The 72,089-nt window shown below is 38.6% G+C and overlaps 1 pseudogene; it reads right to left on the bottom strand.

Annotated features, from left to right (window-relative positions):
- Positions 1-1,180: 1,180 nt before the first annotated feature.
- Positions 1,181-43,120, bottom strand: LOC114294500 (PR5-like receptor kinase pseudogene; annotated as a pseudogene).
- Positions 43,121-72,089: the final 28,969 nt, after the last annotated feature.

Below are 72,089 nucleotides of genomic sequence, written 5' to 3' on the forward strand. Positions count from 1 at the left end.
TAAAGATATTTTGTTTCATCACCAGTCAATTCTTATTAAACTAATTCGTGATAAAGTCAACCCTGTTAAAATTGTTTATCATTCACTTTATATTCACAACATTGTATCTCTCGATGAATGGGGTACTCCTTACCTTCTTCGAGATTTACCTGGTCACTCCATCCAATATAGTTATTATGACTATATGGATGCATGGTTCAAAGTTCTTTTGTATCAAAATGAGTCATATAGTCACTCCAGGTTCTTCCAGTTTGATCACCAATTCAAATCAGTCATTTCTACATGGTTCCTTAGATGGTGGTCTCTTCATGGTGCAATACCTGAGATTCTTCCACCAGCTTTGATGGACCAAGTCAACTATTTTGCAACTGTTTACAAACGCAGTCAACATCAACAGCAAATTCCATGGTTATTCATTTTTATGTCCAAATACAAAGTTTCTTGGCTATTTAACTGACAATATGGAATTGAAAATACTAACATAGTCACTCGTCAACATTTTGTTAAATGGTGGGATAACTTCAAAGTTCCCTGCTTTATTGAACAAGTTCAACTTGAGTTCCCAGTCAATGTTCATGCTCCAACTCCTGCAATGGTTAAAGCTCAGCAGAACCCAACTGCTTCAGTCACTCAGGGAAGCCCACTTCCTCTAGTTAATCTTGGAAGCCCCAATGATCCCACATCTGGTTCTTCCAAGCCCAAGTCATCTAAGTCCAAAGCTGCTGCTCAGCCAGCCCAGTCAAAGCTCAAACCTGATAAATCCAAGTCAGCCCAGTCAAAGTCCAAAGTTAAACCTGGATCATCTAGTGATCAACTACTTCAAATGGTCCGTCTCCTGATGAATTAGGCCCAGGCCCAATTAAAAGATGAACCCTCTGATGATGAGTCTCCTGCACCAGCCCAAAAGTCCAGTTCATCCCGCTCATCCAATTCAACTGCTCAATCAACCAGCTATGATCCATATGCAGCCCATTTCCAATATGCCCAAGACCCATATGCATAGCTACTAGTCAACTCTGATCAACCAGTCAACATTGGATTCGATATATATGCATTATAGCTTCACTCTATACTCAGTTTTTGAGAAAAGCTGCTATTTTTTATATATATTGATTTCCATCAGTCACATGCCACCAAAAGTAATGAATAGTAAAAAGTCAACTTTACTGTTCACTATTCACTATTCATCAATCAACCTGCTCAACAATAGCAACAATAGTCAACAACAGCTATCAACTATAGTCAATTAGCCGAAAGTAGTAGACAGCACCCATGTGCCTCATCATGCTCCTTTCCAGTCACAAGCTTCACAGTCGTTTTCTTGCTTATAAATTAGTCAGTTTGATCAATTGTAAAGGAGAGTTAGAAAAATTGGATACTCTGAGTGAGAACCAACACCTTTCGCTGATATTTAAATTTGTAATTTTCATTAAATGTATTTTGAAACAACTCTTCCCAGTTACTTCCAGTAAACAATTGTAAGTTATTAAACTATTTTAATTTAAAGTATTTTGTGTGAATATTATTCCACTTATTGATTCTTATCTTCTAATATGCATAGTAAATTAAAAGCTATAGATAATTCCTCCACTGCTCAAATTAGTAAACCTATCTATGAAGAAGATACTGAATCTCACAATTCACCTACTCAAACTGATTTTGAAGTTGTACCTCATATTAATTTGACTGTTTTTTCGAAACAAAGGTGTATTAAATATTTCATCATCATCAACGTCAGTAGTGGGGATACTAGAGGTACTAGGGCAAGAAGATTAACTTTGGGTATGATTAAATTTAATATGAACAGATCCATCGGTGAATTGTTGAATTTATTTGAGGTCATCCTGATGTGTGTGTGGATTGAGATTACAATTTTCATTATTTGTAATCCATTCATCAGGTAAAGTAATATCTTTCCAACTAAGCATATTGGGAGCAGTAATGTTAGCTTCAGCAGTACTACTTTGAATTTATTCTGAAAGTACAATTTTACTTTAAATCAGAGTAAAGTTTACTATGATTCAAAATAAAATTTTATACTGTTAAGCAAATCAACATGTTTTTAACTAGAGTAAAATTTTACTATTACAACAAATAAAATACATACTAAATGAATGAACCAGAGTCAAATTTTACTCTTAGATCTATTAACAAATAAAATAAAATAAAATAAAAAGCTAATTGGAAACAACAAGGCGACATCTACAACCCAAATTGCTTTCTGGCCTTTGAGAGAGAGGTGAGGAAAGATAAAATAGAAAATAGAGAGATCTAAGAAAGAGGCGGATAAGGAGCTACAATTGGCTTTTCTTATCTCTATATCTCTTATCGACGTCGTGAGGGAGTTCAAAACCCTAACCCTTCAATGATCGTCAATGTCTACAGTCGATTAAAGCTCACAATGACGCCATTAACGTCATCGTAGCTACAAACGACGATAGGAAGAGAGATGGAGGAGAGAGAGAGAGTGAGAGAGAGAAAGAGAGAGAACAACCGCAATGTTTGAAGGTGGCGGCGGTGACGACAGTGGTGTGGCAGAGGAGCTGAGAGGAATAACACCGCGGCAACGGATGGAGATCCCGACGGGTGGCGACGATGGAAGGAGTGAGATCGACGGGTGGCCTCTGACATGGCTATGAAGAGAAGTTGTGTTTAAAGGGGAAGGAAAGAGTCGAAGAAGGTGGAGAGAGAGTGGGTGGAGAAGGTGTGAAGATTTAGTTGAGGGTATAATAGTCTGATAAAATATTTAAATAATAATTTTTGTCCTTTATGCAAGACATTATAATTATGAGGGGGTTTAGAAAGTGTAATTTTTTTCTTAGTCCTTTTAACAATGAAAGAAAGGTAAATGGGGTTTATAGATAAATTGTGATCATATCTATATGGTTAGAAATTTAAAATTTAAAATAACCAAATAAATAGCAATACCATATATAGAAAATCCAATGTTACCATAGATTGTAATCATATCTATATAATTAGAAATTTGAAATTTAAAATAACATGATTAATGGCAATACCATATATGGGAAATCAAATGTTACCATAGATTGTGATCATATCTATATGGTTGAAAATATGAAATTCAAAACGTAAATGTAACATGTAATATTCCAAACCCAGCGTGACATTTCCAAACTCAACGTGACATTCTCATATGTTTTTGAAATTCAAAATAACTTGATTAATGGCAATACCATATATGGGAAATTCAATGTTACCATAAATTATGATCATATCTATATAGTTGGAAATTTGAAATTCAAAACATAAATGTAACATGTAACATCCCAAACCCAATTTGACATTTTCAAATCCAACGTGACATTCTCATATACTTCTCATCCCAAACACAACATAAATGTAACATGTAACATCTCTAACCCACCGTGACATTCCCAAAAGCTTCTCATCCCAAATCCAACGTGATATTCCAATACTCCACCGTTGAATTATGAATAATATAACCTCCTAAATGTAACATGTAACATCATATCCCAACCCAACCCATGTATTGAATCATCATCACCCCCCAACCTAGCGTAACTTCAACATCGATTGATGTGATTCAATCCACATTTAATTACAAACCCAAATCCCCAATAATTTTGTGCAACGTACTATGACATGTATATAAACACTGATTACAACAAAGATACGATACACATTTAAACACATATACAACCGAACAAACACATAAATGTCATTTACTACATGGTGTATGTAGATTAACGTTACACACTAAATGTAACATGCATTGTAACACGATTATTCAAGTCCCAATGTACAATTGACATCTTACAACATGGTTCACATTCGACATTCAATAAACAACCAAAACCAAATACTCCCAACCCAACCCTTGAACCTATACACACCACCCCACACATCGAACATATCAAAACGGATCAACTATCATTATGTCAAATACACACATTCAATCAGAACATTGGTAAAAATGTGTCTATCAATGAGTGTAATAGATTGTCAATACCCTATTAAAGATGAACAATCCACACTTTAATAAAAAAGTAAAAAAATGCCTCTTCCCTCAATTGACTAGAGTCAGAATTTGTCGAAAGAATCAACAAAAAACCCTCAAACTTCATCATATCATCCACTATATTCACATCCATTTAAGTAACATTTTGAAAATGTAATAGAATCAAGCAATCAAGTCGAAAAAAACTCGCATGGTCATTACCTATAGACTTGTCTTTCTTAAAAGCTTTCCTAAACGTGATATGATGAATAAAAAGATAAGGCACAATATAAAAACAAATTAGTGGTATAATAGTACACTAATATCATTAATTTACAATTCATAGGATCTTATGGAACACATTCCTATTTAAATATGATTTCAAACTCTAAAAAAATATTCATAGAATTTCACATTAAATACGTCTTCCAAATAGGACTTATAAATAATTTTTTCTAATATTGAATCTCATTATTTTAATATATTTAATTAAAAATATATATAATATATTTCTAAAATTATATTTATTATAATTGTTTTAAAACAAATATGCTAAAATTATTTAATTATAATTATCTCATTAATTTTATTTTTTTAATGAATAATTTACACATTTAAAGATTGGAGGTAAAAAAAAAAATGAACTACCCGAATTATATTGACTATGTGGGCTTACTCAACTGGAGATTAGTTTATGCCAAAAATACAAATTTAAAATAGTGTAAGTTGTGTTTAATATAAATTTAATTTATATATTTTAATTTGTTATAGTATTTTTTTTCTCAAATATATAGTATTGATATAACTAATTGCTTTACTTGATTATTGGATTGAAACATATCACCTCACCTATAGAGAAAAAAAAAGAAAAAAAAGAAAAAGAAAATTCATAAATAGAACTAGAAAGGAGGTTTCCTACCCAATATTATAGATTGACTTTAAGATTGGTTTGGAAAATGACTTTTTTTTTTTTTTTTTATAAAGATTTTTTGGTTAAAATATGAGATGAAAAAAATAAAATAGTTGAGAGTGACTAACCTTCATACGAAAAAACATTTAAAAAAAAATTAGAGATTATGAGAAGTAATTTTTAACCTTTTGTATAATTTTTGAATTTTTAATTTTTGAATAAAAATGTTAGAAACTCTAAATAAATTATCAAATATTCTACATAATATTTACATGATGTCATATGAATATTGCTTCTTTTTTTTTAGTAATTTATTAATTTATTAATTTTTTAATCATAATAATCTATTACTAAAGACACCACATGACCATATTTTGAAATTACCGATTAATCACCCCCACTAAAGGGGTCTTACCAATGGATAATTATTCATTAATTCCGGAATATAGACACGTATTATTCTATAGTATTGTGATTAGTGGAGAATATGGATAAGTGAGATATTATGTTGAGTGATTAAAAAATATGAAAGAATATATTAATTAACGATTAATTAAAAAGTATGAACATATAGTACTCTGAAAACCTTCTATAATTTCCCCTTATAAACTCCCTTCAAATTGTTTTTTTTTTTACAGTAAGAAACAAAGAAAATAAAAACTGCCCCAAAGATTTTTTGTAATCTTTCTTCCACTACCAGAGTTTTTCTGTTCTTTTGCCCACTCATCCTACTTTACTATTATCTTACATTTCCCACTTTGAGCATCATATTATTTTTTCTTAAATTTTTCTATTTCAATGTGTTTTTAGGTGCAAGATAAAATTAAAAATTTCTCAGATCTCCAGAATCAAGATTCTCATTATATTATGTAATTAAAACTACCTTCACATATTAGAATAAAAAAACACGGGAATATAGAGTTAATTTCGACAACCACATATGAGAGGGTAATTTATATGTAAATTGGGCCGAGATGGGTAATGGGTCATTCTGTGGGCCACAGTAAAAGGGCCTTGTAATTAGTTCAGTCCAGAGGAGCCTTGCAGATAGCCCGGTCTGAAAGAGTTTGGTGGTTAGCTCGGTCACCACGGTCGGCGCGGTGACAGTTAGCTCAGTCAAACCATCTTGAGCCGAGGTATTTTTGGCTTCTACTCAGGACCTTGCTATTGAGTAGGTCGGTCCAAGTACGCTATGGCTAGCACGGTCTACAGGTGAAGCCGAGGTACATGTTACACATAAAGCGCCGGGATAAATGTAACATGAGTATTGTTAGCTTGGTTACATTGTCATTGGGCCATGGCAATACTAGCTCGGTCGTTTGGACATACCACCGAGCTAGGACCATCTCACTTGGTTTAAGCAGTGAGGGGGGTGTTGAAGGATAAGCATTCTCTTTTAGGAGAGTAATTCCTAAGATGACTCTTCATAGAGAAATAAGAGTCCTACTAGGATTGTGCCACACGGAACCTATAAAAGCTCACAACATCACCTATGGAGAGGTAACACAACTTTGATTCTCGAATGCACAGAGCTTTTGTCTATTTGTCTATTTTGCTGACTTAGGCATTGGAGAGGTATTCGGCACACACCCGCCAGCTAGCTCACATTTGTGTTTTCAGGGAGTAAAGCGACAACGTTTGGAGGAGCGCAGACTTGATCAACAGGATTATACGAGAAGATTATTTCTTGCTCGTACAATTGGCGCCGTCTGTAGGAATCACAGAAAGAACAAAATCTCTTGATCAAAGTTTTCCTCGCTAGATTAGACGTAATGGCGCACAATGAAGATTTGCTGCAGTCCACCATTGATGAAAAAACCACAGAGGGAGGTGGGAGGCCCGAAGGTTTGCCTTCCATCCCTTCCATGGCAGATCTAGAGCCCCAGCGACAGAATCCCCGGAGGGATACAAGGGGGAGGCGGGGTAACAGCCCCCGTCGCTCATCAAGTCCCGATAGGCAGAGACGGAGGATCGACCCTCAAGTTTTGGAGGATCGGGTAAAGGAGCAGGATGAGTTAATCAGGAAGATGGCGGCGGACATGGAATTGATGAAGCGCCAGATAAAAGGGAAAGTGGTGGCGACAGGAGAGGGGCGCAAAAGCAATACGCGTCCTTGCCACTTAGAAGATCGTGGTAGGCATACCATGCCATCGCAAACAGAGAGTAGCAGCCTCAGAACAGGCGACACTCAATCAAAGACTTCCAGAACTCGTTACTCCAGGTCTGAGAGAATGAGATCATTGAGGTCTTACACTGAGGGAAGCACCTGTTAGCCCTCACATACGCACCAGACATCATCCAGGCAAACGGAGTTACCTAGATCGTCCGACATACGGACTGTGCTTGAAGAAAGGGCACAACGGAAGGAAGATGCCAGGGCACGCGACCCACACAGAGTTTCAGCCCTTCAGCGGTTGGCTCCTCGGACGCATGGAAGCATCGAGGTAGGAATGCCAATACCGCACCTTGCCTACGAACCAACAGATAAAGCATTGGCAAGGTTACATAGCTCGCCGTTCGTTCCGGCGATTGAGAACGCACCTTTACCTTCAGGCTTCATCCAGCCTAAATTTACGACTTATGAGGGAAAGACAGACCCTTACATGCACCTAAGCCACTTTCGCCAAGTCATGGCAGTATACCGGCAGAACGTGGCTTTCATGTGCATCCTATTCTGATCTAGCCTAGGCGACCTAGGTTTAACCTGGTTCGAAAGGCTACCAGAAGGCAGCATAGCCTCCTGGGCGCAATTAGCAGAGTCGTTCGTGACAAGGTTCAGAACGAATACCAAGACGCCAGTAGAGATCGATCGGCTACTCTCCATTGACATGGGAGACAAGGAGACATTGAGATTCTACAACAGTTGTTATTGGGAGACCTTCAACCAGATAGGAGATTGCCCCACAAATCTCGCCATTGCGCAATACAAAAGAGGTCTTCCAGTCGGAAACAGGCTGAGGGACTTAATTACCATGACGCCCCCCCTCACAATGGCCCTAATGGAGAGGGTACACCAACACATTCGAGTGGAGGAGGATGGCACCCGTGCTAAAACAAAGTCTGGAACAACCGCAACACCAGATAAAAAGACTTCGGCAAAAGTAAACGCAGTGGAACGTCCAAGCAGAAACGGGCGAGGCAGGCGGGACAACGGGGAGGACCACGATAAAAGATGGTTGAGAGTCCACACTGCCATTACCACGGTGTTCAAAAAACTGATCTATCGGATTCTCAGTGAGATACGCGATGAACCTTTTGTCGGATGGCCAGCTAAATTGAGAGAGGCACAAAAGGACTGTGACGAAAGATCCCGGTGTACCATCCATAAGGAAAAAGGGCACCGCATTGAGAATTGCACGCCGTTGAGACAGTATCTGGAAGAGTTAGTGGCAGCTGGCCATCTGGACTAGTACATTGAGGGAGGGACGCAGTCAGCCCCCAGAACCACGATCACCCAAACGAAATGCCGATCGACGCCCTACCTCAAGGTGTGATAAACGTAATACATGGGGTATTCGAACCTGATCGAGTATGTGAGCTCAGGGGAATGATCAAGAAGGCTGAGCACTTAAGGGAGGTATTAAGTGCGCAACCTACCATTAAAAAGGGGAGAACAAAGGCCACGAACGTCATGTCTTTTTCAAACAGAGACTTGGCAAGGATATATTGCCCTCACAATGATGCACTGGTCGTCACTCTCTGTATCAAGGATTACGATGTCAAGCGAATCTTGATTGACCAAGGGAGCTCATGTGAGATAATGTATTACGAAACCTTTAAACAACTGAAACTGGAGGACAAAGACTTGGCACCCTGATCGGATTCAACTCAATGCCAGAGTGGCCAGTCGGCAAGATTATCCTCCCAGTCAGAGCAGGAAGCATGACGAAACAAGTGGAATTCTGGGTATCGAAAGTCCCTTCCACTTACAACATAATCTTAGGGAGGACATGGCTGTATGCCGTGCGATCGACAGCGTCAACCTATCATCAAGTAATGCGGTTCCCCAATGAAGCCAGAGTAATTGAAGAGGTCTTTGGAGACCAAATTATGTCCAAGTAGTACTTTCGTCACGGTAAATGGTAGCTGAGCTGCCAAAGGGTTTGTTCAGATGGTGGAAGAACCTGAGAGCAATGAATTGTTTGCGGATGTTGGCAAAGTCGCTGAACAGAAGGCAGTGGCAGACTTGGTACAAGTAAGAATAGATGAGAAAGACCCAGAAAAGTTCTTTTTGCTTAGCTCATCTATGTCCAGCATCGAGAGAATAGAGGTCATGGAATTTTTGACCTCTAACATCGAACTGTTTGCCTAGACACCATATGACATACCTGGCATTGACCCAAACTTCATCTGTCACCAATTGAATGTCCACCCAACTGCAAGACCAATCATACAGCACACTCGCAGATCAGCACACCACCACGCCGAGATAGTGGCAGAAGAAGTGGGAAACCTTCTAGAAGCAGGAGCTATCAGAGAAGTGCACTATCCCAAGTGGATATCCAATACAGTAGTGGTGCCAAAGAAGAATGGAAAATGGCATGTCTGCGTGGACTACAAAACAGTCAACAAGGCATGCCCAAAAGACACCTTTCCCCTGCCACGGATAGACCAACTGGTAGATCTAACGGCAGGACACAATCGACTTAGCTTTCTTGATGCGTACAGAGGTTACCATTAGATCGCTATGTATGAACCAGACCAGGAGATCACATCCTTTACAACGCCAAGAGGATTGTATTGCTACAAGGTCATGCCCTTTGGCCTAAAAAACACAGGGGCAACATTCCAGCGGATGATCACCAAGATGTTCAAACCATTGTTAAGCAGAACAATGGAGGCTTACATCGATGATATGGTAGTCAAAAGTAAGGATAAGAATGACCATCTCAGGGACCTAGGTGAGATGTTTCAGATCCTAAAGAAGCACAAATTGCGCCTTAATGTATCTAAGTGTGCGTTTGGCGTAGGATCAGGCAAATTCCTAGGCTTCTTGGTGACCAACCGAGGTATAGAGGTAGACCCTTCTCAGATCAAAACAATTCAGGATCTAGAGAGGCCCAACTCAGTAAAAGAAGTACAACATCTCACCGGTATGGCAGCCGCGCCAAACCGGTTCATAAGTCGGTCGTTAGATGGATGTCGACCATTTTTTTCAAGCATTAAAGGCCAAGTTTGAGTGGAATGAAGAATGCGACCGTGCCCTAGAAAGTTTGAAAGAATACATGTCTTCTCCATCGCTGCTAGTGACCCCAATACCTGGAGAAAAACTATTTTTGTACCTGGCAGTCTCACAGCACGCAATTAGCGCAGTATTGGTCCGAGCAGAAGGAATCCAATATCTGCCCATCTTTTATGTCAGCAAGACATTGCTGGGCGCAGAAACCAGGTACTTACCATTGGAAAAACTGGCCTTAGCCTTGATGATGGCCTCAAGGAAGTTGTCGCACTACTTTCACACTATAGACACCCCATTTTTGACTGACCTTAAGACTCAGATGTCATCGATTAAGCGCTCGGTGATTGTGCATGTTGTGCTCGTTCTGAGGTTACGGAGTCTCGACTGAGAGCCTTGCCTCCGAACTTCGGGACTCTTTTGTGCTTTGCCTCGATTTACGAACTAGGTTCTGTTTTCTCTTTCCAAAAGGGAGGGAGAGGTCTCGTAGACCATCTCTCAGTGGCCGTAAGCTACTTTTCGTGGTCGTAGGCCATTTTTCCCATTTGGAGACCAGTTTCTAATTTTCAGAGCCGTCGGCCGCGCGCCTTGGTTCGGGATCGCTTAACTTTCTCCGTTTGGCACGGTTTTTGGCACACACCTTGTTTTCTCTCTCGAGAGGGACACTGTGGCCCGGGAGACCACCTTCGTGGTCACATGCCACTTTTGATGCTTAGCAGCCTGTTTTCGGAGCACCCGGCTGTGCGTTTTGACCCCCAAACCCTCGTTTTGCATCCGTCTTGGTTCATTTTTGGCATGGACCTTGTTTTCATTGTTTGGGAGGTGGTACAAGGGTGGGAGACCACCTTTTCTCCTTGTAGACCACTTTTCTCTGGCCAGCCAGTTTTCTTGTCAGGAAGTTGGTCTCCTTGGTTTTTGAGCCACATTTGCTGGTCTCCCACCATACCACAAGCTTCCATTCAATTGGGAGACCACCAAATGGGTTGGCCGACCAACTTTTTGGACTTGAACCTTTTGAACTGGTCGGCTGACCAGGGGAAGTGGTCGATCGACCACCTGAACTGGTCGGCCTGCCTCCCTCAGCTTTGTCTGTGTGAGTTGTTGCCAGCTGTACCAGTTGGAAGGCACAGAATGGATCCTCCATACATGTGTATGGAGGATCTTCAACCTTGGTTTTTAGCTTCTTTGAGAAGATTTGGTCCCTTTTGGCTATAAGAGAGGGCCTCCCCCTCCTTGAACCAGGTTCAGAAGCTCTTGGAAGGTATACAATATATCTCTATCTATCTCTCTATATTTTGGGTTCAAAAGAGTCGTATTCTTGACCTATTACACCACACCTCTTAGCCACACACCTCCACCATTGTTTTAAGGTTCTTGGAGGGTCTTGAGAGGTCTCGAAGAATTGGTTTTGGGCTGGAGAGGTTGCTGGTCCTTTTGTGTTACGAGGGTAACACACTTTCTCCCTTTTAAGCCTTTATTTTGCTTCATCTTTTAGCTATACTTGAAAGCATATTTGATCTTTGGTGTAAACTAAAAAAAATCTTATTTTGAGACCCTTAACATGTTTGTTTAAGATCATTTTTCTGTTGGGGGTCATCTACCCCCTTGCATGCTTCATTTTACCTTTTTTGAGCCGTGCCTTGGAGCATTTGTGTTGGCCTTTGTTTGGCCTTTTAGCCACTGAAATCCAGTGGATTTTTAGTGGCTAGCATGCTATTTTGAGTGCCAAAATCAGAGAGGGGTGATCCTGTCTCTCCTTGTTTTATTTTCTAGCATTTTTGGCCTTACAAAGGAGCCCTTATTTGCATGCTTCCAAGCCATGTTTCAGGCTATTTTTGATGAGTTTTAGGACCTGCATAGGCTCTTTCCACAGCTCGTTTTTCCATATTGGATGTCCATCTTGCATGTGTAGAATAACCCTCTTCATAGCATATCAAAGGAGCATCTCATTCTTGCATGCATTAATCATGTTTCAGTGGGTTTTTGGGCTTTATTTGGCATGTCATACCTCTGAATTTTTCTGGTTTAGTGGCCTCTTGATTGGCTCACATGCTTGTAGTGCAAATCCTCTTTACTAGCTTACATTGCATGCTATTTTGGCCTTTGATTCTAGCACTTTTTGGCCATGCCTTAAATTGATTTTGTGCATGTTTTAGACTATCTTAGCTCTTTTTTTGGGCCTCATGGTCGAATGATATTTTCTATACATGGTTGTAGTTCAATACCCTTGCCTATTGCATGCGTATTTTGAGGTGTTTCCATGTTTTGGCATCATTGTGAATCATATTTCAGAGCTTACATGTATGCCACATTCTCATATTTTTCACTCTTTAAATGTGTTTGAGAGTTATCCATGAATACCTCATTTTTGGATCATTGCATGAGCTTCATTTCCATGCTTTGCGAGCCTAGTCCATATTTGCTACTGTTTTGGTCTGCATAGGGACTGTTTGTGTCTGGTTTGGCCATTTGAGTATTGCTTTGCATGCCTAGAGTGTAATCCACTTCACTAGTTTCGATATCTGGGTCATCTAACATGCATTGTGTGAGGTGTTTGCATGATTTGGGACCATCTTGCATGTCATTTCAGAGCTGGAAAATATGTGATTGTATGCCATATTTCATGCTTACCATGCTTTGGTGGAGTTGCACTTTGTGCCTTAGGTTTGGTCCCTTGCATTTGTGCATGTTTGCATGTGTGTTGTTGCTTCGTTTTCATCATGTTTGGCCACTGATTTGGGTGTGGCCGAGGCCCATCCATCTTGGTTTAAGTCCATCTTGCATTGTGTATGCCATATAATCCATGTTGTTGCATGTTCGATCATTGCATTGAGTATGCCTCGTTCATAACATCGCGTATGTTTGTGCATTGTGTATGCATGCCATATAATCCATGTGCATTGAGTATGCCATTGATTAGTTCATAACATTGTGTATGCCATTTGCATGCTTGAATGTCATCATTTGCATGTTTACATCACTTAGTCGCATTACATTTAGGATTGCATACTAGAGTTGCATTTTGTACATGCCATGCCATTCTATTTGTTGCATTGTGTTTGGAGTAGGGTTTAGTCCAAACACAGGAAACAAGGAATGTTTCATACTCCAAGTAATCAAACATGCCTCGATTCCCGGTCACCGACACTATTGACCATCCATGATGGAGTTGTTGGTTTTAGTTGTTTATATGTGCATTCATGTCCCATTGAGTCGTGAAATCCGACTCCTCGGCCATCATGCATCGAGATGCGTGATTGATGGCACGAGGATCGAGGACTACACTCCCTGGAGCTTGTGCAATGATGGGAAGAGTGGTCATGCACACATATGTTGAAAATACTTTGCCAAACCCGTAGCAAAAAACTGGTCAGCAGCCTTCTGGAGCTTTGTACAGTGTTCTGGGACCAGTTGTAAACAGTGGCAAATCGGGGCATCGCGATGGATTTCCCGAAAAGGCGACTTGAGCATGCATGCATCCCTATCATTCGGAACAGAGCTGAGGCAGTCCATTTTGTTTAATTTGCATGCTAGTTTCCTTACTTAGTTAATTCGTTAATTAATTATTGTTGTGTAATAATTAGTTTAATTAGCTTAGATTAGCTAGTTTATTCTATACTATTTATTCGGACCCTTCGATGAGGGCAATGTTGTAATAAGTGTACGTGTGTGTGCGATGCATGCCTTCCAACCCTACGTCTTTCTCCCTTTTATTTACCAGCTTATGATGGTTAGTTTAGGGCACGTTTCAATTAGCATACTTATGCTCGCATGTTTGCATCCATTTATTTGTCTTGCATACACCGGGCTCAGCGCATCATACTAACTGCAGTGTATTTCAATTCCGAGTTGAATACGTGTATCAGTTGTTGCATTTCATATGCCATTTTAGAATAGCCGAGCCTATCTTAGTTGCATTTTTGCATGTGTTGCATTAGGCATTTCAACATAGTTAGGATTCATGCATGATTTCTAATTTGCTTCTTTCTTTGACTTGGAGTACTCGGTAAGTATTTATGCTTTAGCATCCTTGCATGCGTGTGAGTGACTGCCATGATAGCATGCTTACCATGAGGCTATTTGCTTATGTGATATAACTGCTTGAATGCCTGTGGGTGAAGGTTGGGTTATTTGAATTGGAACAATTCACCAATTGAGATTTTTAAGCCCACTTGAGAATGACAAAATCATGTTTTCTTATGCCCACTTGAGGGTGGCAAATCCACGTCTTAGCCTACTTGCGAGTAGCACCATCAAACCATCTTTCAAATAAACAAACATGAAATGTTTTGTTCCAACTCAAACGATCCAGTCTATACTTGTATGTTGTGTGCATCACATAGTAATTCTAGGCTAATAATCGGAATAAGAGCACATAATGTTTTCAAAACTCGATATCATGGTTAGTAGAGGCCGATCTTTGATCGGGCGAGTGGGGGTGCTCACGAAGTGACCTTCTCCAATCGTACCCAAGTTCCCAAGCCGAGGTAACTTTGGTGATGACGGACACGTGGCCTTAGGCACGAGTCAGGGTTTCCTAAATTCCCCCAAAATAAAATATTTAGGTGGCGACTCTGTATCTGGCAAAGCAGTACATGTTTGGTACTTCTTTCTAAAAATCAGTTTTTCAAAACGATTTGCCAGATTTGGACTCTTTGATGATTCATCAGTCTTGCATTGTACTCTGCGAGATTCGATACAGGATCGTGACATTGAGTCCAAACTGTAGTAAGCCCCAACGAACAAAACGGGATTTCTCCCGGGACGTTCGGGGACATCTACAGTTTCTGGCAACTCCGCTGGGGATTTACAGAACTTGACTCGAACTGATGATATCTTGTTTTGATTACACTTATATGTTTCTTTGCGTTGCATTTGCATTGGTGCACCTAGGACACCATGTTTGCCATCTGATATTCCTGAACGGTTTGCCGAAGGCTCACTTTGAGAAGCGTGCCATAAGGCTGACCGGTTACGGGCTCTGCCATGATGGGAACACAAACCCCAATTTTTTTACCAAGGCACCCCTTTTGACCATTCGACCTAGTGCATATTCAGAATCTATGGTGACCATTCCAAACTAGGACAGGTTGCTTACCCGATTATAGGTTGTTTGAAACCGCTGTGTGCGTAGTGAAACCCTAGCTCCTGACAAAATAGGACAGGGAAACCCTATCCCACCATAGCGGTGTTTTGATTCTCATATGCTTATTATGTGCTTTTGGAGTGTGCCTCTACAAGGAATGCATGTATCAGTTTGCAAGTCTGGGTATCAGGCCTGAGGGCATCAGTATTTTCGGGGGATCAGTTTTACCCGAAGGTATCAGTTTACAGGCAGAGTTTTGGGCAAAATTCAGTAGAGAGCACAGTCGTTCAGCTATGTTTATACTTGTTCTGGTGAAATCAAGCTGAGATGCTATCTGTTTTCTCTTTTGCAAGGTAGTCGTGGAACTATAGCTTCAGAGGGCTCCAATATCCCCCAGGTACATTGGATTCGTGCTGATAGACTTTGTCAGGTTAGAGATTTAGTTCAGAGCAACCAGTGTTTCCTTCGCCAGTGGTAAGGCAAGAAAAAGGCCAATTAGGCACAGATCATCCATTCAACAATCCCCAGTTCAGCGGTCATTATCCACCTCGCCTATACGCAGTTGGCTTAAGATATTTGTTTTCACCTCAGAAAGGGGATACACACTTGTTCAGCAGTTTTCAGTTAGAATGGAAGAGATGATGCGTCAGCTCTAGGAGAGTATGAGAACCATGCAGCAGGACGCTGCTCGTCAAGCAGAATTTGCCAAACAATAGGCCGAGGTCATGGTTCAATAGGCAGAGTTAATTGCCAGGCTACAACAGCAAACCAGAGCATCCGCTTCACACCAAGCTCCTTCCCCACCAAGAGTCCCAATACTCGAGGAGACATTAATTGTCCAAGAAGATACGGACATCCCAACGGGGCCGGCTCCGCCCCCACGCCCACCAATCTACCGGATTCTCCCTTTGAGTTTGAGGTGGACCCCACAGCGCTAAAAGTGAGCAAGCTAGAAAAGCTGTTCAAGAAGACTTAAGGCGTGAAATCTGTTCTGGACATAGAGGATGGATACACCGATTCGGCCATAACTTTGCCGGACCGGTTCAAGATGCCACACATCGATCGCTTCGATGGCTCTGGAGACCCAATGGTGCACCTCCACCTATTTTCTAATGTCTTGAGGCCAATGGGTTTGACCACGGCCCAGAAGCTGTCACTATTCAGCCAAACCTTGTCTGGGATAGCTGCAATCTGGTATGCAAAATTGGAGAACTTTGCGAAACAGAACTGGGAAGAGATGGCTGAGGCCTTCGTTGCTCAATACTTTTACAACACACAGATCGAGGTCATAACTCGTGATCTTGAAGTCACTCGCCAAGAGACAAATGAGGGTTTTTCAGAGTTTGTGACGAGATGGAGAGCAAAGGCCTCGATGATGACTACAAGGCCTTCTGACAAAGACCAGATAAGGATGGTTGTGCGCAACCTCCAACCCAGGCTAATGCAAAAGATGATCGTCCTACCCCTTCCCACCTTTGCGGACCTACACGAGATTGGGGTGCAGATTGATGACGTTATGAAGCAGGGCCTTATTAACCAGGAAAAGGAGCAGCCTAGGAGGGCGTTTACACGCAGTTCGAATGCGACCACCAGTGGTGACGCAGCTGCAAGATCCTTTAAAGTTGGAATGGCCATCATCACTCCAAAAACATCCACCCCCTTTGTTGGCACATCCAATCCAAACCCCTGAACTTCGAACTATCTACCCCGAGGCAAGAGGGTTTTCACCCCGCTTCATATGCCTTTGTCTAAAGCTCTAGGGGTCCTACTCAGGAAAGGACATCTGAAACCGTTAGAACAACGGCCTCTGCCCGATCCTCTCCTTCCAAAGCATGACCCAGCTAAGTACTGTGCTTTCCATCAACAAACCGGTCATAACACTGACAGTTGCGTCCGTCTTCGCCACGAGATACAAAATTTGATTGACAACAAGGTCATCGTCGTACCGGGTCCTGCAAAGTCTATCAGCACTTGATCCATAAACTCTTGGGGGATAATGTGACCATGTGATTGGGGGATGAACCACTTGCGGATGGCACTCAGTTCACTCCAGCTGTGGGGATGGCACGTACTATTTTGAGCATTTACGAATGCTGTTTACTTTACTTTCTGACTTTGGTATTGGGTCAGTCTTGTTATGTTGTACAGAGTCAGTCTTTTCTTACTGAGTCAGTTGGGTTTGTCTTGTTGTACCGAGTCAATCCTGTTTTGTTGGAGTCGGGTGATTTTGGGGGTGTTACCTCGAACATCACTTGCTTGTTTTGTGTTTGTCTTTTCACTTTCTTTTGAGTCTGTTTCTGCCTTAGAGCCAGTAATGCCAACAGATTTGAATGAACAACAGTGATTTTCACACTCTTGTGTTTGCTTCTGCCTTGTGCTAGTTGTGCCAGAAGTTCTAAATAAGATGGCAGTATTTGACTAAAAAATTGTGTCTTTTCTGTGCTTTGAAATCATTACATTGACCTGAATTTTTCAAAACCTTTTTGAACATTGTGATGAAAACGAAGAGGAAGGAATTCCTCAGGTTTTGCAAAATTTGATCAATTGAGAGAAAGAGAGGCATGCTAAGCCCTTAATGATTGAGATCATGTTTGTTAATGTGAGTATTGAGAAGGATCTTGGCTTGATCTAGATTGGTTCTGCATTGTCTTCGACGCGAGCGATTAGTCGTTTTCTTAAAAGATTTCAAAAAAATGTTTTGTGTGGTTCTACGAAGACCTGTGTGGAATCGCTCTTGAGATTGTGCAGCTTAGGATCGCTCTCAGCCTCGAGACTCAACCCCTTTGCTTCCAAACCTTGAACCTTAATTCAAAATGTTCAACGGTCAACCACAATGTAAGGCCCGTGTGGCCGGATCAGAAGCAACCCATGAACTAGGGGTGAGAATATCAGATATGATCAAAGAAAGCTTGCGAAGCTAGATCAAAAGCAGCCCTTGAACTAGGAGCAAAAATGTCAGATGCGCTCGAAGAGCCAAAGATGGATCATTCTGCAAATTAATGAAGACTGGCAAGAATGCCAAATCCCAGAAGGGAGGTAAGAAGAAAGTTTGTGTTGAAGGACAACTGAGTTCCTATCCACAACACTAGGGGCAAATTCAGCCCCCATTCGATGAACCCCTACATCATTAGTGAACATCAGCCATTCTCCTGGATTCGGATGACTTCAGGATCTCAAAACCATTTGACATGGACAAAGCTACACTTTCACCCTTGAGAGGCTCGCTGGGCCGAAAACCCGGAAGGGCGACCCAGGAAAAGTTAGAGCAAGAAAAAGAACAAAAAGAACAAAAAAAAGAAAAATGCAAAGAATGAAAAAAAGAAAAGAAGAAAAATGAAGAAAATGAAAAGAAAAGATGAAAAAGACAAAAAAGAAAAGAATTGAAAAGAAAAGAAGAACAAAGCTCGCAAGGTTGAAAACCCAGAAAGGGCGGCCTTGGCAAAAGTTAGAGCGCAAAAGGAGAGGTTAATACCCAAGTGTACCTTAACCCCCGAACTACGCAAGGCTTGATTCCCATGTTTGGGATACGTAGGCAACTTCATTCTGAAGTCCAACCGTAAAACACTTCAAATTTGACTGTGTCCATGTGACGGTTCTGGTCTTTGTCTTCTCTATATTCGAGAATTTGGTTGTAATTGTCACTGTGAGGATTGGTTGCCATGTGCTGCGGCACTATTCAAACTAGGGGCAACTTTCCAATGCCGTGCAGTGCTGCGCTGCTATTCAGACTAAGGGCAACTTTCAGTTGCCATGCAGTGCCGTTTAGACAAGGGGCAATTTTTCATTATTTTGGATCTGAGGTTGGGCATCTCAAGAGTAAATTCTGCACTCGTTGAGTAGTGGCCATTTGTAAAAACAGTTTTTAGAATTTTTAATGAAGTTGACTAATTTTCTCGAAAATTACTCCATTTTTCCAAAACTGGACCATTTCTTGGCCCCAAAAAAGAAATTTTTTTCAGTGCTCATAACCTGACTTGCATGATTTCAAATCAGAAAATCGAACAAGCATGTTAATCTAACTCTCATATTGGTCAAAATTGTTTTAGCAGAAAGCCAAAAATAAAAAAAAATGGTCAAAATGATGAACTAGGGGCACAGTTGAGTCAGGTTTTCTGTCTTTTCCCCTTTAACAACGCACTTGCCATAAAGGGCATCATACCTGCAGGAAAAGGGCACCACTGAAGCTGACCGCAAAAGGGCAAAAAACTCTCACATCCTCCGAGCAACGAGGTATCAAGCCAAGTGCGAAGCACGAACTGGAATGGGGCAAGATATTCCACTCTGGACAGACCTGATCACGTCCAAACTTCCCAGCAAAACATCGTCAACCGATGTCAACTGCAGATTTGTTATACACTCAGTTGTAGCGTAGCCCCCTGTGGGAGAAACTCACTGTTGTGAACAAGAATGAGAATCTGGTAGAATACTAGGGACAGGAGCCCACAACTTCCTGCTTATCCATCAACCGCTCAGGGGAAGGATAAAAAATGAGAGATTAAAGAATAGAGAGATGTGCGCTGAGAGAAAAAGTGAGGAAAGGGCTTTTTCAGAAAAACAGAGCCTGAGGGCCGAGTGATGTGAGAATCACAAATGAGAAAAGGATGGGAAACAATACCTGAAGAAACTGGCTCCTCATGAACTGAGAGGTCTCTTACCATTGGTGATACACATCTGAGTGTTGTGTTTGTGTCTTTATTTGTCTCGATTCTTGTTTTAAGTCCATTTGAGTGTCAACGGATGTGTTTAGGTTGTTTTACCTTCGTTTTTCCTTTGTCAAGTCGTAGTGCGCTGTGTTCAGTCGTAGGCTCAATACTCGGTTAAGAACTTATCTCTTAATTTCAAAAAAATCGTTTTATGCCCAGAGTACTGTGCTATCCTCCACATTTGTGCAAAACAGGATTTGTTCTTTTATAAAACTCCAGGGTTCGACCCAGGTCACATGAGAATAGTAAAACCAGGACCTATCTAAAGCTATGAAAGTTTTGGGCTACAAAGCAAAAGAAAAGAGGGAAAATGTCGGGCATCTGAGTTTGTTTCAACTTCTGCAAGTTCCATCATTGCATCCCGTATGTTCAGGATGAGCAGTGTCTTGTATGAGCTGTGTGCCAAATAAACCGAATACTGTGTTACGGGTTGTGTGTTCAGAATGAGCAGTGTGCTGTATGAGCTGTGTGTTCAGAGTGAACAGAATACTGTGTTGATTGTTTCAAAGCCAGAATGGCAATCAGATGTGCTCTTCCTGAGTACCATTTCCTGCCGGAGGCATCTTGGCTGTGTTTGCAATGAGTTCCTAGGGAAAGTAATGAATATGATCAGGACGAAAAATGACATTTGTGGTTTATACATGCAGATGTTGCTCCTTGTCAGCATTTCAAAACCTTTATACTTTGAGTTGAAGGTAAGTATTCGAAGAATACAAGAAGAGATCCTCGTTAGAGTAAAGCGGTTTACCGCCACTCATTCCATGAGGTGCTTTCTAAAGTGCCGCTTTGCTTGTTTATTGCATTCCCTAAACATCATGCTCTACATTGCTTGTAACATGCATCGTATCATCGCACTTATTGCATTTATTTGCATCTTGTGTTATCTTGTATCGTTTATCCTTTTACGCTGAGCAGCATTTAGGATCGTTGCCCTCCGGGGCTTTCTCAGGTTGCGTTGTGCGTGCACCTGGGCGGTTGTTTTCGGTCCTCTCCTCACGTTTTCAGCGTAGTTAGAGTGTCCTTTCCTTACGCGATTTCAGCATGTTTGGAATTCATCTTAGCTTGCATTGTTATGCACGCTCCTTTCCGAAACACCGGGATATGTCCCTTTGTTTCTCCCTCTTTAGTTAAGAGCATTTGGAATACGTTCCAATGCTTGAGCCATTCCGAAACACCGGGATATGTCCCTATGTTTCTCCTTCCTTTTTGAAACACTGGGATACGTCCCCATGTTTCTCCCTTTTCGGTTAAGAGCATTTGGAATACGTTCTAATGCTTAAGCCATTCCGAAACACCGGGATACGTCCCTATGTTTTTCTTTCTTTTCGAAACACCGGGATACGTCCCTATGTTTCTTCCTTTTCGGTTAAGAGCATCTGGAATACGTTCCAATGCTTGAGCCATTCGGAAACACCGGGATGCGTCCCTATGTTTCTCCTTCTTTTTTGAAACATCGGGATACGTCCCTATGTTTCTTCCTTTTCGGTTAAGAGCATCTGGAATACGTTCCAATGCTTGAGCCATTTCGAAACACCGGGATATGTCCCTATGTTTTTTCTTCTTTCCGAAACATTGGGATACGTCCCTATGTTTCTCCTTCTTTTTTGAAACACCGGGATACGTCCCTATGTTTTTTTTTCTTTCCAAAACACCAGGATACGTCCCTATGTCTTTTCTTCTTTTCGAAACACCGGGATACGACCCTATGTTTCTCCCTTTTCGGTTAAGAGCATTTGGAATACGTTCCAATGCTTGAGCCATTCCGAAACACTGGGTTATGTCCCTATGTTTCTCCTTTATTCCAAAACACTGGGATATGGCCTTATGTTTCTCCTTTATTCCAAAACACTGGGATATGTCCCTATGCTTCTCCTCTTTTCTGAAACATTGGGATATGTCCCTATGTTTCTCCTTCTTCCCAAAACACTGGCATATGTCCCTATGTTTCTCCCTTCCCACCTGCATTGTCATGCACACTTTATCTACGTTGTTATGCATCCCCTTCGCATTGTTATGCGTCACACTTAGGTTACATTGTCATGAATCCCTCAACTTGCGTTATTACGCACTTTTCACTTGCGTAGCTATGCATATTCCTAACAATATTGTACCTGTTAGGTTTCTCTCTTTTGCAGGCACGATATTGTATGTACGGTTTATTTGAAGTTGGTGCGACCAGACGAACCGAACAGGTATTGTATCTTCTCCGTGTGAGACGTAGCAAGAATTGTAATTCTTTTACATCCTTACTGCATGAAATGTAGTTTTGCTTTGCATTCTTGCTTAAAACTGTTGCATTTATTGTGAATATTTGCTTCATTACAGTTTGCTACTTTGCATGATCATGAGTTACGTTCGGTTTTGTGCATGTCATTTTTCATTTTGTCCCTACCTGCGGGCCCGCTTGCGGGCCCATCTCTTGTTAATCTCACCTGTTTGTCTAAGTCTTCGGCCTTGTCAAAAATTGGTCGTCTCTGGGCTTTGACATTCACTACTGTCACTTATGACTTTTGAGTTCTGTCAAAGAGGGGCAACTGTAGACACCCCATTTTTGACCGACCTTAAGACTTAGACGTCATCGATTGAGCGCTCGGTGATTGCGCATGTTGTGCTCGTTTTGAGGTTACGGAGTCTCAGCTGAGAGCCTTGCCTCCAGACTTTGGGACTCTTTTGTGCTTTGCCTCGATTTTCGAACCAAGTTCTATTTTTTCTTCCCGAAGGGAGGGAGAGGTCTTGTAGGCCATCTCTCAGTAGCCGCAGGCTACTTTTCATGGTCGTGGGCCACTTTTTCCGTTTGGAGACCAGTTTCCGATTTTCAGAGCCGTCGACCGTGCGCATCAGTTCGGGACCGCTTAACTTTCTCCATTTGGCACGATTTTTGGCACACACCTTGTTTCCTCTCTCTAGAGGGACACTGTGGCCTGGGAGACCACCTTCGTGGTCGCACGCCACTTTCGATGTTTAACAGCCTGTTTTCGGGGCACCCGGCTGCGCGTTTTGACCCCCGAACCCTCGTTTTGCATCCGTCTTGGTTCATTTTTGGCATGGACCATGTTTTCATTGTTTTGGAGGTGGTACAAGGGTGGGAGACCATCTTTTCTCCTTGGAAACCACTTTTCTCCCGCCAGCTGGTTTTCTTGTCAAGAAGCTGGTCTCCTTTGTTTTTAAGCCACATTTGCTGGTCTCCTACCATACCACAAGCTTGCATTCAGTTGGGAGACCACCAAATGGGCTGGCCGACCAAATTTTTGGACATGAACCTTTTGAACTGGTCGGTCGACCAGGGGAAGTGGTCGGTCGACCACCTGAATTGGTCGGCCTGCCTCCCTCAGCTTTGTCTCTGTGAGTTGTTGCCAGCTGGAAGGCATAGACTGGATCCTCCATACACGTATGGAGGATCTTCAACCATGGTTTTTAGCTCCTTTGAGAAGCTTTGGTCCCTTTTGGCTATAAGGGAGCGCCTCCCCCTCCTTGAACCAGGTTCAGAAGCTCTTGGAAGGTATACAATATATCTCTATCTATCTCTCTATATTTTGGGTTCAAAAGAGTCTTATTCTTGACCTATTACACCACACCTCTTAGCCACACACCTCCACCATTGTTTTAAGGTTCTTGGAGGGTCTTGAGAGGTCTCGAAGAATTGGTTTTGGGTTGGAGAGGTTGCTGGTCCTTTTGTGCTACAAGGGTAACACACTTTCTCCCTTTTAAGCCTTTATTTTGCTTCATCTTTTAGCTATACTTGAAAGCATATTTGAGCTTTGGTGTAAACTGAAAAAAGTCTTATTTTGAGGCCCTTAACATGTTTGTTTAAGATCATTTTTCTGTTGGGGGTCATCTACCCCCTTGTATGCTTCATTTTACCTTGTTTTGAGCAATGCCTTGGAGCATTTGTGTTGGCCTTTGTTTGGCCTTTTAGCCACTGAAATATAGTGGATTTTTAGTGGCTAGCATGCTGTTTTGATTGCCAAAATCAGAGAGGGGTGACCCTCTCTCTCCTTGTTTTATTTTCTAGTATTTTTGGCCTTACAAAGGAGCTCTTATTTGCATGCTTCCAAGCCATGTTTTAGGCCATTTTTGATGAGTTTTAGGATCTGCATAGGCTCTTTCCAGAGCTCGTTTTGCCATATTGGATGTCCATCTTGCATGTGTAGAATAACCCTCTTCATAGCATATCAAAGGAGCATCTCATTCTTGCATGCATTAACCATGTTTCAGTGGATTTTTGGGCTTTATTTGGTATGTCATACCTCTGAATTTTTTTGGTTTAGTGGCCTCTTGATTGGCTCACATGCTTATAGTGCAAATCCTCTTTACTAGCTTACATTGCATGCTATTTTGGCCTTTGATTCGAAAACTTTTTGGCCATGCCTTAAACTGATTTTGTGCATGTTTTAGACTATCTTAGCTCTGTTTTTGGGCCTCATGGTCGAACGATGTTTGCTATGCATGGTTGTAGTTCAATACCCTTGCCTAGCTTTGAGTTTTGAAGCCTATTGCATGCGTATTTTGAGGTATTTCCATGTTTTGGCATCATTGTGAATCATATTTCAGAGCTTATATGTATGCCATATTCCCATGTTTTTCACTCTTTAAATGTGTTTGAGAGTTATACATGAATACCTCATTTTTGGACCATTACATGAGCTTCATTTCCATGCTTTGCAAGCCATCATTTTAGTCCATATTTGCTACTATTTTGGCCTGAATAGGGACTTCTTGAGGCTAGTTTAGCCATTTGAGCATTGCTTTGCATGCCTATAGTGTAATCCACTTCACTAGTTTCGGTATTTGGGCCATCTAGCATGCATTGTGTGAGGTGTTTGCATGATTCGGGACCATCTTGCATGTCATTTTAGAGCTGGAAAATATGTGATTGTATGCCATATTTCATGCTTACCATGCTTTGGTGGAGTTGCACTTTGTGCCTTAGGTTTGGTCCCTTGCATTTGTGCATGTTTGCATGTGTGTTGTTGCTTCGTTTTCATCATGTTTGGCCACTGATTTGGGTGTGGCCAAGGCCCATCCATCTTGGTTTAAGTCCATCTTGCATTTTGTATGCCATATAATCCATGTTGTTGCATGTTTGATCATTACATTGAGTATGCCTCATTCATAACATCGCGTATGTTAGTGCATTGTGTATGCATGCCATATAATCCATGTGCATTGAGTATGCCATTGATTAGTTCATAGCATTGTGTATGCCATTTGCATGCTTGAATGTCATCCTTTGTATGTTTACATCACTTAGTCGCATTACATTTAGGATTGCATACTAGAGTTGCATTTTGTACATGCCATGCCATTCTATTTGTTGCATTGTGTTTGCAGTAGAGTTTAGTCCAAATACGGGAAACGAGGAATGTTTCATACTTCAAGTGATCAAACGTGCCTCGATTCCCGGTCACCGACACTCTTGACCATCCATGATGGAGTTGTTGGTTTTAGTTGTTTATATGTGTATTCATGTCCCATTGAGTCGTGCAATCCGACTCCTCGGCCATCATGTATCGAGATACGTGATTGGTGGCACGAGGATCGGGGACTACACTCCTTGGAGCTTGTGCAATGATGGGGAGAGTGGTCATGCACACATATATTGAAAATACTTTGCCATGCCCCTTTCTCACTCTCTGTTGCAGCAAACCGGAAACCAGTAGCAAAAAACTGGTCAACAACCTTCTGGAGCTTTGTACAATTTTTTGGGACCAGTTGCAAACAGAGGTAAATTGGGCCATCGCGATGGATTTCCCGACAAGGCGACTTGAGCATGCATGCATCCCTATCATTCGGAATAGAGCTAAGGCAGTCCATTTTGTTTAATTTGCATGCTAGTTTCCTTACTTAGTTAATTCGTTAATTAAGTAATGTTGTGTAATAATTAGTTTAATTAGCTTAGATTAGCTAGTTTATTCTGTACTATTCATTTGGACCCTCTGAGGAGGGCAATGTTGTAATAAGTGTGAGTGTGTGTGTATGATGCATGCCTTCCAACCCCACGTCTTTCTCCCTTTTATTTACCAGCTTATGATGGTTAGTTTAGGGCACGTTTCAATTAGCATACTTATGCTCGCATGTTTGCATCCATTTATCTGTCTTGCATGCACCTGACTCGGCGTATCATACTAACTGCATTGTATCTCAATTCCGAGTTGAACACTTGTATCAGTTGTTGCATTTGATATGCCATTTTAGAATAGCTGAGCCTATCTTAGTTGCATTTTTGCATGTGTTGCATTAGGTATTTCAGCATAGTTAGGATTCATGCATGATTTCTAATTAGCTTCTTTCTTTGGCTTGGAGTATTCGGTAAGTATTTATGCTTTAGCATCCTTGCATGCGTGTGAGTGACTGCCATGATAGCATGCTTACTATGAGGCTATTTGCTTATGTGATATAACTGCTTGAATACCTGTGGGTGAAGGTTGGGTTATTTGAATTGGAACAATTCACCAATTGAGAGTTTTAAGCCCACTTGAGAGTGGCAAAATCATGTTTTCTTAAGCCCACTTGAGGGTGGCAAATCCACGTCTTAGCCTACTTGCGAGTAGCACCATCAAACCATCTTTCAAATAAACAAACATGAAATGTTTTGTTCCAACTCAAACGATCCAGTCTATACTTGTATGTTGTGTGCATCACATAGTAATTCTAGGCTAATAATCGGAATACGAGCACATAATGTTTTCAAAACTCGATATCATGGTTAGTAGAGGCCGGTCTTTCATTGGGTGAGCGGGGGTGCTCACGAAGTGACCTTCCCCAATCATACCCAAGTTCTCGAGCCAAGGCAATTTTGGTGATGACGGACACGTGGCCTTAGGCACGAGTCAGGGTTTTCTAAATTTCTCCAAAATAAAATATTTAGGTGGCGACTTTGTATCTGGCAAAGCCGTCCATGTTTGGCATTTCTTTCTAAAAATCAGTTTTTCAAAACGATTTGTCGGATTTGGACTCTTTGATGATTCATCAGTCTTGCATTGCACTCCGCGAGATTAGATACAAGACTATGACATTGAGTCCAAACTGTAGTAAGCCCCAACGAACAAAATGGGATTTCTCCCGGGACGTTCGGGGACGACTACACACGCCCACACCATAATCGTCCTCATAGCTTTTTCATTAAAAGCTTTGTTCGAGAGGGCGAACTTTTCTGGGCGAATATTGAAGTAGGCAGTAGAGTTGGGACAGTTTGACATCAAGTTTCAATCCAGAACCGCGATAAAAGCCCAAGCTTTGGCAGACTTTGTCGCAGAATTCACACCAGGAAGTCATCACATTTGTCCAGTTGATAATTAGCGACTATTACAAACCAACTAATTAACTAACTATTCTAGCTAATTAATTACCACACAATTGAATAACTAGCTAATCTAAGCTAATTAGTTACAAACCGAATTAATTAATTAAACACTTAACTAATTAATTACAAAAATTACTAAGCTAACTAGCTAATTAGCTAAGCAATTTAAATGAATGGCCTCGGAAAGCGAGGAATGCATGCATGCTCGGTTGTCCGCTTTCTCCTGAAAGTCCGTTACTTTGCCACCGGTTGCCTCTGTTTGCATTCGCCTTGATTCCTGAACACCGAACCAATCTCCAGGTTGTTTCTGCTCCAGAACCAGAACAACTTCTGACCACCTCTGAGCCTAAGAACTGTCGGCCACTTAAGGAGGCTGTAGGCCACTTGCCCTGGTTGGTCAGCCACTTGCTTCTGCATGCTCCAATTTTGCTGCAAACAAGGAACAATAGAGGCAAAGTAAGGTCATTGCAGGATATGTGTGTACAACCACCCTCCTTATCATTTCTCAAGCTCAAAGGAGTGTGGTACTCGACTCTCGGGCCACCAACCGAGCATCGTAATGCACGATGGTCGAGAAGCCAAGTTTGTACAAGTCAATAAATGCACAAATAGACTCGATGAGCCTCCACCCTATCATACACGATCAAGGGCGTTGATGACTAAGAAATGAGGCACGCTTCATCACTTTGAGTATGAAACGCCCCTCGTTTCTCATGCTTGGATTAACGTCCGATCCAAACATATGCAATTCAACACAAACATGTTATCTTGGCATGTTTTACTTTGATTCATTTTGTTTACTCGTTTTAGATTACTGATTAAGTCCTTTAATCGGTTAAGTCCAAAAAGTGAGAAGTCCTCTAATTGGAAAGACGGACCAAGCCACAAGCGCCTTGAGCATGAAAGAAGCATCATGCTGTTGGTTAGTAGAAACCCTCAAGAGAAGGCTAAAACCATTAGGCATGAACGCCTCAATTTCATGCTCAAACCAACAAAGGGCTTAAAACTACTTTCAAAAGTGATATAACAATGAAAGATGGAATGCAATGGCACATATTCCAGCACTGAAATAGGATGCTAAATGACATCAAAGCATGAAAATGATACATGCAAGACATACTCGGAGCCATAAGCATCAAGACTAGTGAAGAGCATCACTCTAGAAGCATGCAATATTAAGCACAAACAACCAAACCAGCTCTGGACAGAGCTTAATCATGCTAAATCAGAGGTTACAACATGCTGAAATTGAAGCTCAAATAGCAAGAAATGCATACTCATGTATTGGCCCATAAACAAGGCATAAAGGCACAACTCTCAAAGCCATAAATGAGTGGAATATGTGAGAGTGTGACTACAGTATATGCTCTAAAATCATGTATAAAATGATGTCAAAACATGCAAACATCGCATGCACATGTTAAAGGCCCCAAAACTCAAAGCTAGTCAAAGCCCTTTACACTACAACCATACTAAGAAATGCTCAAATGACCTTAACCATTCAAAACAGACCTAAGGCAAGTCGAAATAGAGCAAAAACATGCTGGAATTGTAGCATAGATGGCAAGAAAAATATGCTCAAGTATTGGCTCACAAACAAGGCATGATGCTCAACTTCTCAAAAGCATTGAAAGAGTGATTTAAGTGGAAGTATGGCAAAGATGTAAGCTCTGAAATTACATACCAAATGATGCCATATCACACAAACATCACAAATAAGGCATGCTAGGGGTCTCAAAACACAAGACTAGCAAAGCCAACCATGCCATAGCTATACAAAGCAAGCCCCAAGAAACCAAGACCACTCGAAAGAGTCCTAAAGCATGTCAAAACAATTCCAAAAATATGTTGGAGTATCCAAAATAAGCTAGAATGATAAGCCAAAACACTAAGCATGCAAGGCTAATGAGTGAGATTGCACTACAAGTCTAAAAACCAAGCAAGAGGTGACTCAACCAACCAAAATCAGAGTTAGAGCATGTTAAATAATGGCCAAAAACATGCTGGATTGGAGCCAATACATGCTAGAATTATAGGCTAAGACATGAAGTATGTTAGGCTAGCAAGCAGGATTACACTACAAGTGTATGAAGCATGCAAGAGGTGACCAAACCAGCCAAAAACAGAGTTATAAGAGGTCCAAAAAGTCACAAAAACATGCCCAAACTAAGCCTCAAAGAGGATAGAAACACATGCTCATTTGGTAAACCAACAACACATGCTAACAAGACGAGAGGAAGGGTATTTGGGACCTCAAAACAAGTTTTCTACCACTGAAATTCCTCTGGAATTCAGTGGTTAAAAGGCCAAAACAAGATGGTTTCAAAAGCTTTAAAGGAAGGCAAGAAACTTAGCAAATAAGCCACTAAAGAGGGTGAAACACCCCTAACTCTAAAAACACTTTAAACTACCATTTTTAGCGCTTAAAAGCAAACGTTTTTGTAGTTGAAAGCTAGGCCTAAAATAGCATGCAAAGGTGGCTAAGTAAGCAACTAAAACAAAGCTTCAAAGAGAATGTGGCTTACCCTTGAAGCACAACAGCCATAGCAGCACTTCTGAGCCAAAACCAACTTTAAAAAGCTCCAAACAAACCTCAAGAAACCTCAGCTCCAAGGTAGGAGTGTTTAATCAAGAGTCTCTTTGCAAATGCACCAAGAATTCCCACTTTCAAGCACAAAAATATAGAGGGAGAGAGAGAATTCTAGAAAGAAAGTAGATTTTTTTGCTCTAAAAATTCTGAACCCCCAAGAAGGGGAAAGCACCTCCCTTTTTATTGAAATGCAAGCAAGAGCTGGCTTGAATCCCTCCTTACACGTGTAGGGAGGATGCATTCAGTAACCAACAGCTGGCACAGCTGGTACCAAAAATATCTGCAAAAATAGAAAAATGGCCGTCGGCCACTTCAAGTGGCTGATCGGCTACTTCCACTAGCCTACCGGCCACTCCAAGTGGCCTACAAGAGGGAAAAGTGGCCTACAGCAGCCAAAAGTGGCCGACAGGCCCTCCCTTCCCTCCAGGCAAGGGGCAACAAGGTATGGTATAAAAACAAACCAAAAAGAAGGGAGTTAAGAGGCCCCGAGACAAGGCGCTCAGCCAAAAACTCCGAAAACTAGCCTACCGGCCACGGCAAGTGGCCTACAAGAGGGAAAAGTAGCCTACAGCTACAAAAAGTGGCCAACAGGCCTCTTTCTCCCTTCAGGCAAAGGCACCAAGGTTCGGTCCAAAAACAAACCAAAAAGAAGAGAGTTAAGAGGTCCCAAGACAATGCACTCAGCTGAAAGCTTCAGAAACTTATAACGAGCACAAACATGCGCAATCACCAAGTGCACAAATGATGACACCAAAGTCTTGAGGTCGGTCAAAAATGGGGTGTCTACAGCTGCCCCTTAACCTCGCCAGGGCGCTACCCTCTGACCCGCCAAAAGGGGCTGCCCCCTGGACCCCCGTGAGCTGACCGGGCAACTCGATCCCCGATCGGCCCAGTCGAAGTGGCAAAACATGAAAGAAGGATCGAAACTGGGATCGCTGCAACCTTCCCACCTTAAAGAATTTCGTCCCCGAAATTTCAAATCAAACTACCCAAACAAAGGGGTTTCTAGCAATCAAAGCCACGCTATTTCATTTTCAAATCACAATACTAACTCTTAACCAAATTCCACCATTTCCACCATGGCTATATCATTAACAACAACCTCCCAAATATGCATAAACATGAAATTTCTTAAAAAGTAATGGCAACTCTCAACAACCTTATGCTTAAAACAACAACGCATATATCAACATGTGGTTAACAACTTTAAATACGTTTCGCTCAACACTAGGGAATATTACAAAGAAAAGTAACTTAAGCATTTTCAAACAAATCCGGATATTTGGAGCGAACTTCCACCTTTCGTTCACGTCGCTTCTTCAACCCCATGGTGTCTCCACAACACCTTTACCAACGGTATAGTTTTACCTTGTAGCACTTGCTCCTAGGTATCTAATATTTGAACCGGTCATTCTTCGTAAGAGGCATCCTCATCTACCTCCAAGTCAACCCAATCAAGAACATAAGAAGGGTCGGGTTCATACTTCCTAAGCATAGATACATGAAATACATCGTGAACTCCCAAAAGTTATGGCGGTAAAGCTAACCGGTATGCCGCTTCCCCATTTCGCTCTAAGATCTCAAAAGGCCTAATGAACCTTAGAGATAATTTACCACTCTTACCAAATCTCATCAAACCCCGCTTGGTGAGATTTTTAGAAACACATGGTCACCAACTTCAAAAGATAAAGGTCGTCTCCTCTTATCGGCATAACTCTTTTGTCGGCTTTGGGTCGTAGCTAACCTCTTCCGAATGAGAACAACTTTCTCAGTTGTCTCTCTAACAATTTCCGGACCCAGTAACGATGCATCACCCACTTCGGCCCAACAAACCGGTGATCTACTAGGTCGGCCATACAAGGCCTCAAATGGTGCCATCCTAATACTAGCTTGGTAACTATTGTTGTAAGCAAACTCAATCAATGGTAAGTGCCTATCCCAAGGCCCCTTAAAATCAAGGACACAAGTTCTAAGCATGTCCTCCAAAATATGAATGGTACGTTCCGACTGTCCATTGGTTTGAGGATGATAAGTGGTGCTAAGAGTCAACTTAGTTCGCAACGCCTCTTAAAGGCTTTGCCATAACTGGGCAGTAAAACGAGGATTCCTGTTCGACACAATAGTCATAGGGACTCCATGAAGTCGAACTATCTCTCTAATGTATAACTCTACCAAGCGTTCAACTGAGTCGCTGGTGCACATCGGAATGAAATGTGTAGACTTAGTCAACCTATCAACAATCACCCAAACGACATCATTGCCTCGTTGTGTTCTAGGAAGCCCAACTACAAAATCCATGGTAACACGCTCTCATTTCCACTCGGCTATCGGTAAGGGTTGTAACAAACCCGCTGGTCTTTGGTGTTCGGCCTTCACTTGTTGACAAGTAAGGCACATCGATACAAATAAAGAGACATCCCGTTTCATACCCCACCACCAAAATTGATGACTAAGATCATGATACATTTTAGTGCCTCCCGGGTGTACCGCAAGGCGTGAGTGATGAAACTCCCGAAGTACTTCCTCTCTACAAGATTCTGGTACAAACAAACGGTCTCTCTCTTTCTTTCTATTGGAAATCTTAACACGGATTGATTCCGCATCACGGTCTCCTCGTTGTGCCTCTATGATCTTACTAACCAAGGTAGGTTGAGCATTCAAAGTAAACAAGGTAGCACTCTCTCCGGACTCACCCAAGTGCAAATCAAACTTGCCAATAACATCTAGCATATCCCATTCCCGAATGGCCACACTTGCCAAACTATTCACAGATTTTCGACTCAAAGCATTGGCCACCACATTGGCCTTTCCTGGATGATAGTGTAACTCAAAGTCATAATCCTCCATAAATTCCATCCACCTCTGTTGTTGTAAATTCAAGTCTTTTTGAGAAAACAAATACTTTAGACTCTTATAATCGGAGAAGATTTCAAACTTCTCACTGTACAAATAATGCCTCCAAATTTTCAAAGCAAAAATCACCACTGCTAATTCTAGATCATGGATGAGGTAATTTTTCTCATGAGTTTTCAATTGTCGTGAATCGTAGGCCACAACTTTTTCCTCTTGCATCAAGACACAACCAAGTCCATCCCCGGACGCATCACAATAGACAGTGTAATTCAAACCCCTTTCCAGAATTATCAAAACCGGTGCGGTAGTCAATCTAGTCTTAAGCTCTTGGAATGACTTTTCACAAACCTCACTCTACACAAATTTGATACTTTTTCTAGTCAACCTAGTCAAAGGTGCAGCTAGTCTAGAGAAGTCCCTTACAAAACATCGATAATACCCTGCTAATCCCAAGAAACTCCGGATTTCAAAAACATTCTCAGGTTGTTCCCAATCCTGTACGACATCTATCTTTGAGGAGTCCACAGTTACTCCCTCTCTAGACACTACATGCCCCAAAAACTTCATCTCAGTTAACCAAAACTTGTATTTCTCAAATTTGGCATACAATTGGTGCTCACTAAGTAAACTCAGCACTACCCGCAAGTGAGTCTTGTGTTCCTCCTCGGAGGTTGAATAAATCAATATGTCATCTACAAAGAAGACCACAAAACGGTCCAAGTATTCCCAAAAAATTCTGTTCATTAAATCCATAAAGGAAGCAGGTGCATTGGTTAACCCAAAAGGCATTACAAAGAATTCATAGTGGCCATAACGTGTACGCAATGTCGTTTTCTGAATGTCCTCCTCCAGAACTCTCAACTGATGGTACCCCGACCTCAAATCTATTTTTGAGAAGCAACGAGACCCTCTAAGTTGGTCAAACAAATCATCTATTCTGGGTAGAGGATACTTGTTCCTAACTGTAACTCTATTCAACTTGCGGTAATCAATACACAACCGCAACGATCCACCCTTGTTCTTCGCAAAGAGAGCCGGTGCTCCCCAAGGTGATGTACTAGGATGAATGAAGCCCTTATTTAAAAGCTCTTGGAGTTGAATCTTTAACTCATGTAATTCGGCGGGTGCAAATTTAAATGGTGACATGGAAATCGGTGTCGTGCCAGACACTAATTCAATGGAGAACTCGATCTCCTGGTGAGGTGGTAAACTAGTAAGATCTTCTGGAAAGACATCCGGGTATTCACAAACTACCCTTGGCAACTCAACACGAGCCCCATCACTCTCATTATCCAAGAGAGTTGCAAGAAGGCCACTAAGATTGCTCCTTCTACGAGGGTCAACAACTGGCGACTAGGCTCTATCAACTCGGTTCCCCAGAAAATAGAAACGATCACCGCTCGAAGTGTACACCGTAAGTCTCTGACAGTAACAATCAATCATAGCTTGGTAAGAACACAACCAGTCCATGCTTAAAATGACATCAAAACTCAACATATCTAGCAACACAAAAGCAAACAGAAGTCGACGCCCGACAACTTTTATTTCACAATCACGACAACCCCAGTCTAAATCAAGTGTACCCCCAACAGGCGACTCTACTCTGAGTGGAGGCACTAACCGTGCTACCTCTAAACCCAATGCAGTACATATAAATGAATGAAATACACCCGTGTCTATCAATACATTAGCCAAAGAATTACACACAACAAAAATACCTCTCACAACTGAGGATTCTGGCAACTGCTCTGGCACGGTAACAGCATACACACACCCATGTGGCCCCTGATTAACTTGTTCCCTTCTCGAAGCATAGGCTTGTTGTACTGACTGAGTCGAAGTGGCTTCCTGATTAACTCGTGAAGCTTGGACTGATTGAGTCTACTAGTGGTTCTGAGTCTGCCTCGACCCTGATGCGCCTCCTAACTGTGGGCAAGTTCTCTTCATATGCCCCGGCTGACCACACTAATAACAATTAAACCCTTGACCTTTATTCTGAGACTGAGACTGACTTTGAGCTCGGTTAGGTAGTGGTAACATTAACTGCCCTCCTCCTTTTTGTGGGCATGAGAAGGATTTGTGACCCGGTTGGCCACACTTGAAACACGAGAAGCTACTTGATACACTTTTTCCCGGACCCGCACTAGGCAAAAGAAAAGTGGATCTAGACTGCTGTGGTTGGGACTGGGATGGATAGGTGTTCCTGCTCTTCTTGTTCTTCCTATAGTCTCCTTGAGACTCTTGGCCCCTTGACCTTGAACTCTGAAGCCTCTCCTCCTCGGCTTGTATGGAAATTTCTACCTGTGTCGCCGTCTCCACAAGACGGTCATATTCCCGAATCATGTTTTTGACAAGCTTGAACATAATTTTTGTTTTCAATTTCTTTTCAAATTCAATGCAACGGCGCTCTTCCGTTGCCATCAACTCCGGTGCAAATCTGGACAAACTAGAGAAGACCGCCTCAAACTCGGCCATGGGCATGTCGAGTTGTTTGAGGTCTTTAAACTCTTGTCTCAATCTCTCCCTAGCAATGGGAGGTATGCACTTATCTTGGAAAGCACCCGCAAAGGCTTCCCATGTCGGCTCCACTCTACCCTTGGCATATTTCCACCATTGACTTGCGTCTCTCTTAAGGTAGTAACTCACTAGAGTCACTCTTAGTTCACTGTCTTCGATGTGAAGCATCTCAAATGTCTTCACAGTTTATTCGAGCCACTCATCCGCTTTCTTGGGCTCGGGACCACTATGGAACTCATCCGGTTTGGCCCGCAAGAAATCTCTAGTAAGGAAACTCGGCCTTGATTCTCCACCCTCAACAAGTTCATAGACTCTCTTAAAGCCCCTTCCATTTCTCGAGCCAGGGCCCCCATTGCGGTTTGACCCGCTTGTCCCATCTACTCGGCCATATTAGCTTGGTCGAACCCTTCTTCTTGCACCAGAACCGTATGGACCGGTACCTTATGCACACCTCGGCAAGCCCTACCACGCCTCCCGCCGCTACCACCACAGACTTGACCCCTTCCTGACATCCAAATAATGGACACAAAAGAAATAATTTAGCACATTAACTCATATGTACTTGTAACTTGACTCACACGTTCGACTACAATAATCTATATATTTCTCTACCATATACACAATTCAATTTCACTCCACATAAGCACTTAGTCATGTAAACACATATAGACTATTCTTTTACGATGAAATCTGTCCCACGAAAAACCAAGAATTCTTAGTAGAACGAGTATTGATCAAGTACCCTTCTAATGAGGCCTCAAGGAATTTAACAAGCGTAAACAACATCCCAAAAGTTCAATCCCATACCCATTTAGTCACATAAGCATGTTATCACATAGTCAAACTTGGTAGCTCTGATACCAAGTTGTAACGCCCCAAATTTCTAGCCCAAATGATAATACAACAATCATGGCTCTTTCAAGGAAAACCGAATATAAATCTCCAAACTTACATTACATGATACAATAGTTCTTCATGCAACAATACATTAATCCAATAACAAGTAAATAAACAAATAAATACCTCCAAGGGTTTACAAGTTTCCAAGGCTAGAGCCTAGTTACACAAAACGGTTATTCGAACCCACACAAACATAGCCCTTGGCTTACACACAGAGTCACAGCAAAATGAGAGCATTGTATTCCCAACACACATACTTCCACGCCCCTAGTTGGGTGGGATCACCAAATCTTTTCCTGCACAAAAATCTCGTAGGGTGAGCATAAAACCCAGTAGGAAATTCTTAACAAAGTATATACATTTTATACAAGTCTCAAGAGATGAAATGCACATGCCATGCTATGCCCCTTTTGAAAACTATTATGCTCAATGATATCATGCAATTTCAATTGTTCAAAACTTAACAATTTATTTCGAGGGTGGTAAATACGACTTTGGTAATCCCTAGGTCAGTGTCTACAACAAGTGCTACTAATTTGTCATTTTTAGCGGTATTAACCAAAAGGCTCGATACCTATCCGCGCGGGTTTTTAGTCTTTCACCCCGGACACTCAGGCCAACTTATTCAATATCATCTACACCACCTATCAAGACTGACAACATATTTACCCCAAAATCATTCCATGAAAACTTGTTTCTCAACATTCTTTTCTCAATGCAAGTTTTCAAATCAACTTTCAAAGTTTAATGTAATCAAATGAATTGGTATGTCAATAACACAAGACGAATATAAATGCTTTTATTCCAATTCATCATCCAAGGAATAACACAATTCTCTCTTCTCAAGTATCCTCAACAATTAGTCATTTCAAGACTATTTCAACGTTTTGAACAATAATTTCCAAAATAAACAATAATTCTCATATTCCCTGAAATTCATCATTTATATAAATATAAATAAAAAATTTCCCAAAGATCCATTTATTTTGACACACAAAAGAAATATAACAATATCTTTCATGGATTTTCAGTCTCATAAAAAAAATTCCTAAATTCTAGGTTTTCTCACCAAAACTATACAACTCAAATCTTTTGAAAGAAAACTTTCCAAAATCATCTTTTCTTCAATCAACAAAGATCAAAACCCACAAGATCATTTTAAAAGAACAAGAGACAAACCCACTTTCAAAATCGCTCAACTTCTTGAATCAACAATCAAGTTTCACAGCTATCGAAAGATGATTTCAAAAATCATATAGATCTTGCAAAAACATATATATAACTCTAAGAAAATCCCTACCTCAAGTTTTGAAGAAGAAATAAGATAAAATCCCTAAAATCAACGGTGTCAAAACTCGATCTTCACCGCATACAATGAAGCCCTCGAGATGATAACCAACTTTGATGAAGAACTTAGGTCTAAATCCCAATGGATTTGGAGAAATCAAAGAGAGAAGATGACTTCTAGAGAGAGAAGCTCTCGATCTGGAATTCTGGAGAGTTTTAGAAAGAGAGAGGACTGAAAAAGTGATCTGAAATATCAGATTCACAAACTGATATAACATGGTCCGCTCGAGCGTGGAAAGCCCCGTTCGAGGGTCAAATACACTAACCCAGTACTTTTGCAGACAGGTCAAACTTCTGAAACCAAACATTCTCTGCTCGAGCGCATAAATGGCCGCTCGAGCAGACAAGCAACTTCGAATGCATTTTGCATTATTGTTTCGGAGGCACTGTCCCTCGACCACGCCAGGGCGTTACCCCGCCAAGGGGCACTGCCCCCTCGACCCCCACGAGCTGACCGGGTAGCTCAATCCCTGACTGGCCCAGTCGAAGTGGCAAAACATGAAAGAAGGATTGAAACCGGGATCGCTACACCAAATCAAATTTAATTTCATTCCAATCTATCTCAAAATTATTTATCTCATTTGCCCTCTTAGGATTTGCACAAAATTATGAATAAAACAAATTCTCTAAGAAACACATCTCTTACTACACGATATAATTTCTATCATGCTAAGACTACGTTTATTCCCAAACACATACAAAATAATTGGCCTAGGGCCCATCACTAACCTCACAAGTAGTCCATCAAGTAAGTGAAACAATCCAACTATAACTAACTTCGTCTATCCCAAGAAAATTTAGAACTAGTTTTACGTGTTCTAATGTCAACAATCCAAAGCATATCATCTTAGATTACTTTAATCATTATTAAAGTCTCAACTAGTAAGCACTCCACACCAGTTCTAACACGCTGTATACGGCTTAAACATAAACCTACACATGTATCTACATCACATAAGGCAAACCATATAAGCACATAGTCACATAGAGTACATACGAGTTACCCCTCCAAGATATTGACTCGTTCCACAAACATTCGAAGACTTCTAAATAGAAATAACATTGATCAGGTACTTTTCAAAAAAGACCTCAAAGAATTTCATGGACGCAAACCACATCTCAGAAGTTTAACCCTATATCCACATAGTCACATAAACATGTTATCACATAGCATATAAGACATGCAACATTTCTGACTAGCGAAATGAACCCATTGTGATAAAAACCACTTCTCGCGAGCCCCAACTATTCAAACCCGATAGCTCTGATACCAAGTTGTAACGCCCCCAAAATTGGGTAGGGTATATCTATTTATGCAACAAAACCCACCTGATAGACAAACACATATATATAGCTAACTATTCCATGCATTCATTTCCATTAAATCCCAAATGCCAAATACATGCTATTCACATCTCAATGCCCCAGTTCCAATCCCAAGCATACATTTTACAACAAGTATGAAATGGAAGCCAAACAGATAATAAGTGATCTACAGGCTTACAAATTTATCTAAGAACATTTTTGGTTACCCAAAATGGAGTTTCAACTCAACGTAAATAAAGCCCTGGGCTTACATTCAACAAATAACAATAAAACAAAAAAGAAGCCTCAACTCCGAGCCCTCCCAAGTTAACGCCTTGGCAGAGACATAGCACCCGTACCTAAAATGGTTTCCCTTATAGAGTGAGCCACAGCCCAGTAGAGACATACTACACAACATATGGATCATGACAAGACTAAAATGGAATATGCTCATGCCATGCTCATAATAAAACAGTTTATCTCTTTTTTTAATAAAGCATGCAATGCTAAGATGCAACAACATATATAAAATCATTTCCATTTTAAACCATATATGTTACATGAATATAGCCTCCGTAAATCTCTAGGTGAATGTCTGCAAGTAGGCCCTAATGCACTACCACAGTCATTTTTACCAGTAAACTAAAAGGCTCGACACCTAACCGCGCGGTTCTACACCCCTTACCTAGATTCACCAAGTATTCATCTTTTCGCAAACAGATACATTTCCAAACATATCTAAAAAGCAGATACATTTCCAATGAAATGAATATAATGCAATGTCCAATGCAACAAATGAGGAATGTGGTTCAATTTACCCAAGTCTCATGCTTTTCTACAACTATCATGGCTATCCTCCACCGATAGCCCAAAACAGATATTTCTAAATAGATATTTAAACAATTAAATTCTAAAAATTTTGATAAACACAATCTATTCCACATCTCATCAAATATGAACAACCACACTAATTTTCATATCACAATCACGTCCGGTAACCTCTCAAGGTCCATTTCTAACCGTGTCTGTTTTATTCCAACAAATACATCAAGCAAAATAATACCATTAATGCCCAAGAAAACATCATTTCTTTCCAAACTCATTCTCCAAGTATTATTCAACTATAACATCCTATTTTGATCAAAAGCCCCAAAAGTTAAACGTAATTCCTTTGTTTTCTTTAAAAATGCTCTTTTGGCCACAAACCGGTAAAAATTTCAAAACCAATCGAATCGAAGTCCGTTTTTGTTCAAATTTAAAACATAACTCTTTCATAACCTTACAAACATATTCCAAGTTTACACTTTCGCAATTTGGGCATCAACTTTTTATTTTTCTCAAAATGTCTCTTTTAAGAAATTAAATCACAAATTTTTCAAAAATTCTAATTAAATTATATATAACTCTAAGCTCCCTACAATCAAGTAAAAGTGCATAAAGAAGTGTAGGAAAAATCCCTACCTCAAGCTAGAAGAGGAAACAAGCAAAAATTCAAATTTTTGATTTTGTCGAATTTTGATCTCCACGGGTCAAAATGTTGCTCTCGCCAATCTCTTCAATTTGGCCTCAAGAACTAGGGTCAAAAACTCAATGGATCTTGCTAGATCAATAAAAGAAATAAGGGTTTGTGGTGGTGTTTAGAGAAAGATGAGAGAAATGAGGGAGTAGAGAGAGAGAGGGAGAGAGAGAGAGATGTTCTTTGCCAAGAATAAAGAGGAAACAATTAAAAGCAAGGGGGAATGGGAGTAGCCCCACGTGGGCTCTCTCATCATTATTATACTTTATTTTATTATATTAAAATATCTATGAATCTACATATGTGTATATATATATCAATTAAAAGTATATTTTAACATCATTAATGATAAAAAGATATAATATTTTCTTACCACAAAATGTATTTCATTTAATGGTACACACCATAAAATCAACTATCAAATATTTATTATAGTGCTATATAATAAATAATAACTCCCAAGGTGGTTATTATCAATCACATTTTGAAAGGACCAAACAATTAAACGTGAGTCGTTAAGGGCCGGTTTGGTAACGTTTACGTTTTTAGTTTATATTTACAAAAATTTTATAAACTGATTTTTGTTTTTTTTTTTTGTTTATTTTTAGACAAACATAAACTACAAACACGTTTGGTTTAGACAAAATGTTTAAAAAAATTTAAAAATATAAAAAAGAGTGAGAAATGGCAAGTGATGGTGGGTGGTGGGTAGAGACGAGTGGTGGCGGCGGAAGACAGTGGTGGAAAACGATGGTGGGTGGTGGTGGTGGTGGGTGGGTGCATAGGTGACGGTGGCGGGTGGTGGGTGGTAGCGAGTGGGTGGTGTGGTGGTGGTGGTGGTGGGTGGGTGGGTGGGTGACGGTGGCTGGTGGTGGTGGTGGTGGTGGTGATGGGTGGATGGGTGGGTGACGGTGGCGGGTGGTGGGTGGTAGCGAGTGGGTAGTTGTGGCAGGTGATAGTGATGGGTGGTGGTGGCAGGTGGGTGGCGGATGACGGGTGGTGGGTGGGTGGGTGGGTGACGGTAGCGGGTGGTGGGTGGTAGCGAGTGGGTGGTGGTGGTGGCGGGTGGTGGTGGCAAGTGGGTGGCTGATAGCGGGTGGTGGCAGGTGGTGGTAGTGGGTAGGTGGGTGACAGTGGCAGGTCGTGGGTGGTAGCAAGTGGGTGGTGGTGGTGGCAAGTGGTGGGTGGTGGTGGTGGCAGGTGGGTGGGTGGTGGGTGATGGGTGACGGTGGTGGTGGTGGGTGGTGGTGACGGGTGGGTGACAGGTGGTGGCGGGTGGTGAATGGTGGTGGCAGGTGGGTGGTGAGTGGTGGTGGCGGGTGGTAGGTGGTGGCAGATGGGTGGCAGGTGGATGGTGGGTGGTGGTGGTGGTGGTGGTGGTGGCGGCGGCGAGGGATGGGTGGTGGTGGTGAGTGGGTAACAGGTGGCTGGTGGTGGCTGGTGGATGGTGAGTGGTGGTGGCGGAAGACGGTGGTGGAAAATGGTAACTGGTGGTGGCTAGTGTTGGATGGTAAAAAAAAATAATTGAAAACTCAAAACGGAAACACATTTTTTGAGTTTACATTTTTTGGTCAAATTTATAAACTGAGACAACTGATTTATAAATCAAAAATTTACCAAACAACTTTTTATTTGAGTTTTTAAAATTTTTGTAAATATAAACTGAAAACTGAAAACGTAAGTGTTACCAAACGGCACCTAAACAAACTCAATTTAAATTAAATCTAAGTCACGGGTCTCACCCATAAGTCAAAGATGGTCCAATTATATACCAAAATAAACCCAACAAATTGATCTCAAATCATGGTCTTAAGGAATCTACTTCACATGATATTATTCTACATAAGCTTTGCAGTCCATAATGTTTTTAACTTCGAAAAACATCATTACATTGTTTCAACCTCACAGGATTCATTTTCTTATGATATTTGAATAGTAGAAGATGCGATGGGTGTTCTTGAAGGTGAAGATAAGAATGGTTCCAGGGGAATTTGCAAAGATTCTAGATTTCCTTCTAGCATCTCAATCACCTTGTTAATTGCCGGTCTATCTGATGGATTAGCTTGTATGCAACATAAACCAACTAATATCAACCTTCGTGCAACTTTTTCATCCTCTTCAGATTCAATCCCATGAAGTCTTATGTCTCCATCACATTCTAGCTTCTTGTAGATCGAATGTGGGAAATATAAGTCGCTGGTGTGATCAATTGATTCGCCAATGTTTTCCCTTCCATGAACCATCTCTAGGACTAGCATTCCATAGCTATAGACATCAGCCTTGTGCGATACTCTTCCAAAATTTATGGAGAAGACTTCAGGTGCTATATACCCAATAGTTCCTTGTGCATGCAACATGGATACAATGCTCTCTTTCTTGGAACACAATTTAGCAAGCCCAAAATTAGAAATTTTTGGACAAAAATCTTCATCTAGAAGAATGTTGTGGGGTTTAATGTCAAAATGAAAAATGTGCATTGTACAACCACGGTGCAAGTACTCCAATCCTCGAGCAATCCCTACTGCAATCTTGTGAATTGTTTTCCATTCTAAGTCTTCATTTGTCTGTTGTGATTTGTTGTTGTGTATGAACTTCTCAAGAGATCCAATTGGCATGTATTCGTAGATAAGAACTCTTTTGCGACCCTCGAAACAATACCCTACAAGGCTTACAATGTTGACATGGGAAGTCCTACTAATGCTTGCGACCTCATTTATGAACTCTTCTCAATTACTGTCTTTTGTTTCATTTAGAAGCTTGACAGCCACCAGACATCCATCAAGAAGCTTACCTTTGTACACATCACCATAGCCGCCTTTCTCGAGTTTATCTTGGAAAAAAATTGTTACTTTCTTTATTCTTGAGTAACTATATCTTGTGGCACAAGGGATCCATTAAATTTAAAGAAAGCTTCCACATTATCATCTGTCATTGTTGATTTCCTCCAAAAGAATATCAATTTGCATGTAAAGGTTTTCTTTGTAAACTAGAAAATCAGAGATGGACAAGTGACTAAAATTGCTGCTCCAACAGCGATTAGAATGACTACTGCAAGAATGAAAGAAGTCAAGTGGTGTTAAAATCTCTGACCAGCCAAAAACAAGTTTGTGAAGTAATGCAAGAATTATGTTAACAAAAATCAAAACTAACTCAGTTGTTCACAGAAAATTACTACGAACAAATATGAATCATAAACTATGTTCTAGTTATAATGAAATTGATCAAACCTTGAAAAAAGAAAACAAAATGATTACAGTTTTTATGCATTACTAAATTAAGGAAAGACATAGAATAAACTTTCAGTAGGATACCTATGGCAAGATTCAAGGTCAATTGTTTCTTTCCACCTACAAAACATAACAACACACCATTAACTAAGGTTATGCTTGGATAGAAATTTAGAAAGGAAAAGAAAAAAGGGGAGTGAAATGTACGTGTATTTCATTTATATTTCACTACTTTTTCTCTTTTCCTTTGTAAATTCCTACGCAAATCAATAATAAAAATACCAATCTAAAGAGACATAATTTTGAAGCAACAATGCCCACACTAAATGAATAATTGCCGCCCAGTCTCGATAATAGAACATTTTCTAAGCTTGTTAGAAGGCTAAATGAAATAGTACATGTAACGCCCTGTAAATCAACCCATTATATATATATATCATTGACATGCATTATTTAAAGAAAACAATTTATTAATTCATTCATCAGAGTATTACTAAATAAAAGCTTTACATGTAACATCGAATAAAATGCCCTACAGGCTTACATCTTTCCAAGCCAACACTTGGATACAAAAAGATGAGTTCTAACTCAATACAAGAAAAGCCCTAGGCTTGGATGTTTACATGAACTAATAAATAAAGACAATTAACTAAAGATAGTCTTCAAAATCCAAGTCCCTTCCAAGCTAAGTCCTTGGAGGTAGCTTATCACCTGAACCTGAAAATGATGTTCCCATATAGGGTGAGCCACAGCCCAGTAGAAATATACTAAACCACATATAAGCAATGAATAAAGCAATAGCATTCAACAGATGGTTAACCAAGATAATCAATTACTCCGTTTTACAGTCTCATGACACTATTGTCTAAGACACGTTTTACTTTCCAACTTTATCAACATGGCTCAGAGCCTGGCCAAACTTACCACAATGAATTATGTATATCATATTCACATTCCTCCAATATCAACAAACAAATGAGACTCAAGCTCAAATCAAAACACTTCATACTTCCAGTTTGACACACATTTTAGTGCTGTATCAACAAAACACTTCAATATAGATAAGCACACATAAAAGTGATGCTAATGGAGTCCATCCCCTATCTCCTCCCAAACAAAATCCGGTTTAGAGGTCCATCCCCTATCTTCCCCTAAACCGTGGAGTACATCCCCTATCTCCTCCCACACAAAAAAAAGTATGTAAACACATAACATATACATCACACAATCAATACACATAATGTCTGTATTAATTCAACAGTCAAAATTAATGACTCAACTAATGTGATTAGTTTCAGTTATACCTAATCCACATGCATTGTCTACAACAATCACGACTATCCTCCACCGATAGCCCAAAACAGTTATTTCTAGACTTGGAAATAAATATATCAACAATTCCAAAGGCGAGTGATTTAAATTATCCAACTACACCATTTAATCAATAAATTCCCCAATTCCCTTAAATTAATTATACAAATTAATTAATTAATACAACTAGGGTTTTTCCCAAAATTACCAAAGTACCCCCAACATATCAAAATACTAAAACTTAGAACAAAACTTATAAGATGGAGTAGGAAATCCCTACCTCGAAGAAATAGCCCCAAAAGAGAAGATGGAGATGAAGACCCAAACTCCAAAGTGCTCCAAACTACCAACAATTCAGATTAAATGGAAGCCCTCGACCCACTCTATCTTTTTAATAAAGGATCTAAGGTAGAAACTCACTCTAAGTAGATCAATCCTAAGAGAGAAGGTGTGTAGAGGAAGAGAAAACTCGTACCTAGGGTTTTGGAATCTGAAAGGGAATGAAAAATTGATTTGAAACACGTTGCTGCCTATTTAAACCTGACAGGCTCGCTCGAGCGAAGACTTGGTCGCTCGAGCGACCAGACATAGAAAAGCTATGCTCGAGACAAGAAAACCTTGCTCGAGCCAACAACCCCAAAAGCTCGCTCGAGCGAAAAAAATATCGCTTGAGCGAAGAACTCAAACTCTCAGGTCTGTAACCAGACACACGCTCGAGCGAAGGAACTATCGCTCGAGCGAAGAATGAACTAACTCGCTCGAGCCAAGAATGCAAAGCTACTGGTCCAAACCAGACGCAAACTCTCGCTCGAGCTACCAAACCCCGGCTCGAGCGAAGAACCAAAACAACATCTCGCTCGAGCGACAAACTCCTCGCTCGAGCGAAGATCCAAAATTCTGGACAGCAACACTTGGTTTCTAAACCCTACCAACCTTAAACAAACCTGCCCAAACACATCCTATAATTCCAAATTAGGAAATAAGGGACAACAACAACAACAAATATACAATGACAGAATCTACGGAACCTAAGTCCGGATACAATAATCAAACGGGAAAAGACCGGGGTCGCTATAGTACAAGTTTGATGTTTGTCACTTTTGTTTTTCTCTTTTTAATCTTCTATTTACATGAATCTTTTTTTCGTACTCTTTATCACTTCTGGGAGTAACATGACATTTCAGTCCTTTAATAACACATTTTCCTCCAATCTAAAAAAATAAATAATTAAATAGCACATTTCCCCCTCTATTATTTGTTTTTGGATTTTTTTTTTCATTTCAATCATGATGTCACAATTCTCTTTTCTAGCTTCTTTTGATTTTACCCATAACTTTATCACATAGAATTTTCAATAGTGAGATTTCAACAACTAACCCAAGATTAAGGACTCATGAGTGGAAGGTACTCTTATGTCAATAAACAAAACTTGTGAAGATTTTGGTAAAACCTATTGTTATACCAGTGCAATCCTTCAAAAAGTATTTGTATCTCATGTAGTAATGACTTCCGAAATTTAATCACCATCAAAAAATTTAAAATCGCACTCCCTATAAAGTCTGTGTAAGGATAGCTCTTCAAATTTTAATATATTTTCTTATTAAAACAAATCATTTGTAACCACATCTTAAAAAACTTTACAATAAACAGAGAATACTGTATATTTAGTTGGTATGAAATTATATTAAATAACTTTTACAATTTTTTATTTTATTTTATCTGTACTCTTATAGTTTTTTTTCAATTACATCACTTTCAAAATGTCATAGGCTAAAGTACATAAGCTTATGAGAAGTGAAAAGGAAGTCTCCTTGATAATTTAATGGGGGAAACTATGTACAGGTGGAAAAAAGAGAAAAAAAAAATTATTCATTTATGAACAGATACAAGTAACACTTACACATTTACAGTCTTTCATATATTGCCACATAATTATTTGTACATTTATAATTTTTTTCACCTTCTCTTATTTGTACGTAGTCTTCCTTTATTTAATTGACCCAATTGGTCTATATTAAATAACTAGCGTATGCCCGTGCCTGAAGGCACGACGTAAATAATGTTCGGTGTAAATAATATTGGGATTAAAATGTAGTTATAATTTCTACGTATAATGTCAATTAATTAATTAATTTAATGCATCCTCAACATTTAATTAATCATGGGGAACATGAATATATTAGAAACAGTGTATGCTGCCACCACACATAAGCCAATTTTGTTTGAATAATTGTAGGTATCATTAAAATTTAGGAAAAATTAACCCAAAAAAAAAAACTTAAAATTTAATACTTGTAACAAAATAAACTATTGAGTTTTTAATTTTATAAATTTAAATATTAAATTTCTGATTTATTTTCAATCTAAACTATTTGCATGTTTTCAATCTAAACAATCTGAGATCTTTTACGTATTTTACTAAATAATAAATAAATACCATTAACAATCCAAGCAATTTGTCGGTAGAAAGAAGTAGCCATCAGTCCTTTGTGGGGTCAGTCTTTCACATATTTTTTTTGCATTCCTATTGAAAAAAATAATAATACACCAACACATTTTGCATTCCTATTGAAAAAAATATATATATCAACACAATTTGAATAGCACATAAAATAAACAAAGATGTGATAGTGGCCAAGCATTTGAATGCGCAACACAATTAAGAAAACCGACCACTATCTCTTTTCTTACTCTGTTTCTTTTCAATTTCTTCACCATGTCTTCAACAAGGATGAAGAAATAGTCCATGAATTATGAGTGAAAATTTAAATTGGGTTATAGAAATAAAATAAAATGAAACAAAAATAATGACCTATGAGAGACATGCGAGTTGAAGAAAAAAAAATTAAAAAAAAAATGTTGAGACCCAAACCAATGTCAACAGCCCCGACAAACCAATGTCAAGACCCTTGCCTGACAACGCAAAAAAGAAAAACAAATATATATCAGTTTAAGGTTTAGAAACACCAACCCAAATACATAACATAACTTAACACCAACCCATATAAATTGAAGGATGCATAAATAAAAAAATTGAAAAAAGAAACAGAACACAAAAAAAGAAAGAGAAATCTAAATACATATCAGTTTAAGGTTTAAAAACGCAAATCCAACACAAACACATCAGTTTAAGGTTTAGAAAAACAAATACAAATCCAAATCTTAGAAACACAAACCCAAATTGATGGGTCTCTTTTGCTTTGATTGAAAAGAAACATAATGATTTTCAATGCTCTGTTCCAATGCTTTGTGTCTCTTAAGCTTTGTTTCCAACTTTTTCTGTGATTCCATTGAATGCATACCTAATCACACAAAACCAAACAGAAATCTTAGAAACACAAACACAAATCGAAACCGAAATCTTAGAAACACAACCTAATCAACCAAAATATATAATAATAATAATAATAATAATAATAATAATAATAATAATAATAATAATAATAATAATAACACAAATCCAACACAATGAAACATTGAAAACCATTTGAAAAATCACTTAAGAATATCTTAAAAACCATTTGAAAACCATTTCATGAGGATGAATTATTATTTCAAACCCAAGGATTAGTTTGTATACCATACTTCAAAAAAAAAAAAAAAAAAAACCCCTCTTTCAATCCACCTAAATATTTCAATAAAGTTGCTCTACTAATTTTTTAGCAACTTCACATCTCCTTTCATTCTTACCTTCGTAACACAAACACAAAGTTGCTCACCAGTTTGGAAACACAAACACCAATCCAAATCATACCCAAACACGTACCTAATCCTATTTGTTCATTAACAACAACATAATCACCAAATCCTATCTGTTCATCATCATCATCACAAAAAAAAAAAATCAAAAAATTAAAAATAAAACAGAGTTGTATGTGCCTCTTCCAAGTACTTCTTCGACCTCTTTGTCACACTCTTCAACCTCTTCATCATGATCATCAATTTGGATAGATCAGAGCCTTTTATATGCACAAATTTTAGCTACAAAAATTTACTTTGCATAGATCAAGTCTTATACATGTATCAAGGCAGAGAAATCGGGCTCAACATATCTTGCCATTTCATCAAGGCAGAGAAATCGGGCTCTCTCTCGATGAATCCATTGGTCGTCTCTTACCTCACTTTTTGTCACTCGTTAAAATTATCTGATAAGTCCAACTCATTACATAGCGATATCTCCTTATTATTGAAATTACATATCAGGTGCCATGTAAACTGAATTTACTAAATTTTTCACTTTCCATTTATCTCATTCATAATCTCCATTTCTTTCCCCAAATATACATTCTATCAAAAAAAATGGAAAATTATAGAATACTCTAAGACTACTGAATAATCATCCAAAAAGAAAAATTATAGAATAACACATCTATTTTCAAGCTTTTCTATGTGTACAATCACCAAAATATTCCATGTTGTAATTAAAATGCGAAGAAAAAACAAACAAACAAACAAACAAACAATGGAAGAGTAAAGCTCATCAACTTGTTTCAAATAAATTGTGTCTTAGTTCATAGCACATTTCGAAAGTGTGTTCAAATTTTAGTTGTTAACCAAGCTATAATATATAGAGCCAAGATTTATTCTTTGTGACAATGATGTTTGTTCACCAACCAGGATCTGGAATTAAATCCAAGTTGAATTATACTTTTGGGTTCTTCCATATGAACATTAAGCTACCAGCCAATGACTCCGAAGGATTCGTAGCAGCCTTCTATGTAAGTTCACATTTACATATATATTCGTGCTCCTTGGTATAGGTTATCACTGAAAAAAAAAAAAAAAAAAAACCGATCCAGTGCAAGAAACTCCCGCTAAAAAGGTGTCACTAATAACATAATGTAAATCCTTTTTTTTATCTTTCTTTCTTTTGGCAGTTGAAATCGGAAGATAGTGAATTGGATTTTGAGTTCTTGGGCAACAAAAAAGGGAAGCCCACCAGAGTCCAGACGAACGTCTTTTTAAAAGGAAAAGGGGGTAGAGAGCAGAGGATCCATGTATGGTTTTAAGATATAGAATACTGATAAATTAAATGTCACAATACAAATTTTTTTTTATTTTTTGTTTTTAGCTCACCAACATATTCAAAATTACATCCCAACTAATCTTGAGATTTATGTATTTCGCATATACCAAGTAATTTCCGTCATTTTCATAAAATCTTAAAAAAAACTAACAACCATATATTGTAGTCAAATATTTTTTCCAAATCATTTTTTTAAGCTCTCTAATTTCTAAAAAAAATAAATCATAAAAATTGTAACAATATATTCAATAGAAAACAAAACCTAAATATTCGATAGAAGTAACCAAACACCAAATATATTCAAAAAAACATACATATAGATGTATGTATGTTTCTACAATTTAAGTAGTATTCAAAAGCATACCCACCTTTCCCTCTCTCTCTCTCTCTCCATTTTCTTTTCTCCTTTTCTTAGGTTCTCAGAAATCCTATGATGATCAACCTTTCTCTATGGTGTTTGGTTGCTTATATAGATTTCAAAAAGCTGTAAACAATATATCAAAACCCAAATATATTATAGGTTATTAATAGCAACAAAGATACTATTTAACCAAAAAAAAATAAAATAAAACATTTCCAAAAAACAATTTCACATGCCCTTTGCCTCCAAATCCTTCTCTACTTTCTTTTTACCTTTCCTATACTAACTACAAAAACACATAAATCTAGGGCATGCTCTTCACTTTAAGAAGACCCATAAAACTCATAAAAAAGAGGGACCAATTTCACACTTAAAAAGCCATCAACCCATACACTTTCTTTAGCAAGTCCCCTTCTCAAGACACTTCTCCATTTACCCCCACTCACTTTATATAGAATAGAATGAATTTATATATAAATACTGGTTAAGATATAGAATATTGATAAATTAAATGTTACAATACAATTTTTTTTTTTTTGATTTTTTGTTTTTAGCTCACCAACATATTCAAAATTACATCTCAACTAATCTTGAGATGTATGTATTTCGCATATACCAAGTAATTTCCGTCATTTTCATAAAATCTTAAAAAATTAACAACCATATATTGTAGTCAAATATTTTTTCCAAATCATTTTTTTTAAGCTCTCTAATTTCTAAAAAAACAATAAATCATAAAAATCATAACAATATATTCAATAGAAATCAAAACCTAAATATTCAATAGAAGTAACCAAACACCAAATATATTCAAAAAAACATACATACAGATGTATGTATGTTTCTACAATTTAAGTAGTATTCAAAAAGCATACCCACCTTCCTCTCTCTCTCTCTCTCTCCATTTTCTTTTCTCCTTCTTTTCTTAGGTTCTCAGAAATCCTATGATAATCAACCTTTCTCTATGGTGTTTGGTTACTTACATAGATTTCAAAAAGCTGTAAACAATATATCAAAACCCAAATATATTGTAGGTTATTAATGGCAACAAAGATACTATTTTGGTTCACTACAACAAATATACTATTTTAATAACATACAAAGACTGATCTAATATACAAAGACCCACACTATTTTAACCAAAAAAAAATAACTTGACTGTGTTGAAATAGACAAATTTTCATGAATCAAATTCCCAAGTTTACAGAGAAATTAGAAGAGAGAAGTTATTTGGTGTGATTTTGACTATGTTGAAATAGAAAAAATTCCGTCCCAAGTTTAGAGAGAAATTAGAAGAGAGAAGTTAAATTAAGGCCAACAACAAAATCAAATTGAGGCAACAAAATCAAAATTAAAATTGAGGCAAAATCAAAATCAAAATTAGCATGAATCAAATTGAGGCAATAGCAAAATCAAAATGACACCAAACAACTTGAGGCAACAGCTTGAGGCAACAACAACCTAACAAAAGTCAATCAAAATCACACCAAACTAAACATTAGACCAAATAAATTCAAAGAAAGAAACAGAGGAATAGGGGGTTCGGGGTTGGGTAGAGAGAGAAAGTAAGAGAATAACTTATTCTTCAAAGCTTGACAACCACTCACCACTCCTGAATTCACCTCCAAATTCAGACCCAGCTCACCAAATTAGCTCTAAATGTAGAAGCACTCCTAAGTTTCCATCAAACAAATCCAATGACACCAACCCACCAACAAAACTACTTCTATTAAGTCTTAAAACTCAAAACCCAATAAAAATTCTCTTTTTTTTGGCAATAACAAACATAATTGGGTACAAACAAATCAACATAATTTGAAACTTTTCTCTAAACATAAACACAATTACAAACTAATCGAAACCCACAATGGAATTGAAGTCACTATCAAAAAATAAAACACAAAAACACTCACCGATCAATGGAAGCGGTGTATACAGAAAGCTCTGAAACTGAAATGCTGTTTTTCGGAGAATTGTTTTAGAGCAATCCAAATACCTAAAAATGATATCCAGAAAATACCAATTAACAAATCAATTTAAGGTTTAGAAAAACAAAAATCAAAATCAAAATGAGTACTCTGTTACTCTGTAAGGGTCTGACGTGGGTATATTTAGGCGGCAATCGTCATTCATCTGAACCATCGATATATACTTAAATTCATCTTATCCGTTAATATCAAATGTATCTCTGATACATTTTATATATTTTCAAAAACCCTTCTCCCTTATTATATAGATGGGTTTGGGGTTTGGAATCATATATATACATACATATTGGAATCATGTATAGAGAATTCTCCATTCTCCCTTTGGAGCGCCCCATGCCAACATGAAAATGGTGTTTTTTGATCAAAATCCACATAGCAACCATCCACACCAAACCAAATCTATATAAGTTTACACAACATCAATCTGCCTTTAAATAATCTTTAACTTTATATAACGTCAATCATTTTCAAAGTTTGTCAACAATAAAACCAAAATAGTGTAAATTCTACACTCGAACTCTCTAGCTTTGCACCAATATAAACTTATTGACATGCAATGCATGTGCTTACACTACTACACATAGTCAAAAGACGATTTATAAGTAAAGAATCATCTTTTAGCTATCAAAACAAATATTCATAAAGTGTATTAGTATAGTCACAAATTACTTTCACATATACACATGACAAAGTTTCAGATTTACACTTGAAAATGAAATGCATAATTACATACACTTGAAAATGACAAATCAAAATAAGTTTCTTCATCAACAAAAGGGCATAAATCAGTTGTGACAAAAGTAACTGTAAAACTAATGATGCCTAAGCTCTCCTACATTCCAAAACAATTACCAAATCATTTATAAGAAGTATCTAGACGAAAATCGGAATACTTAAGACAAAGCTTTAAAGATAGAAGGTTTGGAATATATAAAACTAAACAAATTGCTTAAAATTTGAAAGATTCTAAATGACTCAAATAGCATGATGAAATTCTCAACAACTAATCAGAGAATTCTAAAAAAATAAGAAGACTTTTGCTAATGAAAGTTTGAAAAGTATGATACTACAAATTCAAACCAATTAAGATATTAATTTCAAAATCAATTAACTGAAAAATTCAAATCCTAATCATTAACACAAAGAAGCCATGCATTTGACCATGAATTTGAATCTTAGTAAATAAAAACTCAAACTCAGCTTTATAGCTTTAAAACAAATTAACTCATTAATTCTATAATTCTGTTAAGAGTCCATTGGTTGAATTTACAAAATCATTGCATTCATATAATGTCCCAATGTGACTAAAGTAATCATGTAAATGAAAAATTACTTTAAATAAGAGTAATTACACAGATAATTAATTTGGAAGTCATTAATTACATCAACTACGACAATTTTAAAATTGAAATTGTTGCATTAAAAAATAACTATAGTAAAAGGACTTTAAAGTGGTCCAATAGTCATTTTAGTAACTATATATGAAATAAATAATAAAAAAATCAAATCAAATCAAATCAAACATATTAAAGGAATGTTATTCAGAGAAAAAAAAAATGTCTGATATGAATTGCTAGCATATCACTCGTGCCTAAAGGCACTCCCATATAAACAACTTAAATGGTTTAATCTTTTCTCTATAAAAAATAAATCATACAACATGGAAGTTTGAAGAGAGTACCTTAATTGGAGAGTTCAAGGGTGCCATTGGTTTGTTTCCTTCTATCAATGAACAACCCCGGACTCTTTCAAAAGCTTCTTCATCTCATCCAATTCCTATAGATTCATATCCAACCAACAATGGTAGAGTATTTAGCATGAATAAGGAAGAAGATCAAAAAAGCAAAAGTACTTTAGGAACGTGACATATTTCAAACAATTATTTAGGAACATAAAGTCTAAATAAGAGAGTATTTAGGAATATGACATATTTTCATAGTATATACCGTGGAAAAAAGTAGAAAATTTAAAATTTACTTTGCAAAAGTGTCACCATTCCAAAAATATATACTTAAAAAAAAAAATCCATTTTCACTACTAAGATAACTGTGGAACATTAAACTTTATAAAATTCATGTGAGTTTACCACTTTGGATGCCATTTAGGATAAAGATGAAAGATAAATTTGCATTCAAACATTATCATATCTTTTCAAACAAATTGAACAAAGTATGTTGTCACGACCCCATTCCGCCCCTAGTAGAATGGTGCCATGATGGCCAGTAACCCGAGATTACTGAAGGCCAACTTTCAAAACTCACACACAATCAGAGTATTACGTATGGGGCTAACAAGTGCGGAAGTAATAATCAAAAATACAAGTGGTCCATAAGAGCAGTGCATAAGTTAAATGGAATGGCATACATCTTGACCAAAAGGCTTCTCAGCCATCAAATACAAAATACAGTGAAACACAACTAAGAAGCATAATCTTCAAGATGCTGCAATAGTGCAAGATCCAAAACAAGTAGCAAGTACATCTAGGCGTCACCGCCATCCTGCTCGTCACCTACATATATATAGAGAGGGGTAAGCTTGGATACTCAGTGAATGGTATAAACAATAAAGGGTTTTACATGAATGATATCCGAAATCTTTATCAAATCAAGGCACATCACATCTTGTACAAAATCCAAGGGCAAGTCAAGTTTATTTAACAAATCTTTCAAGTCTCAACAATTAAAGTCTTTCAAGGCTTTCAAGTTCCAAGGGATGACATTAACAAAGGTTGTGCTACAAATGCTTATAGTCCCCTAGCACGTACGGACTTTCAAGATTGTGCTACAAATGCTTATAGTCCCCTAGCACGTACGGACTTTCAAGATTGTCATTCAAAACAAGGTTAATACTTGATATACAAAATAGGGATCATCATTCATGCTTCACAAAATACTTTTCCAAAACAAGCAAGGCAAAACTTTATCAAAACTTAATAACATAACTTTATTAAAAATACCACTCACATAGTTCTTTAGACGTCGGGGTCAAGGCAAGTCCAAGTCCTACAAGCACGTAACAATCCCATTGAATGCACTATCATCAAACAAGCTTTACATGAATGCAAGTGACCTCTGCATTCTTCAAAACTAAGTCAAATCAAAACAAAGTGCAGTTTCTTATCTCGGGAAAACATGCTGGGCAACTACCAGGTCTAGGCCGAGGTCCCACACCTCCTTGCCGAGGTGTGGCCTCGATGGCCACATTCAAGGAAATGAAGTCGGAAAAATCTGGGTTTCCCTCTCTAGAAGAACATGATGAACATGAAGAACATGAACATAAGGAAAATGAATGCAAGGATCATAATTTGTTATTACAAAACCTGAGATTTCATGCTATGAATTCAAAAACATGGACCTGGGTACCCATATTCAAGGATCTTGTGAGAACAAACACAAAAACATGAGTCTTAATGCAAACTTTCGGATCAAACAAGGCTTTTTCTTCAAGAACACATGAACACTATTTTCTCTTTCTAAAACCAAACTTTAGATCAATGCATGACGTGCAAAACAGGTTCGATCGTGCAATGCAGCAGGATGATCAATAAGAACGATAAGAGTGAATCAAGAATCTAACCTCAATACACGAATCTAACGGTTTGATCTCCAGAAATCAAGCTCGAAAGTCTACTTTCTCACTCTAAGACTTCTTCTTCTTCCTAGAGCCTCTCTCTCTACAAGGCAAGGATGTAATATAAAAATGTATATTTTCTGGGTCTGTCGGCTGACTTAACCCTCTGCAGGGGCACGTGGCAGCGGCTGGTTGGTTCTACACAAAAAGTGACTGAGCAAAAAGACAAGACTATGACAAAGTGTGTTCTACAAGCAAGATGGCATAGGCACTCCGGCGGGTAATGACCTCGGCTAATAACAAGACATCGGCAAGTAGGGGAACAATGATCTCGGCTAGGAAGGACAACACTTGACTAAGCTGTGCCACACCTTGGCCTAGATGTGCCACACCTCGGTCTAGGTCATACCACTCCAGGACAAGATCACTTAGGTACAAAGGTAACATCTTGGCCCAGATAATACACATCTCGGCCTTGGTGATGAACACCTCGGCCTAGATAATGGCATCTCGGCCAATATGTCAGGGCGAAGGTGGAGGTCAAGCAAAGTGGTTCCAAGGAAATTCTAGACTAAAGACGACCTCGGCTAAACTCACACCAAGCAAGGTACAAAACATGCTATAACACTTAAACGGACAAGGACAAGATTTAAAATGCAAGCTTAACAAGACAGCATCACATGAATGCATATGAGTATGGTTAGGATAGTGTGAGGGTTATTACATCCTACCCTCCTTAAAGAAGTTTGGTCCCCAAACTTAAATTGCCTTGATTCGAGAATAATTCCGGGTATCGGACTTTCATTTCTTCTTCCATTTCCCATGTAGCATCCCTGTCGTAATGCTCTTTCCATTCAATTTTCACCATTGGTATCAATTTGTTCCTTAACTGTTTCACTTGTCTGTCAATAATTTTCATCGGCTTCTCCTCGTAGCCTAAATCGTCACTAACCGCAATCCCGGTATAATCAATTACATGCAGTAGATCCCAAATATACTTCCTCAACATCGAAATATGGAACACATTGTGAACTTGACTTAGTTCTGGTGGCAAAGCTAGTCTATAGGCAGCTGGGTTAACTTTCTCAAGTATTTCAAATGGCCCGATGTAACGAGGTGCTAACTTACCTTTCTTCCCAAATGTGGAAGTTCCTTTCATTGGTGAAACCTTCAGGAATACATGATCCCCAACTTCAAATTCCAACTCTCTTCTTCTCTGGTCGACATAGCTCTTCTGTCGACTTTGAGCGGTTCTGATTCTCTGTTGGATAAGCTTGATCTTTTCGGTTGTCCTTTGAACTAGATTGGGGCTGATCAAAGCTTTATCTCCTACCTCGGTCCAACATATCGGCGATCTGCACTTTCTTCCATACAGGGCTTCATACGGCGCCATGCCAATGCTAGCTTGGTAACTGTTGTTGTAAGCGAATTCCACTAATGGCAAATGCACTTCCCAGCTTCCCTTGAAGTCTAATATACATAGTCTAAGCATGTCCTCAAGTGTCTGAATTGTTCTCTCCATTTGGCCATCGGTCTGAGGATGAAAAGCTGTGCTAAACTTCAACTCCGTCCCCAAAGCTTTTTGTAAACTCTGCCAAAGCCTAGAAACAAACTTCGGATCCCGATCTGACACAATGGACATCGGCACTCCATGAAGTCTCACAATCTCATTCATGTACAGTACAGCAAGTCGGTCAGCATTGAATGTAGTCTGAACAGGCAAGAAGTGTGCTGACTTAGTTAATCTATTGATTATAACCCAGATCGAATCCATTCCTTTCTGTGTCTTCGGCAAACCAATCACAAAGTCCATGGAGATGTGTTCCCATTTCCACTCAGGAATCGACAAAGGTTGGAGAAGTCCTGCTGGCCTCTGATGTTCTGCTTTCACTTGTTGACAATACAAACACTGGGACACGAACTCGGCTATCTCTCTTTTCATATTCGGCCACCAAAAAGTCTGTTTCACATCCTGATACATCTTGGTGTTCCCTGGATGAACTGCAAATTTGGATCCATGAGAGTCTTGCAAAATCTTTCCTTTCAACTCTAGGACGTCGGCCACACACAATCTTCCTTCAAACTTAAGCACTCCATTCTCAAGGGTGTAACTTGACCTCGGCCTGGTGATAATCTCATCGGCTATCTTCTTCAGGAATTCGTCTTCCATCTGCCTTGCTTTCGCTTCCCCAATAATAGTTGGCTCCACTGAAATCATGGCTAGGCATGCCAAACTCCCCACTGACTTCCTACTCAATGTGTCGGCTACCGAGTTTGCTTTACTTAGGTGATACTGAATTTGCATGTCGTAGTCTTTCAATAATTCAAGCCATCTTCTCTGCCTCAAATTTAGTTCCTTTTGAGTGAACAAGTACTTCAAACTCTTGTGATCTGTAAAAACTTGGCAAGAGGCTCCATACAAGTAGTGACGCCAAATCTTCAAAGCAAACACCACAGCTGCTAGCTCTAGATCATGGGTTGGATAGTTCTTTTCATGGAGTTTCAACTGACGAGATGCATATGCTATGACTTTGCCCCCTTGCATTAATACACAACCCAAACCCTTATGTGAAGCATCACTGAAAATCTAAAATTCCTCATTACCTGATGGGAGTACAAGAACTGGTGCCGTAACTAACCTTGTCTTCAACTCTTGGAAGGCTGATTCTCTATCATCGGTCCATTCATATGTTGTTCCCTTCTTAGTTAGTTGCGTCAATGGTACTGCAATCCTTGAGAAGTCCTTCACAAACTTTCTGTAATAACCTACCAAGCCCAAAAAACTACGAACCTCTGACACGTTGGTCGGCGTCGGCCAATTTACAATGGCTTCAATCTTACTGGGATCAACTGATATACCCTCTTCATTAATCACATGCCCTAAAAATGAAATGCTGAAAAGCCAAAACTCGCACTTGCTCAACTTGGTGTACAACTTCTTGTCTCTCAAGATTTGCAGGGCAAGTCTCAGATGATTCTCGTGCTCAATTGTACTCTTGGAATAGATCAATATGTCGTCAATAAAAACAACTACGAACTCATTTAGATACGGCTTAAAGACTCTGTTCATCAAGTCCATGAATGCTGCAAGAGCATTGGTCACTCCGAAGGGCATCACCAAAAATTCGTAGTGGCCATACCTTGTCCGAAAAGCAGTCTTCTCGATATCCTTGGCTTTTACTTTCAACTGATGGTAGCCCGACCTAAGGTCAATCTTGGAAAAGACTCGTGCTCCTTGTAGTTGATCAAGCAATCATCAATCCTAGGCAATGGGTACTTGTTCTTAATGGTTACCTTATTAAGTTTCCGGTAATCAATGCAAAGGCGAAGTGTGCCATCCTTCTTCTTAACAAATAGAACCGGGGCTCCCCATGGTGAAGTGCTCGGCCTAATGAATCCCTTATCCAACAATTCTTGTAGTTGTAGTTTTAGTTCCTTAAGCTCAGCTGGGGCCATTCTATAGGGTGTTTTGGAGATAGGTTGCGCTCCCGACATGATGTCCACAGTAAACTCTACTTCTCTATTGATCAAGTGGCCAGGCAACTCATTTGGGAAAACGTCGGGGAATTCCTTAACAACTGGTATGTCGGCTAACTCAACACTCCCATTCAAATCACTTAGTATACTGCACAAGTAACCCTGACACCCTTTTTGGATTAACTTATAGGCTTTCATGGATGAGATTAAGTAAGGTGGTGGCACTACTCCCTTACCCTGGAAAATAACCTCGGCTTGATTTGGAGGTTTCAGTGTGACATTCTTCGAAACACATTTAATGGATGCATGATTCGCTACTAACCAATCCATTCCCAATATGACATCGAAGTGAGCCATGGTTAACGGCATTAAATCGACTAACAATTCTACACCCTCAATCACCACAACACATGCCCTATATATAGATGCAACAATCATAGTTCTCCCAGATGGAGTAGACACATATAAGACATAGTCGAGGGGTTTTTGTTCTCTATTTAACTTCTTGGCAAACTTAGCAGATACAAATGAATGCGTAGAACCCGAATCAATTAATATGTATGCATCTTGAGAGCAAATTGGGAGTATACCTGACACTACTGTCTCAGCATTCTGAGTGTCTCCTGGTACCAATGCAAAAACTCTGTCCTGTCTCGTCTGGGCCCTCCCGATGTTATTCCTCTGTGCATAGCCCGAGGTACTCCCATTCTTCTTACCATCATCAGTCCTTCACATGATGACCCATTTCACCACATTCAAAACAGGCTCCCGATGCCCAACGGCAAACTCCAGAATGTGGCTTCCCACAGCTTGCACACATCGGCCTAGTATTACCTTCCTGGTTCGAGTTGCTGGAGCTGCCAACATTCGCTTTCTTCTTGGCGTTAAGCGGAGATCGGCGATTGTCATAGTTCTGCCTCTTCCTTTGATTTTCTCCTGAGTTCTAATATCGACTCAAGTTAGCCTCGGCCAGGATGGCCTTGTCCAACACTCCGGCGTAGGTCGGCATATTGAGCATGTTAACTCGATCCTGAATTGGTCCACGCAGTCCACTTTCGAACTTCCTGGCCTTTCTGTATTCATCATCGACCATATGAGGCGCGTATCTCGCCAATTCGGTGAAAGCACGGTCATATTCTGCCACTGTCTTGTTGCCTTGTGTCAAAGTCTGAAACTCTGTGGTCTTACGGTCTCGAACACTAAGAGGGAAGTGCTTGTTGTAAAACAATTCCAAAAATCTGGCCCAAGTCAGACCTGGGTTGCTTTCTCGGGTCATCATCCACCATCTTCGCGCATCATTGTCTAGTGTGAACGTTGCCAATGACACCTTCTGGGCATCGGTACTGGAAAAGATCTCAAACAGCTTCTCCATTTCCAAGACCCACGCTTCGGCCTTCATCGGTTCAATACCCCCAGAGAACCTCGGCGGTTTCATCTTTTTGAACTCTCTGATCAAGGCTATGGTGCCGTCCCCATATAAAGCTTGCTGTGGTGGCACTTGCGGCACTGGGGGAGGCGGAGGTGGAACTTCATGTCGGCCATTTGTCTGCTCGGCTAGGGTAGAAGTAGTACTAGCGTCTTGTGGCCTAGTTTGCCTCAACTCACGGACTAAACCCTCGACCAATCTCTCTAATCGGTCCAATCTGTCTTCGGGATGATCTCGGCCAACTGGTGGTCTACCCCTTCTCATAATGCTAAGAGTATGCAAAACATGACTTAAAACAAAACGATCAAATGGACATGTATGCAAGTAACAAACAGTCAAGTCGAGATGATGCACACCTTGTCAATTAGCAAGCAATATGATGCGATCCTACCATTTTTCTAAGGGAATCCTATGCTCTTTAGGACTCAAGTGTGTGAATAACGTACTATAAGAACTTGTGCTCTGATACCAATCTGTCACGACCCCATTCCGCCCCTAGTAGAATGGTGCCATGATGGCCAGTAGCCCGAGAGTACCGAAGGCCAACTTTCAAAATTCACACACAATCAGAGTATTACGTATGGGGCTAACAAGTACGGAAGCAATAATAAAAAATACAAGTGGTCCATAAGAGCAGTGCATAAGTTAAATGAAATGGCATACATCTTGACCAAAAGGCTTCTCAGCCATCAAATACAAAATACAATGAAACACAACTAAGAAGCGTAATCTTTAAGATGCTGCAATAGTGCAAGATCCAAAACAAGTAGCAAGTACATCTAGGCGTCACCGCCGTCCTGCTCGTCACTTACATATATATAGAGAGGGGTGAGCTTGGATACTCAGTGAATGGTATAAATAATAAAGGGTTTTACATGAATGATATCCGAAATCTTTATCAAATCAAGGCACATCACATCTTGTACAAAATCCAAGGGCAAGTCAAGTTTATTTAACAAATCTTTCAAGTCTCAACAATTAAAGTCTTTCAAGGTTTTCAAGTTCCAAGGGATGACATTAACAAAGGTTGTGCTACAAATGCTTATAGTCCCCTAGCACGTACGGACTTTCAAGATTGTGCTACAAATGCTTATAGTCCCCTAGCACGTACGGACTTTCAAGATTGTCATTCAAAACAAGGCTAATACTTGATATACAAAATAGGGATCATCATTCATGCTTCACAAAATACTTTTCCAAAACAAGCAAGGCAAAACTTTATCAAAACTTAATAACATAACTTTATTAAAAATACCACTCACATAGTTCTTCAGACGTCGGGGTCAAGGCAAGTCCAAGTCCTACAAGCACATAACAATCCCATTGACGGCACTATCATCAAACAAGCTTTACATGAATGCAAGTGACCTCTGCATTCTTCAAAACTAAGTCAAATCAAAACAAAGTGCAGTTTCTTATCTCGGGAAAACATGCTGGGCAACTACCAGGTCTAGGCCGAGGTCCCACACCTCCTTGCCGAGGTGTGGCCTCGATGGCCACATTCAAGGAAATGAAGTCGGAAAAATATGGGTTTCCCTCTCTAGAAGAACATGACGAACATGAAGAACATGAAATTAAGGAAGATGAATGCAAGGATCATAATTTGCTGTTACAAAACCTGAGATTTCATGCTATGAATTCAAAAACATGGACCTGGGTACCCATATTCAAGGATCTTGTGAGAACAAACACAAAAACATGAGTCTTAATGCAAACTTTCGGATCAAACAAGGCTTTTTCTTCAAGAACACATGAACACTATTTTCTCTTTCTAAAACCAAACTTTAGATCAATGCATGACGTGCAAAACAGGTTCGATCGTGCAATGCAGCAGGATGATCAATAAGAACGACAAGAGTGAATCAAGAATCTAACCTCAATACACGAATCTAACGGTTTGATCTCCAGAAATCAAGCTCGAAAGTCTACTTTCTCACTCTAAAACTTCTTCTTCCTAGAGCCTCTCTCTCTACAAGGCAAGGATGTAATATAAAAATGTATATTTTCTGGGTCTGTCGGCTGACTTAACCCTCTGCAGGGGCACGTGGCAGCGGCTGGTTGGTTCTACTCAAAAAGTGACTGAGCAAAAAGACAAGACTATGACAAAGTGTGTTCTACAAGCAAGATGGCATAGGCACTCCGGCGGGTAATGACCTCGGCTAATAACAAGACATCGGCAAGTAGGGGAACAATGATCTCGGCTAGGAAGGACAACACTTGACTAAGCTGTGCCACACCTTGGCCTAGATGTGCCACACCTCGGTCTAGGTCATACCACTCCAGGACAAGATCACTTAGGTGCAAAGGTAACATCTCGGCCTTGGTGATGAACACCTTGGCCTAGATAATGGCATCTCGGCCAATATGTCAGGGCGTAGGTGGAGGTCAAACAAAGTGGTTCCAAGGAAATTCTAGACTAAAGACGACCTCGGCTAAACTCACACCAAGCAAGGTACAAAACATGCTGTAACACTTAAACGGACAAGGACAAGATTTAAAATGCAAGCTTAACAAGACAGCATCACATGAATGCATATGAGTATGGTTAGGATAGTGTAAGGGTTATTACATATGCACAAATTGTCGCTCACTCGAGATTGCCACTCTTTCAACACTCGTCAATGAAAGAAGTGCACGTTTAGTTTAATATTGAAACTCCCAGAACAATAAATCCAAAATCATTAGAGAGATAAGAAAAACTTAACCTTAAAAAAATGTAGACCTATAAAAGGGAGCCGATATTACCATTCGCTTCTAGTCTTCATTCACCTGTAAAATACAGAAAAGAGCCAATATGATAATTAAAAGAGACTACCCAATTCAAAACAAACACACACATTGTCACACTATTGAAAGGTTTTTCATAGACCACCCAGTTCAAACTAAGCACAAACAATGTTGCACAATAATAATAGATTACCCAATGCAAACACTACCAAAAACACAACACATTGTCAACATAGATACAAATTAATGACTGATAAAAACATTAAGTTACAAAAATCAATCAATATTTTCTTTGGGTTTTATTTTTTTCAACTCTTACTTTTTGTAACTTCCCTTAATTGATCACATAATGTTAGAGGGAAAATTTAAGAAATAAGTGTTCCTAAGGTCTTTGGTATACAAAGAAGAGATTTCATTACATTATGTGATTAAATTCAAAAAGGAAACTCTTTGCTTGGCAATTCAACAACAAACTCTAACTAACATAATTCCCCCATGATTCACAAATCAATATGGCCCCAAAACCCCCATTTACTTTGTCCAAAAACCCAAATCACCCATTCAAATTCATTTTGCTTCCAAGCTTGAACTGAAAATTTTGAATACTTCGGAAAATTCTAAATAAAATTGGAATATTTGTTAAGTAATACATGGCCATAAGCAAAATATCAAACCAACCTCTTGCCACAACAAAAACAAAATTTATCACAGCTTACTAATCCTCACTCCCAAAGAAAGAAAGAAAAAACAATAGAAAAACACAAAAAAAAAAACCAATAAATATAGAAAAACTTCATGCCTTTATGTGATATATTTTTTTTTTTTTTTGGTTGATAAATAATGCCTTTCATTGTGAGGTTGATATTTGAGGTTTTTATATTGGTACAAAACTTGGACAATGCACTATTGTTATGAGATTCAATTTGTCCTATTTTTGTTTTGAAACAAAACGGCATGGTGAAGGACCTTTGGTAAAACGTCTTATTCAACAGTTCCAGCAACCATCAAAATTCAACTTAAAATTTTTTCTTTACTCTTTCATTCTCTTCAACAACGCAAAAAAATTAGGTGCTAAAAAAATCAACATTTTTTTCTCTACTCTTTCATTCTCTTCAACACCACACCTCATTACCAAACTCTGGATACTAATCTTAAAATGCAAGCTCCCATAGAGAGAGTGAGAATATTTTACAGAGCAACAACATGAAAGTAGTTTAAAAACCCAAGTGCTCTATTTCAGCCTTTATCTCATCCACTCAGCCAAAGAAAATGCACTTTAAACTCTAGATACTAATCCTATGCTTGCTTGCCCTTGTTTACTTGCAGGGTTATAATAACAGAACAAAAACCAGACAAAGAAAAGATAACCCTGCTCTTGAAATCATAGAGAATGTTAAGCTCTTTGTGATATTCACGTCATTCATAATGAGTGAGAATATTTTACAGAGCAACAACATGAAAGTAGTTAAAAAACCCAAGTACTCCATTTCAGTTTAAAGAATTCTTAGAATCTGAAATCAACAGATTCTGTATAACGATTAGCAGTAAACTTGAGAAATCTAACCATATTTATAACATCTATAAACACCCACAAACATCTATAAATACCCATATTTATAACATCTATAAATCTAACCAGATTCTATATTGACTAATTCATGAAAACATGGTACTTAAAAACAAACACAAAAAGAAATTTTAAAAACAAACCCTAAAAAAAAGAAAAAGAAAAAAAAAAAACAGAGAGAGAAGGGGAAAGGAAGGAAAACAAACACAAAAATCGTAAATTATATACACACACAAAAAAAAAAACATGAAATTTCTTTAAACCAATCACATACTTAAAATTTAATACAAAACATGTAAATTCTAAAAACAAACTTCAAAATTCAAATAATTAATAAACAAAACTTTAATATACAATTGTGAAGAAATTATAAATAACACACAATTAAAAACACAAAAAATGCAAGTGAGATCTATTTGAAGTGTTCTATAAATTGATATTTAAAATAAATTTAAATCTCATGTATTATATGTATATATGTATATGTATATATTTTAATTCTGCATATATAGCAAACTATGTTTAGGCAACGAAAATGGACTTGATGTACGGGGAACTGATCAAGCTTTCCATGAAGTTATTCACATAAAAACAAAGGAAAATGTTTACTCATTAGCAAACTTATTTCATTTTTTTCAGTAGATTTTGAGTATTTGTACAGTAATTAATCACTATAGAATCACTCAAAAATCCAAGCAACAATTTTATGTATACGAAACTACCAATTCCAATTCTGTCATATTGATGAATTTAAGGCCAATATCTTACTGTTATTTATGAATTTCAAAGCTGAGAAAAGTTTCTGGTGTATGAATGGGTACTGTGGAACCATATGAACACCCAGGTCCAGTGTTCATTGGTTAGTAGTGGTTGATTAACCCTCATCTTCAAGTTGGATTCCTTGGAAATCTAATTTTTGTTTAAAAAAAATTGAGGCATGGAAAAGAAAAAAAAGAAAAAGGGACAGATGGGGGTGGAGACTGGTTTCTGACCTCTATCCTTACTATGTATTCATGAAATGAAGGCAAAGAACAGATAGAGAAGGGTAAAAAATAAATCACACCAATCAAACCCAAAGAACAAAGAGAGTGGGGTTGGAACTACAGCAAAACCAAATTTTAGCAAGGGAAATTAGTTAAAAACAAAAACAGAGAGAGAAGGGGAGAGGCAGAAATCGAGTGAAAAGACTCAATCTGACCTTGCGAAAGCAGCGTCGGTAGCGTGTCGATAACGACAGCAGGGTTTGAACTGCAGCAAGACAAATTTCAGTAAGGGAAATTAGTCAAAAAGAAAAACAAAGAGAGAAGGGGAAAGGAAGAAATCGAGTGAAAAGGCTCAATCTTACCTTGCGAGAGCAGCGTCGGTAGCGTGGCTAGCGAAGGGAGCCGAGTTCGAAGGGTTCGAAGAGGGAGGGTGGGTATCGAAGGGTTGGGTTTTTGCTGAATTCGGTCTTCCTCTTCAATGGCTGTGGTGATGAGCAGCAGTGGGAGAGAGGGAGTTGAAGAGAACGTGTTTGGGGACGTGGGAGAGAGAGAGAGATGAGCTCAAACGGGCGGGAATGTATATAGACCATTGATCTAAATGTATATGTAGTTAGGGTTCATCTTGACCGTTAAAACCAAATGTATGTCTGATACATTTTGGACATTTTTAAAAACCCTTCTCCCATATTATATAGATATTTGGAAAAAATTATAAAAAAGAACAAATAATCCTATCGAACTTCCAAGTAGTTCCTTTTGTCAACGTCAAGTCTGGACCCATTAAAAAAAAGTCTGACTTCATGCCATTGGTTAAAGAAATCTATGGAGTCAATCGGTTTAGTTTTAATTTTTTGAATTTGATTTTTTAAGAATTGATTTGTTTTTAATGAATATTTTTTAAATTTCAAATAAATTTTTTATTTTTTAAATACACCTTATTTAGATGTATTTAAAAAATAAAATATTTGTAAAAAATATTTTAAAAAATTAATAAATACACAAAAATATAAAAAAATATATTGGATTTTAGTTTTTATTTTTATTTTTGATATTTAGTGAATTTATTTTTGATATTTATATATTTTTATTTATGATTAGGAGGAGAGTTAGTATAGCTTGCATACAAGAAACTAAGTGGATGAGAGAGAAAGCTAGGGAAATTGAGGATACTGATTTTAAACTTTATTATAGTGGCAAGGATAGACGCAGGAATGGGGTAGGAATCATAATTGACAAGGGTCTTGTGGAAAGTGTGGCGGCGGTCACTAGGAAAGGAGATAGGATTATGCTAGTTAAACTAGTTATTGGAGGGAATATAGTGAACATTATTAGCGCTTACGCCCCTCAAGTAGGGTTAGATGATCAGACTAAGAAGGATTTTTGGGAGCAAATGGATGAGATCTTACAGGAGATACCCGTAAGAGAGAACCTGGTTATAGGTGGAGATTTTAATGGCCATGTGGGCATAGATAAAGTAGGTTATGAAAGGGTGCATGGTGGATACGATTTTGGTGACAGAAATGAGGCTGGAGAGAGAATCTTAGATTTTGCGTTGGCTTCTGACCTGGTGGTGGCCAATACTATGTATAAGAAGAGGGAGAAGCATTTGATAACCTTTAAGAGTGGATTAGTTAAGAGCCAAATAGATTATTTCTTAGTGAGAAAAGTGGACTGCCTAAAATGCAATGATTGTAAGGTGATTCCTAGAGCGACTCTGGTCTCTCAACATAGGATTTTGGCACTAGATTTATGTTTTAGAGGACAATACCAAGCTAGGAAGGATGGTGGGCGTCGTAGGACGAGATGGTGGGACTTAAAAGGGGATAAAGTAGAAATATTTAAGAATCGAATGGATAAGGAAGGTACTTGGGACTTAGAAGGTGATGCTAACACTATGTGGAATTAGATGGCCAATTGTATGAGGAGAATCTCAAGGGAAGTGCTTGGAGAGTCGAAAGGAACGGGACCCAGCTCTAGGGAAACTTGGTGGTAGAGGGAAGAGGTCCAAGCGATAGTTAAGGCAAAAAGAGTGCTTTAAAAAGTGGCAGAAGGATAGAACTAAGGAAAACCTTAAGATCTATAGATTGGCTAATAAGGAGGTCAAGAAAGTAGTTAGAGAGACTAAGTTGAAAGTTTATGATGACCTATACACTAGACTAGATAGTAAGGAGGGAGAGAAGAGGGTATACAAACTTGCTAAGATACGGGGGAGGAAAACAAGAGATTTTAATCCAGTAAAGTGCATCAAGAGTGAGGATTCTAAGGTATTGGTGAAGGATGATGAGATTAAGGAAAAATGGAAGAATTATTTTGAGAAACTATTAAATGAGGAACATGGAAGTACGACAATAGGGGAAGAAATACTCAGTAATACGATAAACCAAGACTATAGGTTCTATCGCAAGATTAGGAACTTTGAAGTGGAGATTGCACTGAAGAAGATGAAATCAAATAAGGCTTTAGGATCTGATGATATCCCTATTGAAGCTTGGAAGTGTTTGGGTAAAAAGGGAGTTGCTTGGTTGACTAGGTTGTTTAGCAAAATTTTGTTGACTAGGAACATGCCAGATGAGTGGAGGAAGAGTATTTTAGTGCCAATCTATAAGAATAAAGGTGATGTCCAGAACTGTAACAATTATAGAGGAATTAAGCTAATGTGTCATATAATGAAAGTGTGGGAGAGGGTGATGGAACGCCGATTGCGAGACATAACAGAGGTGTCAGAGAATCAATTTGGGTTTATGCCTGGTAGGTCAACAATGGAAGCGATCTATCTTTTGAGGAGAGTAATAGAAAAGTATAAAGAAAAGAAAAGAGACATTCATATGGTGTTTATCGACTTTGAGAAAGCATATGACAGAGTGCCCTGAGATATAATATGGTGGGCATTAGAGAAGAAATGGGTGACAAAAGGCTACATTGACGTGATTAGGGACATGTATGAAGGGGTGGTGACCACTATTAGATCGTCAGCTGGAGAAACAAATGAATTTCTTATCACTGTAGGGTTACACTAAGGATCTACCTTAAGTCCTTATCTTTTTGCTTTAGTTATGGACGAGTTGACGATGAATATTCAGGATGACGTGCCATGGTGTATGCTTTTTGCAGATGATATTGTGTTAGTGGATGAGACTAGAGAAGGAGTTAACACAAAGTTGGAGATTTGGAGAAAAGCTCTTGAATCTAAAGGATTTCGGATAAGCAGAACTAAGACAGAGTACATGGAGTGTAAATTTAGTAATAGTAACAATGAAAGCAGAGGAGAAGTGAAGATTGAGAACCAAAAACTGCCTAAGAGTGAACATTTTCATTATTTAGGGTCGATTATCACAACAGCGGGAGAGATTGATGTAGATGTGGCCCATAGGATTAAGGCGGGATGGTGTAAGTGGAGAAGTGCGTCTGGGTTATTGTGCGATAAACGAATACCCACTAGACTAAAAGGTAAGTTTTATAGAACGGCTATTAGACCAGCTATGTTGTATGGGACGGAGTGTTGGGCAACCAAGAAACAACATGTAGATATGATGAGTGTGGCTGAGATGAGGATGCTAAGGTAGATGTGTGGTAAGACTAGACAGGACAGAATTAGGAATGAGTGTATTCGGGAATGGGTAGGAGTAGCATCGATAGAAGATAAGTTGAGAGAGAATCGTTTGAGATGGTTTGGTCATATTCAACAGAGACCAACAGAGGCAGTAGTAAAGAGATGCGATGCTGTAATGGTAGATGGAAGTGTTAGGGGACGGGGTAGGCCTAGATTAACGTTGACTAGCGTTATAAATAGAGATATGAATCTACTTAATTTGACTAATGAAATGGCCTTTGATAGGGCCGCGTGGAGAAGAAGGATTCACGTAGCCGACCCCATTTGATGGGACTTAAGACTTGGTTTGGTTTGGTTTGGTTTGGTTTTTTTCACAAAAATTATAATTTTTAAATGTATTTATGTTAGGTGTGTCTAAAATTTAAAAAAACGTTTAAAAATTTTTTTAAAAAAAATCAGCGAAAATAAAAAAAATACAAAAAACAAAAAAGTAGAATTTTTTGAAAAATAAATTCTGAAAATCAAAACCAAGTAGAGTGAATCATTTTTATTTTTATTTTTATTTTTATTTTTATTTTTTGATGGGAAGAGTCAATCATTATATGGATATGTTAGAAGATAGAGGGAATTACTTAAAAGTGTAATGTCAAAAAAAAAAAAATTAAATTTACAAATATGGGGTGTAAGTGAAACTTGCACCTTTATAATTTCTCATTTGTTATCTCATTATAGAATCACTTGCACTCCTCATATATTTGTAATTTTTTTTCTCTGCTCAGTTGTTAAGTAATTCTCCCTACAAGATATCTCAAAGTAAAGATATTGTGCTTAAGGCTACAAACAAGTTCAGTTGAATCGAATTTTTTAGTGTTCATGTTTATTAAGAATTAATCAAGCTTAAGCTTAAGCCAAGTTCAAGTCAAGCTTAAATGTTAAATATTTGATAAACTCGAGCTCGGCTAGAGTTTGATCAATTACATAAATAAGCCAATTTCGAACTCGGGTTTGAAAAAAAAATTTATACTTAAATTAATTTACTTATTAAGATTTAAAAAAGAGGGGGGAGGCAACTTACCAACACCCCACTCGAGGTTTGACTAAAATACAAATTCCTCCCTGAGGTTTGAAAAATTACATCCTCCCTCCTGAGGTTTATATTTGCATCACAAATTGTTCCTTATGGTTTATATTTGCATAACAAATTGTCCCCTCATTTGTTATGCAAATATAAATCTCAGGGGACAATTTGTAATTTCCTAAATCTTAGGGGAAATTCGTATTTTAGTCAAATCTCGAGGGGGTGTTGGAATTTTCTCAAAAAAATATAAATTTATGAGCAAAATATACAAGAATACTTATATTAATAATAGATTTCATCAATTAAATATATAAATTTACACAAACATCAAACACAAATAAAAAACTAAAATAAATTATTGAAAATTTATTTGATATATTAGAAAAAGTAAATATTAATTTTTTTTCATGTTCACGAGCCTTATTGAGCTAAACTTGAGACTACTCGAACTCGGCACAATAAATAAACAAGTTTAAAAATCAAAACGAGCCGAACTCGAACTGTTCATAAACAATTTAGTTTATTTATAGTTTTAATTGTGCTGCCCGTAGATCACGCGGTACATGATCAATATGGTGCCGTGTTATTTTGAGTTAGTATTATAATTATTTTAATATCAATATTATTTATTTATTATGTGATATTTTGTTGTGAAATTTTTATCCGGTATTCAATTTGTATCAAATTAGTCTCTTTATTATAAAATTTTAAAATATGTCATTTTATGTTGTGTTTAATTTGTGAATTTGAAAAAAAGATTTGATGCAACTCTTTTAATCCCTAGCATTGTTCTCATTGAAAAGATCAAAATATCCGAATCATTGGAAAATTCAAATAGAATATTTGAAAGCTCTGGTAACTTTATTAGAATGATCCATTGTAGTTCATGGTAGTCAAAAGAAATAAACCAAATATTTTGAGAAGTAAACAAAAACAAAAATCAAGTCATTTTTTTTAGTCTTCTTATTTATGGATTAAGTTTTTCTTAAATTCAAATTTGAACTTCACCGTCAGGTTCACGCTCTTGGACACATCATATGTCTCGTTTAAATAATTTAAACTATTTATTTTGTAGATTTTTTGTGTATATTATCCATAAAAATAATACGATAATCGTAATTTTTTCATTTTATCGCGTTTATTATAAAAAAATAGGCGGTCTATTTTCAAAAATATACATGTCATTTATTTTTTTCAAACAAACATGATAAAATAAAAATGTTATAATTATCAAGTTGACATAATTTTTTTCATAAATAATATACATGTAGGAACTTCTAAAATGAACTATTCATGGAATCCGTGGTGATCCCAACAAACCAAAATATGAATTTGAGCCAATTCTTTTGTTTATTTATTTTTTGGTCTCTTAATAGAAACATAACTGTCTCGTTTGGAAACTAAGTATTTTAGTCAAAAACCCACTACAAATTGTCACATCAATCTCTTTATTTTTATATACATCTTTTTATAAAAAAAACTAAAAAATACTAAAATAATATGTTTCCCAACAACAAATTAAATAAACTGTAATATACTTTTTCCTATAACTTCTTATATTAGACCACACTATAACATATAAGAGTTTTAGAGACCAAATGTTTTGGTCT

The sequence above is a fragment of the Camellia sinensis genome, chromosome 15 (assembly GCF_055761805.1).
Source record: "Camellia sinensis isolate YWXY chromosome 15, ASM5576180v1, whole genome shotgun sequence".
Lineage (NCBI taxonomy): Eukaryota > Viridiplantae > Streptophyta > Magnoliopsida > Ericales > Theaceae > Camellia > Camellia sinensis.